This window comes from Lathyrus oleraceus, chromosome 7 (assembly GCF_024323335.1).
Source record: "Lathyrus oleraceus cultivar Zhongwan6 chromosome 7, CAAS_Psat_ZW6_1.0, whole genome shotgun sequence".
In the NCBI taxonomy this organism is placed as follows: Eukaryota; Viridiplantae; Streptophyta; class Magnoliopsida; order Fabales; family Fabaceae; genus Lathyrus; species Lathyrus oleraceus.
In genome coordinates, this window is record NC_066585.1 from 283,695,508 (window position 1) to 283,767,596 (window position 72,089).

The following is a 72,089-nucleotide window of genomic DNA, read 5'->3' on the forward strand; positions in this document are numbered from 1 at the left end:
ATTTACTTTAAATTTTCTCATATCACCAGTATCTTGAATTTCAATAGCACCGCTTTGACAAACTCGGTAACCACAAATGGTCCTGACCACTTTCACTTCAACTTTCCCAGAAATAATCTCAATCGTGAATTAAACAGTAAGACTTGTTAACCTACTTGGAAGTTCCGTCGTACAAGTTTCTTGTCATGATATCTTTTTGTCCTTTCCTTATAAATCAATGCATTTTTGTATACGGACAATTGTATTTCCTCCAATTCATCCAATTTCAATAACCTCTTCCGATCAACCAACTTTTCATCAAAATTTTGGAACTTTAGTGCCCAATATGCTTTATGCTCCACTTTGACAGGAAAACAACATGTTTTCGTATACACCAGTTGATACAGAGAGAAACCCAAATGTGTTTTGAAAGTTGCTTTGTATGCCCATAGGGCGTCATCCAATTTTGTTGACCAATCATTTCTCAATGTGGCCATAGTTTTCTCCAGGATTTAATTTAGCTAGTTGTTTGATACTTCCACATGACTGCATGTCTGAGGATGATATGGTCTTGACACCATGTTTAAAATTATATTTCTCCAACAGTATTTCCAAATATCTATTGTAAAAGTGTGTTCCTACATCACTGATTAGCACCCTGGGTACACCGAACCTGGAAAAAATACTTTTTTTCAAAAAATTAGTAACAGTTCGGGCATCATTAGCATTACAAGCAATGGCTTCTGTAACACCCCTTTTTCTACCCCGAAATTATTTAGCATATAATCAGAGTAAATAAGCACGCATATAAAGAAAAGGGCGTCACATCGACGTTTTTAAAATTTAAAACTTTCAAAAACCAACAATGCACCTGGTCATTCAAAATAACACAGTTTACTCATCATGAATATTCAGGCAATATGCGTTCGCAGTGGAAAATAATGAATACTCATGTATTTCATAAAATGATTCATGTCTCATACCATGATCATCCCTCAGTAATCACTTCCAATTAAAATAAACAAGTAATGACATAAAACATATCCAAATAAGACACGAGTTCAATACCACTAATCTACCCAGTGTTACATGACTAGAGCATTGACTCATTACCTAATTTCAAACTAAATACGGAAACTCTCCAGCTATTCTTGAGCGAGCTACCGTCCACCTACTCCAGCAATACTACTCTGTAGTATCTGCACGATACCCATGTAAAGGTAACATTCAAACAGAAAGGGTGAGAATTCAAATCATTATGAAATAGCATAATAAGGCACAATGAATTAAAACACAATTTAAGAATTCATCACACTTGGTATAATCACGTTAATAATATTAACCAACAATTATCTCACATATTTCAAACGTACATCGCCTCCACATCAATACATGCATTAAATGATCACATAACTATAGACGACTCAATGCAAGACAATGTGACTCTATGCATGTGGTACCTCAATGTGAACTCAAAGTTTCACCGCTTTCCGATTCAATATCTAGAATCCAAGCCACGCTTCCGATCCGGACAAGACCAAAGCCCTACGTCTGTTTCCAATAAAGGATCACCCCTTAATACTACGCCTAATCCCAATTAAGGATTAACGTCTGCTACATCTGTTTCCAATGAAGGATCACCGCTTAATACTACGCCTGATTCCAATTAAGAATCAACGTCTGCTGATGTGAACCCACAGTTTCACCACTTCCACAATGAAGTCAACCATGCTATGAATGAATGCACACATACCAACACATATGCAATTAAGATCTATACCATCTTAACATTCCACATATCACCATAACTCACAATTGGCACATATACACATCCATCACCACACATCATTCATGAATGCACACATACCAACACATATGCAATTAAGATCTATACCATCTTAACATTCCACATATCACCATAACTCACAATTGGCACATATACACATCCATAACCATAAATCATTCACAATTCAATAGTAGTATACATACACCTTCATACAATATATTATTCACCAATATAGGCCAATAATCAAATATGTACCATAGATTTCATTCCAAAACGCACACAACATTTAAATGTCAGTTTTTCACTTTTCAAACAGTGTTAACCGGTTAACGCCCTGGGTTAACCGGTTAACGCAAAACAGAATGCGCTTCTTGGCAATTTTTAACAGTGTTAACCGGTTAACGCCCTGGGTTAACCAGTTAACGCAAGACAGAATGTATTTTTTTTCAATATCATAACAGTGTTAACCGGTTAACGCCCTGGGTTAACCGGTTAACACAAAACAGAATGTTGTTCCTGCGCTAACAACGAACAGAATGCAGAGTTCTCCGCATTTTTCACCGTTGGAGGACCTTCGGACCTCCGATTTTGATTCCGTAAAAAGCTACACGTTCAGAAAATTATGACTCATCCAAATATATATTCATGCACAGTTTTAACATCATTTAATCATCACAATCCAGAGTATCTATCAAGACCTAATAATCCCAAAACCATGCCAATTAAGGATTTCAACCTAAAACATGTTCCTACCCATTGATCCAATCATACTAACCCATAATAATAAGGATTCCCCCCTTACCTTGTCAATTTGATGGAACCTTGACTCCTCTCGCTTTTCCTCTCCTCTTTCTCTATTGCCTTCAGTGCTCAAGTGAATTCTAATTCTCACTTCCTTCATTCTTACTATTTATAATAGTATTCTAGTTGGGCTTAAATCATCTAATTTAATCACTAGGCCCAATAATACCTAATATTTAAATACCTCTATTTAAATTCAAATAATTAACCACTCACTATGCAACCAAGTTAATTAATTAATTCTATTATTTAATTATTTCTCATATCCACTAGATAATGAATTAATACACCAATTAATTAATTAACACTCCACATAATTAAATTAAAATTATAATAATAATAGTATAATAATTCAATACTAAAAAAAAATGGGTTGTTACAACTCTCCCCCACTTAAAAGATTTTCATCCTCGAAAATTTACCTCAAACGAACAACTCCGGATATGATTCCCTCATCTTATCCTCGAGTTCCCACGTAATATTTCCATTGGCGACTCCGCCCCATATCACTTTTACCAAAGCAATCTCCTTACCACGAAGCTTCTTCACTTCTCGATCTTCAATCCGCACAGGTGATGTATCAACCATCAAATTATCCCGTACTTGCACATCATCTTATGGAACAACATGCGATGGGTCCGCAATGTACTTCCTCAATTGAGACACATGGAATACATCATGAAGGTTAGAAAGTGATGGTGTAATGCAATCCGATATGCCACTTCACCTATCCTCTCGGAAATCTGATAAGGATCAATGAAACGCGGCGTCAACTTACGCGACTTCAAAGCTCTACCAACACCCGTTATTGGCGTAACTCGAAGAAACACATGCTCGTCTTTCTCAAACTCAAGAGCTTTCCTCCTCTTATCATGATAACTCTTTTGACGACTCTGAGAAGCCTTCATCTTCCCTTGAATCATCTTAATCTTATCTGTAGTCTCTTGAATCAACTCGGGTCCAACCACAACACCCTCTCCCGATTCGTACCAACATAAAGGAGTTCTACACCTTCTTCCATAAAGGCCTCAAACGGTGCCATTCCAATACTCGAATGGAAACTGTTATTATATGTAAACTCGATTAAAGGCAAGAAACTATCCCAATTTCCTCCTTGTTCCAAAACACAAGACCTCAAAAGATCTTCAAGTGACTGAATAGTCCTCTCCGTTTGACCATCAGTTTGCGGATGATATGCTGAACTCAAACGCAACTTCGTACCCAAAGCACTTTGCAAACCTTCCCAAAATCTCGAAGTGAACCTCGGATCTCTATCCGAAATAATACTCGACGGTATACCATGCAAACACACAATCCTCTCGATGTACAACTTAGCAAGTCTCTCCATCGAATAATCCATTCTCATCGGAATAAAATGAGCACACTTCGTCAGCCTGTCCACAACGACCCAAATCACCTCACAATTACTCGATGTTCTTGGTAAGCCTGAAACAAAATTCATAGAGATACTATCCCACTTCCACTCGGGAATAGATAACGATTGCATCAAACCAGACGACTTTTGGTGTTCAATCTTTGACTTTTGACAAGTCAAACATGAATACACAAATTCCGCTACATTCTTCTTCATACCTTGCCACCAAAACATTTTCCTCAAGTCTTGATACATCTTAGTAGCACCAGGATGAATACTCAGACCACTTCTATGCCCTTCCTCAAGAATCCTCTTTCTCAAATCCATACCATCCGGAACACACACTCGATCACGACACTTCATGATACCATTCTCATCAATCCGAAAGTCAGCACCTTTACCTTGGTTAATCAATGTCATAACATCGACTAACTTCAAATCTGACCTCTGACCTTCTCTAATCTCGTCAAGAATGTCACACGTAAGCTTCAACATCCCAAGCTTAACACACGAAGACGTCGCTTCACAAACCAAACTCAAATCCCTAAATTGCTCCAACAATTCAAACTCTCGCATCATCAACATAGACATATGCAATGACTTCCTACTCAATGCATCAGCTACAACATTCGCCTTCCCAGGATGATAATTCAAACCAAAATCATAATCCTTCAAGAATTCCAACCATCTCCTTTGCCTCATATTCAATTCTTTCTGATCGAACAAGTACTTCAAACTCTTGTGATCACTAAACACATCAAACCTCAATCCAAACAAGTAATGTCTCCAAAGCTTCAACACAAACACAACGGCGACCAACTCTAAATCATGCGTCGGATAATTCTTCTCATGAACTTTGAGTTGCCTTGAAGCATAAGCTACCACTTGCCCTTTTTGCATCAGAACACCTCCCAAACCCAACAAAGAAGCATCGCCATACCATAATCATCACAATCCAGAGTATCTATCAAGACCTAATAATCCCAAAACCATGCCAATTAAGGATTTCAACCTAAAACATGTTCTTACCCATTGATCCAATCATACTAACCCATAATAATAAGGATTTCCCCCTTACCTTGTCAATTTGATGGAACCTTGACTCCTCTCGCTTTTCCTCTCCTCTTTCTCTATTGCCTTCAGTGCTCAAGTGAATTCTAATTCTCACTTTCTTCACTCTTACTATTTATAATAGTATTCTAGTTGGGCTTAAATCATCTAATTTAATCACTAGGCCCAATAATACCTAATATTTAAATACCTCTATTTAAATTCAAATAATTAACCACTCACTATGCAACCAAGTTAATTAATTAATTCTATTATTTAATTATTTCTCATATCCACTAGATAATGAATTAATACGCCAATTAATTAATTAACACTCCACATAATTAAATTAAAATTATAATAATAATAGTATAATAATTCAATACTAAAAAAAATGGGTTGTTACAGCTTCCACCCATTTAGTGACATAATCAACACATACCAGAATATAGAGATACATATTTGATTCGGGGAAATGGACCCATGAAATCAATTCCCCAACAATCAAATGGTTCTACTTTAAGTATAACATTCAAAGGCATTTCGTCTCGTTTTGAGATGTTACATGTTTTGTTACATTCATGACATGTACACACATATAACTTACAATCATTAAATATAGTAGGCCACCAAAAACCCCTATGTAGTTTCTTAGCTTTTGTTCTCTCTCCACTAAGGTGTCACCTATATTCTGAGCTATGACAATGCCACATAATGTTATCATATTCTCTACCTATAACACACGTGCGAAGTAAACCATCATGGGTTCTCTTAAACAAATATGGATCATCCCATAGATAAAAAATTTCCTCTTTGTAGAAGTGTTTCCTTTCTACCAAATGTATTCTTCTCGTACGACATTTGTCACTTTATAATTTTCCATATCTGCAAACCATGGTCTTTCACTAATCGCCATCAGTTTCTCATCCGGAAAGGTCTTTGTAATACCTTGCTTATTTGTGGTTACTTCAACATTTTCTAACCTTGAAAGGTGATATGCCACCATATTTTCTACTCCTTTCTTGTCTTTAATTTCCAAATCAAATTCTTGTAAAAGAAGCACCCATCTTAGCAATCTCAGTTTGGAGTCACTCTTGTTGAATAAATACTTCAAAGTTGCATGATTTGTAAAAATAATAACTTTGGAACCAATTAAATAAGGGCGGAAATTTTCCAAAGCAAATACTATTGCTTGCAATTCCTTTTCAGTGATGGTGTAATTAACTTGATTATCATTTAAAACCCTACTAGCATAGTAAATTGTATGAAAACATTTTGTGTGTCTTTGGCCAAGAACTGCGCCAACCGCATAATCGTTGGCATCACACATGATTTCAAAAGGTTGCTCCCAATTAGGAGACACAATTACAGGAGCGGTTGTTAATTTTTTTTTATGACAGAAAAAGAGTTTAGACAATATTTATCAAAGTTGAATTCATTTTCTTTGATCAACAGGTTACCCAAGGGTTTTGAAATTTATGAAAAGTCCTTAATGAACCTCCTATAAAAACTTGCATGACCTAGAAAACTTCTCACTCCTTTAACATTTATTGGGGGTGGAAGTTTTTCTATCACTTCAATCTTTTCTTGATCGACTTCAATGCCTTTAGCAAAGATTTTATGGTCGAGAATAATGCCTTCAGTTACCATAAAATGACATTTTTCCCAATTCAAGACCAAGTTTGTCTCGATACATCTCTTAAGGACATCATTCAATCAATCAAGACAACAATCAAATGATTGACCAGAAACAGAAAAATATTCCATAAATACCTCTATTCAGTTTTCAACCATGTTAGAAAAAATAGAAAGCATGCACCTTTGGAACGTTGTTGGCGCATTACATAGTCTGAAGTGCATCCACCTATACGTAAAGAATCCGAATGGACATATGAATGGAGTTTTCTCTTGATCAACGAGATCTACAATAATTTGGTTATATTTCAAGCATTTGGTCCATAAATGGCAATGGAAAATGATTCTTCTGTGTCACTAGATTTAACCCGCAATAGTCAATACATATTCTCTATCCCGTAACAGTACAAGTTATGATTAATTCATATTTTTCATTATGAATAATAGTAGTTCCCTTTTTGTTTGGAACTCCATGCACTGGACTTACCCACAAACTATCGAAAATAGGATAAATCATACCTGTTTCAAGTAACTTAAGGATTTATTTTCTCACCACTTCTTTCATGGCTGGATTTAAACGTCATTAAGGTTGAACAACCGGTTTAAATTCTTCCTCTGGTTTGATTTTATGCATGTAGTATGCAGGACTAATCCCTTCCAAATCTGTTACATTCCACCCCAATGCTTCTTTGTTTTGTTTTAATACTACTATCAACTTTTCTTCTTCAATTTTTAACAGAGTACTACTAATAATTGCAGGGTTCATATTTCCTTGACTTAGAAAAAATATTTCAGATGCTCAGGGAGTTCTTTTAGTTTGGGTTTCGTTGGTTTCTCCTCAATACTTACTCCTAACTCTTCAAAAAATTTATAAGTACCAAAATGTAGAAGCAACTCACTTACTTCAACATCATCGTCATGTTTTCCTGTTTCCTCAATAGATTGTACCAAAATGTTTTCTATTGGAGATGAAATATTTTCTTCTTTCGAAACATTTTCTATCAATTCATCAATCAAATCAATTTGGTAACACTGTAAATCTTCATGAGCATGTTTCATGGCTTCAAACACATTGAATATTACCTGCTATTTATTAAACCGAAGGATCAATCCTTCTCTTTCCACATCCATCAAAGCTATGCGCGTGGCAAGGAAAGGTCTCCCCAATAATAATGGTATTTCAGCATCTTCCGGCATATCCAAATTGACAAAATCAGCGGGAAACAATAAATTATCAACCTTTACCAATACATCCTCCACGACTCCATAAGGATAAGTGATAGATCGACCAGACAGGGTCAAAGTCATTTTCGTAGTTTTTGGCTCCCCACAATTTAATTTTCTCATCATAGACAACGACATCAAATTTATGCTAGCCCCTAAACACAAAGTGCCTGTACAATTTTTAATGAACCTATAGAGCAAGAAATCATGAACCTACCTGGATCTGTTAGTTTAGGTTTTAATTTGCATTGAATGATAGCACTACATTCCTCTGCTAGTGCTACATTTTCATCATCCTTAAATTTGCGTTTACCGTTCAAAAGTTCTTTCATGAATTTATCGTACACCGGCATTTGCTCCAAGGCATCACAAAATAGAATATTGACTTGTAAAATTGTGAGCATCTCCATGAACTTTTTAAATTGTCCTACCTATATTTATCTTTTTGGTTTCTTCTTATTTAAAGGATACATTGGTTTGATGTAATCTGGTAAAGGAGTGTTTGGTTCATTGAGAATTTGGTTTTTTATTCTCCGAAAAGGTGAATATTTATCAATGAATTTATCAAGTGTTTCCCCATTCTCAAGAGACTCATTAGAAACCTCATCTTATGTTTGTGTGGATTTTGGTTCCTCAACTTGCCCATTGTTCTTTTCTACTATTTATTTCTGATTGCTGGGGGTGGAGGAAATTGTGCGGTTCCTTAATTCTATCGCATCATAATTCCCCCTTTCCTGTGTCATTGATATAATTTGCTGGGATAGGTTAGATATTTTCCCTTGTAGTCTTTTCATTTACTCCTCGTGATTTTCATTCAACGAGTTATGTAACCTGTTAACATCCAAGAATTTGCTTTGTGTTGTCAACATAAATTGAGTCAATGTCTCTTCCGACACTGAGATTTTGAATTCCATCTCTGTTTGTGTTATTCTTAGATTGAAATTCATAGTTACAACGTGTACTTCTTCCCTAAGTAGTTCTTCAGCATAATCACCTGCAAAATTCTCTTGCGCACAGTTAGTACATAATAAAAATACTACCTCATTTGTAGATTCCTACGTTGTACTTGTTATATCCAACTTTTGATTTAGTACTTCCGACTTGGTGAGAAGTTCCTCGTATCCTCCTAAATTCAATTCACTATGAGATATATTCTTGGTTTTCAACCTGTCCAACCCTCTGGTATTTGCAAAGTTGTACTCATTTAAACTCATCTTCTCTATCATCTCTTTTACCTATTTTTTAGTTAGTGTTCTTATTGTACCTCCCGCGGATGCATCTAAAAAGCATTCAAACTTGTGCTTGGAGACCCTTTACAAAATTCTGCATTTGTTCCATATTTCTCATATTGTGATTAGGGCATTTACGTATAAATAATTTAAACCTCTCCCAAGCATCATAAAGAGATTCAGTCTCTTGTTGTTTGAAATGTGTAATTTCACCTTTTCTTTCCGCGAATTATGTTGCAGTGAACAATCTTTCGAGAAATTTGTCTTCCAATTCTTTCCAAGTTTCTATTACTCCATTTGGAAGACATAATAATCAATCCTTCGCTCTACCCACCAACGAGAAGCTGAACAATTTGAGCTTTACCTGGTCTTCTGTAATATCCCCTGGTTGGCACATTGATGTTATCTCATGAAACATTGCTAGATATTCCCATAGGTCACTAGTTGTGTCTCCGTTAAATGGTTTATCCTTTAAATCCCATAGAAATCTATGATGCGTGAGTAGGCCTGCAGTAGTCTCCCATAGTTTGGGCTCTTGGCTCTGCCATACTAACTTGTCAGCACATGTGCCTTGCATTTCACCCTACAAGAACAAATACCCATGGTAGTATTTCTCGGAAGATAGAAAGAAATAAAAAGAATTTAAATAAATTTTGTAAAAGTAAAAAGAACATAACACGTTTCATAAATGTCGCCTTGTTGAGATTATCAACAATCTCTGGAAACAACGCAAAAAACTTAATGACTTCTCGACAAGTGTATCGATAATGACATAGTAACAAAAAGATCGAATCCACATGGACTGCTTCTAACAAAAAAAAGTGTTCAATGTATAAAAACTTATAAGGGGGGGGGTCGAGTTTTAATGTGAAAAGTAAATAAGAGATTAAACAGAATTACAAAAGCGACCAGGTTGTGTTTTAGATCCCTTATTTCTCTATTATTGATGTTTGATGCCTTGTATGAATGATCTTATCCATATAACCCACGACAAATTAAAAAAACTATTATAGTCGGTCCCTCACGAAATAACTCTCTAACTACTACTATGAGCTTTCTATCCCTTGTCCCCCAGTGTAAACAGGGTTAGGTGATGCACATAATGTTAATTCCCCATGCCTCTACTCAGGGTCTCCTATTCCTATTCAACCAACATAAGTACAACAATTTCCCTAGTTCCAACACATAGACTAATGGTCAGTATTCCGTATGTGCCCAAAATTAGATTAAAAAAGTATCTCAGATAAAAAGCATTAAGAAAAAATAAGCAATTGAATGACATTATATATCAAAAGGTCCATACAAAGTCAAATCAGTATATAACCCAATAATATTTAAATAGGTTCATCATTACACGACCTAACATATAGGAGTTTAACTACTCATAATTCAGATAACAATACCAGAATTGATAGATGAAATTAACATATGAATTCCCTTGAAGTAATGGCCTTCAATGGATTTAAATGCCATAAAAATTACCCTTGATGCTCTCCAATTCATGATTTTCTCTCTAACTTTTGTAACCCTTATTAAAGTACAAAAGTTCCCTTTAAAAAGAGTTCATAATGGATCAAACGCGTCAGAAAAAGTCTAGAAAAGGGACCATCGCATGTGTGATGACTTGTATCGTGCGCGCGATGCAACTTTGATGCCCCCATCACACACATGATGATGCACGATGGTGCATGTGATTATTTCTGAAGCTGCACTCTTTTTTGCTCTTTTTCACTCAAATTTTCACTAACTCCACAATCTTCACACTTAACCATTTTTTTTCTCATTCTTTGGTCTTTCTTCTTCATTTTGGTTCATCTTTCACTTGTTTTGAACTGATTCTTCGACTAAATTCATGCAATGATGGACTTGTTAGAACAAGATTTGGTTTTGCATTTATACCTTGAGTTTTGATGATAACAATATTGTATTTGTGCGAGAATAATTTTGGTACCCTAATGGTTTGTTATTGTGTAGCTTTAACAAACGGTTCTGATTCTGATCAAATGATGTGCAACATCATCAGTTTCTGAACTTTGCATTCCAAATTCGCTTATGCGTTGCAATTATAAGTTCTGAAAGATGTCAATATTGATGCTGCAATGTTCTTTTTGTTTCTGTGTTATCTCACCCATCAGAAGCTTCTGAGGAGACTCTATATTATTGTTGTAATGTTCTCTCAGTTTCTGCTTCTGGAAGTGACTATGATCAACAAGCTTCTGAAGAATGGCAAGATTCTGAAGATCTCAAGACAGTCGATTGAAGTTATGAAGGTTATGAATGAAGATTCTGAAGATTCTGAAGACACTGAAGAACTCAAGCCAGACTACTGACACCGTCAAGGTTCTGACCTAAGATTCTAAAGTTTCTAAATCCAGCTCTCTACTTCTTCACTTCATGCTTCGATCATCTTTTATCAGATGCCAATGAATCTGAAGATAAGATCAAATGGGAATGTGATCAAATAGTACATAGTACAAATCAAACAACGTGTCCACTACCTGATTGCATGGGCAAGGATTGTACTATTTATCACACATGTCACTGAATATGTGGGTGAAAGGACAGTACATGGTACCATTCCTTTCTCATCCAACAATGGATAGCCACTTAAGGATCTTTCCCCATTTTCCCCTCCAACGATCACATGCTTACACTATATAAGCATTCATTGGATACTTGAAGAAATTGATGATCTACACAAGATTTTTTGACAAGCTATTTTTCTTTGTGAAAAGCTATCATCTTTTGTATGCATTATTCTTTAAGTAGTTATTATTCATTTGCGTAAATCTGCTTTTGAAGAAGCACCTTGTAACACATAAACTTTTATTCAAACTATTTGTTTGATTCCTTAAGGAGGTTATCCTTGAGAAGACAAAGAAAGTTATTTTTTGTGAGTCCTTGAGCAGACTAAGGTTTAGTTGGATCCTTGAGAAGACAAAGAAGGGTATTCTTTGTGTTTATTGTAATCTGTTGATTATAGTGGATTAAGTCCTTGTGTATAAGGCAAACCACCTTGGTGGGTGGGCTGGATTAGCTTTGAGTTTCAAGCAAACCAGGATAAAAAAGATTATGTTTTTATCTCCTCATTATTTAACTTGTTAGTGGTATTTTTGTTTTGGAAAAAGCTTTTGCTTGTAAAACCCAATTCAAACCCCCCATTTTTGTGTTTTTCACACCTTCAATTGGCATCAGAGTTCCGGTTCTGATTGTGATAAAAAAATTATCAATACCTCACATTGTTCATTACCGATCCAGTTGTGTGAGAAATAATGGTTGTTGCTAACACTTCTAACGTTGTTAACAATAATGATAGAGATTATTACAGTGCTAAACCACCTATTTTTGATGGTGAAAATTTTGACTACTGGAAAGACAGAATATAAAGTTTCTTTCTTAGTTATGATGTTGATCTCTGGGATCTCATAGTTGATGGCTATGTTTACCCAGCAAATACTGAAGGAAATATTTTAGCAAGAAATGATATGTCAGATCAACAAAAGAAAGACTTCAAAAATCATCATAAGGCCAGAACCATTTTGCTCAATGTTATCTCTTATACGGAGTATGAGAAGATAACAAACAGAGATTCTGCCAAATCCATTGTTGACTCTCTGAGAATGACTCATGAGGGAAACACTTAAGTAAAGGAAATAAAGGCCTTGGTCTTAATCCAGAAATATGAGGCTTTCAAAATAGAAGATGATGAAAATGTTGAAACCATGCTCTCAAGGTTTTAGATGCTTGTTCCAAGACTTAAGGTTCTGGACAAAGGGAATTCTACAGTTGATAATGTCAAGAAAATTATCAGAAGTCTTCCAAAAAAATGGAGACCTATGGTAATTGCATTAAAGCTGGCTAAGGATCTCAACAACATTAGTCTTGAAGAACTTGTTGGTTCTTTAAGAAGTCATGAGATTGAGCTAGAAGAAGAGGAACCTCATAAGCGAGGTAAATATGTAGCTCTAAATTCCAAGCCTGGGAAGACTAGAGTATATCAAGTTGAGGAAGAATCAGAAGGATCTAATGAAGACTCAGAAGATGATGATGAGTTGTCTCTAATCTTAAGAAGAGTCAATAGACTCTGGAAACACAGGCAAATTGGTCAAGGGAAATTCAAAGGAGTCAGAAGAACTTCCAGTCGCTTCGTATCCTCATTTAGTCAAAAGAAGCAAACTTCTGGAAAAGAAGTTATCTGTTTTGAATGAAAGGAGCCAAGCCATTACAAGAATGATTATTCCAAGATAAAGAAGTACATAAGGCCCAAGAAGAACTTCTCCAAAGTCAAGAAGGGGATGATGGCTATCTAGGATGACTCATAATCTGAAAGAAGAAGTTTCTTACGAAGAAAAATCTAATGTTGCACTGATGGAAACTACTAAGGATCTCACAAGCTCTGAGGAACCAGGAGACAAGGTTTTGTAAGAATCAGAATCTGACTCCGATTCTGAAGAGGTATTCTCTAATCTATCTCGTTCTAATATTGAAATTTTTCTTTTTGAAATGCTGGAAAAGTACCAGAGTCTTCAAAGAAAATACAAGGATCTTAAACAAGTCCAAGTAACTACTTTTGAAACTCAGAGAGAACTTGAGAATGATATTTGCTCTCTAAATGAAAAATGTATTTTCTTTAGAAATAATAACTCTGCTTTGAAAAGCAAAATTTCAAAAGTAGAGGAGGAAATAACTTTAGAATTTCTGGTACTGATTAAATCATCAGATATGACAAAGCATTCCAGTACTTTCTGGCTAAAAGCATAAATAGAAGCAAAATGGCTTCCTTGATCTCTAGAGTTAGTAAAAATGAAAAAAAAAGGTTTGGGTTGTACAAAAACTACAAAACATGGCGAAAGTCAGAAGGTCAAACCAAAACCTCTCTATGCACATTTCGTGCCCACTGGCACTAGGTTTGATATTACTGCACAGACACAAAAGCATACTAAGGATAGAAACTTCGTTCTGAAACCTAAGTATCATGCACAAATCTATCATGATTATCCTTCTGCTAAAAGATCCAATGTTGTGAGAAACTTTGGGAAAACTAACAAAAGAGGACCCAGAAAGTGGGTACCTAAGGATAAAATCATTTATGTTGCAGACATCCTTAATAGCTCAACTTAGACACCAATCATGGTACCTAGACATCAGATGCTCGCGACACATGGCGGACAGAAGTTCTATGTTCCAAGATTTGGAACTTAATCCTGAAGGCTTTGTTGGTTTCAGAGGAAACCAGAAAGGAAAAATCATTGGCTCTAGAACCATTGGTAACGGTAAACTTCCTTCTATTACTAATGTTCTTTTAGTTGATGGTTTAATGCATAACCTGTTGTCCATTATCCAACTTAGTGACAATGATTATGATATCATCTTTAATCAAAAGTCTTATAAGGTTGTCAGTCAGAAAGATAGGACAATCCTTTTTAATGGAAAGAGGAAAAACAACATTTATGAAATTAGACTTTCTGATCTTGAAGATCAAAATGTAAAATGTCTAATATCTGTTAATAAAGAGCAATGGGTTTGGCATAGACGTTTGTGTCATGTTAGCATGAGAAGGATTTCTCAACTAAATAAGCTTGAATTAGTTATAGGTCTACCCAAATCGAAGTTCACTTCAAATTCTCTTTGCGAAGCATGTCAAAAAGGCAAGTTTTCTAAAACATTATTCAAAGCTAAAACTATTGTTTCTACCTCTAGACCATTAGAACTTTTGCACATTGATTTGTTTGGACCAGTGAAAACTGCTATTATCAATGGAAAGACGTATGGATTAGTCATTGTTGATGACTAAAATCGTTGGACATGGGTAAAGTTCTTGAAACACAAGTTTACAAGGGAATGGGAAACTAAACTATTGGAGACTAAGCTATCACCCTACCAAGTGTCCCGGTGAGAATCGGAGACTAAGCTATTGGATTAACTTGACTCGTAAAACATTGATATCAACACCGAACTTTTATTTTTTCAAGGGAATGGGAAAAGATTCAAAATAAACCCAAATGTAAACATGCGCAGAAAATAGTGAAAACTAGAGGCAAAGCAAGTAGAGATCGAAGGTACGAGGGTTGGTTATGCAAAAGGGAAGACATTAGCACCTTAAGCATTTGGAAAGTGTTACTTGACTAAAGGTAAGTCAAAGTTTGCGTTTGAGATGTTTCATGTGTACTAAAGCATTGGGAAGTATAATTGAAAGATTCGTTGACTAAAAGTAAGTCAAAGTTTGTGTTTGAAATGTTTCATGTGTACAAAAGCATTTTCAAGTGTAGTTGAAAGATCCATTGACAAAAAGTAAGTCAAGGTTTGAGTTTGAAATGCTTCATGTGTACTAAAACATTTTCAAGTGTAGTTGAAAGATCCATTGACTAAAAGTAAGTCAAGGTTTATGTTTGAAATGCTTCATGTGTACTAAAGCATTTTCAAATGTAGTTGAAAGATCCATTGACTAAAGGTAAGTCAAGGTTTGTGTGGATGTTTTCATACCCCAATTTTGACCCTTATTCAATAAATCGATACACTCATCATGAGCTTCGCATCATCTGCACATCGTAGCATGCATTTCATATTGCATAATGCCTGAAATGTCAACCAGAATAAATTTTTGAATTTTATAGATAGACTAGTCAAACTGATCCTCAAATGTACGTAAAATTAGCGGGCAGAAATTTTCAAGATCGATCTTGCAGACTTTAATTTTTTTAATCTACGATTTGCGTAGTTTAACCTGGCTTGCTCGTTTTAATTTTTAGACTACTTTTTCGGTCACATTTCGGTCAGTCTGAGCCTTTTAACCGATCAAATTTTATTTCAAAATTGGCTCAAACGATGTATATTTCTGAGAGATTTATTTCACGCTGATCATTTTGGTGCTGTCAATTTAATTTTTCCATCATTTTCGTGCCTGAATTTTATTCATCTTGAGTGATTTTATTTTTATTTCTTTTTTAAAAATTTCATAGTAATTAATTAGAATATTTTATGTTGTGGTTCCGATTTAATTTTATTTATTTATATTAATATTATTTTTATTTAATCTAATTCATTTACAACTATTTTTATACTAACAACACTCCAAAGGGCATCGTTGGTATTAAATAAGTTACAACCCTAAATTCATTACTATATAAACATGTGATTGGGAAAGTGAGAAAGGGGATCCAACCATTCACCAATAGCGGCGCCCATTACCAAATTCCATTAGCTCGTTTTCATAAATCTCATAAAGATAGCAAAACAAAGAAAAAAAAGGAGAAGAAAAGCAACATTTTTTCATCAGTATCCATCTCACATATCTTCAAAAAAGGAAAAAAAAACTCAAACTTTCTATTCCATATTTTGTATCTCATTAATTTGAAAACAAAAGAAAAGAAGAAATGAAATGAAAAAGAAAGAGGATTCAGATTCGTATCTACAATGCACCACCATAATAGCCCTTTTACTATTCTTCATTTCCTAACTTTTCCACATCAAAACAAACAATATGTTCATAGTATGTTACTTCTCACTCTTAAAATAAAATTTAAACAGCCACACATACAAAAACACTAAACCACTCCATAACTTACAACAACCGAAACACATTGTTCATTTCGTCGGAATACCATACACGCTTCCAACACATAGCTCAGTCTGTCATTTCATTGTTCTGATATTCTCCGTTTGTGACTTTAAGGTTTACTTTTATGACTCTCCATTGTGTTATTAGATTTGTTTTCGATTTGTGTTTGATATGAGTGTGTGTTTATCATCCATACATGTTAAGCTTTGAAAAATAGATGTTTGTTTTGAACTAATATGCATTGCAATTTCACATTATGTATTCTTTGGTTTGTTTCAATTTTCACATATATTATATTTGTTTCTGATTTCAATGTATATATACTTCTGTTGTCATATATTCTTTCAGTTTTAATATATATATATATATATATATATATATATATATATATATATATATATATATATATATATATATATATATATATATATATATATATATATATATATATATATATATATATATATATTACAGTTTCCGATTATAATTATATATGTATCTATTTTTTTAATTTTTTACCTATATAAAGATTTAAGTGTTCTGTCTATATATATTTATATACTAATTTTTTTATGTTTATATATATTTTGATTCAATGCAAATTCATTGTGAATTACGCGTGCATGTTGTGTTTACTTTTCTATTTTTCAATTACTTTGAGTTGATGTAAAAAAGATTGTAACACGGCTATAATAATATTTTGGTTGTTGTTGTCTTTCATTGCATTGCGATTTTGGAGTTAAAATACAATTTAGCTTTTGAAAATAGTTTGGACGCACAAATTCATTTGCTCGGCTTCTTATAGAGTGATTCATGCATGAATCCACTCTAAGTGAGTTTAGAGCTAAATTCGGTTGGCTTTCGATTTCGGTCGGTTTCCGGTCCTATGACTTACTCTTGGGTCTTCTTACAATGAGCTTTTAAGCAATACCAACTTAATTTTCAATAATTTCAAACCTTTGTACATTAATCATTTTTAATTTAATTTCAAACCATTTTCTTAATTAAAATTGGAAGAAAAAGATTACCTGAGTGAAAGGTCCGAATGTAGTTTTGAATGCTAGGCCCAAGTTATAAGAGCTTGCAAGCCATAAGTGTTCGTCTTCCCTTCAAAACACTTGTAAATATTCAAACTTATTTTCTTAATAAAATTGAAAGAAAAAGATTATCTGGGTGAGAGGTTTAGACGTAGTCCCGAGTATTAGACCCAAGTTGAAAGAGTTTGCAAGTCATAAATACTCATCTTCCAACCAAAAAAAACTTTCAACCAATCAAACTCTTTTTCTCTCACCGTCGTGAGATTTTCAAAAACCTTTTCATAAACGAAAGACATCTTGTCTTAAGATGATGCAAAATAATGCTTCATCCATAATTGTTGAGTTGAGATAAGTGACATTTTTCCGAATGTTGATTTGTAAATCCATTCGATGTATTGTATACGTCAACTCCTCATCTGTTTTGGATAAAACAATGTATCTCATCAATTAATACAAGATAGCTTTTGCTAAAATCGACCAACAAACAAACTATTTTTTTACCCAGAATTATGTGTGCCTTGGGTTCTCTGTTGAGATGCGTAGGAGCAGGATTATGAAATCTTGTCAGACCCATTAATAAAAAACTTAGATTTAGTCCCCTTTGTTGCAAAAAATCCAAAAATATCTTCTCTTTTCTTTTGATCCTATTATTCTTTCTCTCCTAATAACTCGAGAAGCCTAACATTTCTAATCTAACATTGATGCGCACAATTAACCTAATGGTTCCCGTTGAATACAACGGATATGAGGGGTGCTAATACATTCCCCTTGCGTAATCGACTTCCAAACCCTGATTTGGTTACGATGACCATAATCATTGTCATTCTCTCTTGGGTTTTATTGATATTTCCCCTTTCCTTTTTAGGAATAAATAAAGTTCGGTGGCGACTTTGTTCAATCTATCATTAGCGTACGATTGTGTTTCGCTAAGTCGTGTACCCATTTTTCGAAGTGCGATAGATGGCGACTCTGCTGGGGAAGGAGATTTCCTTAAGTGAGTCAAGCCTAGTTAGGTCGTTTGTGTGCCTTTTTTATTTACTTGTGTGCCTTTTCTTTATTGCTTTTTCTATCTTTATTGTCATATTGAAAAAATATGTTATTTTGGTTCCATTATGCTTTGGTACTTGGATACTCTGATTGCAAAACTTGTGGGAAAGACTCTTTACTCGAGTCTCGAGTAAAAACATAATATAGGACAAAGTAGTGCGGGTCCGCAAGATGAATTTCTCATTGGGTTGGTACGAGAACCTCACTTGGAGTAGATCCTTTGGAGGATGTTACCGCCTGACAAGTAAGTTGATGTAAGCTTCGATATCTTCATTAGGGTTCATGACTCTAAGGACTATTTGTAGAACCTTAATCCTTTGGCCAACTACGAACGATGGTTGCGTAGTGTGGGTTCGCGAGAATAATTTGTCGTTGGATCGATGCAAGAAACTCAACCAGAATAGGTTCACTTGATGGAGTTGACGCCCGACAAGTAAGTTGCCACAAGCATTAAACAATCTTGTGGGTCCATGACTCTGGGAATCATTGAACCCCTAATATCATACTCGGTGAGAACCTATTCTTGGAAAGCAATCAGATTCACCAGTACCTTGGACTTTTGACCCTCTGTATTGAAATATATATATATCCTCTGATTTAAAACTCGTTGGTGGTTCCCAAGTCTCTCAAGCCAGTTCCACAACCTTACCCACCCAAATATGACCCAAATGTGCAATATGGATATCATGCCGGATCAGAAGGGCATTCAACTGAAGACTGCAACGCTTTCAAAGACAAAGTACAACAGTTGATTGACAACAGGTACATAGCCTTTCAAGAAGGAAGCTTGGTGGTGAATGTCAACCTATCGCCCGGATAAGTGTGAAGACCTCAAGGGGTGTCTCCCGAAGTTAATGGACCAAGTTTGAAGAAGTCAATTCCCTAAAGCTAGCAATCATTTGGCTATTTCATCATTTCTTTTGTAATTTCCTTGCATGTTGATTGTTAGTTTCTTTTAAGCATTGCTGTTTTCTTTGAATTGGTAAGATTAATGAAATATTTATGCATCTTTTGAATTAATCCATTCATATTCAGTCGTTTTTCATTTATGTTAAAAAAACAAAAAATACTTCTCCCATTCACTTTTGTTCATCAAACCGTTTTGTTAACAAATATTGGAAGGAGAATGATGAAAACGAAACACCTGAAATTGTTGTGGTATGCTTTTGAAGAAAACCTTGCCGATGATGTAAGGCATTGTTTCAAATCCCCAAATACCAGAGAGATAAGGAGTTAATCCATAGTCAATCACTTTGAGCCTTGAAGTTAGTATTTCTTTCGGAACTAAAACCCTTAATCTTAACCAGGGGCAGGGTAATTTGTTTAGTTAATCCGACTTTGCATTTAAATTGCAAGAGGAAACATCCCACTTAAAGAGATCAACCATATGTTATCCTTCGCACACAACTTGAAGTGTCGAAGAAGTTGTGAAAAATCCAATATTATATTGGTTGTTCCTCAATAACCAATAACATGGCAGTCATAATTTTTCAAAAAAAAAGAAGAAAAAGCCCGCTAAGTCAAACACCACAAAAAATGACTTAGGCAAAACCAGGGCATCCCGATGGACCGAAAGCTTCAAAGAAGCGGTCCAGGAAAAATTAAGGATAAAAATCAATCAAAAGAGGTCACTAAAATCCTCAACAAAATCAAAATAAGGTGAATGTAATTTCAACAAAATCTCATCTTGAATCCTCATTTTCACCTTCACACCTTCGAAGTTGAATGTGTGTATCGAATTAACTGAATGTAGGAATTGGAGATCGTCAAGAAGAAGGGGTGGGTTAAAATTAAATTTGAGCCTTCTATCCTTAAAAGACCTAATTGAGGCAGAGTTTATTATGAAAGCATACTACAACAAGGTTATGTTAACCTGACTCCAAACGATTTTTGTTAATCATTTGATCGCACCAACTTGCATACTATGAATGCCTAGATCATCATTATGTTCTTAATAGTGACCCGTTCACTGTATCACCCGTTCATATTAATAAATTTTGATTTCAAATTTTTGCATAAACACTGCATTAAAATTACCATATTTGAATGAACAATCTTATTTGGGAGTCAACACTTAGCATTAAAGAAATTCTCACAATATACAATTGAGGAACTTGATAAAGTGAAAGAAGTCCAATCAGGGGAAATCACTTTGAGTATCAGTCAATCCAAGCCAATCACCCTAAGGTTCAGTTAACCAAGAGTAATTTGCTTCAAGACTCAGATTGAGGCAAGCTACCTTAGAAGCTCATTGAGTCTAACTAGCCAAGGACAGTCAATCAGAAGTCTACCATTCCAGGTTTTGGTTAGTCAAGGTCAGATCACTACGGTATTCAAATATTGGGGCAAGCCATCTCGATATTGTCTCATGTCAAGCTGTTTCAAACTCACTTTCAAGGTGAACATTTTCAAAGACCCAACAGACTGGGACAAGATGATCCACAGAGGGGCAGACTCCCTTCATGCTTTCAAACTGCTCAAACAAATTATGCCATACGTCAACAACTATTGAGATTAAGATGAGTGCCCGGAAATTATGCTAGCACGATTCATTAATCCTCCAAAAGGATCCCATTGTCTAAGTTGTGGCTGTCAATCTTGATAAATCCTCCTCTGACGGTGGTAATCCATCATAGATATAAGGTCGGTTTATTGGTGTTGAGGAATAAGAACTTCCATAAATAGTTTTTACAAACTCCTAGTCTACTCAAGTGTCAGCATTTTCATATCACGATAATTCATATATCATGCATAAAAACAAATTCAAATCATGCATAGACGAAATGTACTTCGTGCTCATTTTGCACTGACTCAGGTCTTGTTGTTGATCCTATATCCTTTAACCTTTAATTCTAGTTTGTCTTTGGTGCCCTTAAACCATCATCCGGTTTTCGCTGTCATTTTCAAATGCAACTCAGTTGGCACCTATCAAAAAATTGTCCATGAGGTTCAATTCCTTTTTGGATTATACAATGAATTTTAGGATTACTCCTTTGTTTATTGATGTATTTCCATAAGTTATCTGATGTATTTCTAGATGTTTCCCCACCTATCTGATGTACTCTCGAATATGTTTGTCTTGTATTCTGATGTATTTCCAAAATTTCCTTGATGTATTACCAGATATGTCTGTATTATGATGTATTTCAATAATATCACTTGTAATTCTGATACATTTTCAGAATTTGTTTCTTTCACTCTCAGATGAACTCTCGAACATGTCATTTTTGTTCTGACGTACTTCCAGAAGCCCTATGCCATTCCCTAACATTATTTCAAGGCTCATTGGTGTCTCCTAAATTTAGCTGTCACTAGCATTATTCCAAGCTCAATTGTTATTAGAACTCATTTTATACCCAATTATCGTTGGTGTCATTGTCACTCCGTTTGTAAATACAATCGTAATTGGTATCTGAATTTTGGTTGTTTCTAACACCATTTCAAGTCCAATTGTTGTTGAAAAACTTCATTGTAGCCGGTAATTGTTTTACTATTGCCTTCGGTCAAAGTCTAATTGTTGTTGGCGCGTATCCGTTAAAAGTTGGTTGTAATCCATTGCTTACGGTCAAAGTCCAATTGTTGTTGGAAAAATTTGTTAAAAGTTGGTTGTAATCCATTGCTTACGATCAAAGTCCAATTGTTGTTGGCAAAATCCATTAAAAGGTGGTTGTAATCCATTGTTTATGGTCAAAGTCCAATTGTTGTTGGCACGTACAGAGAGTTTGATAGCCCTGTCTTCCCTGATGGTTCCATGAAAGTCATGAGTGACTCTTCATTTTAAGGAATTCCCAGAAGTTTGGATCTTATTCTTGTTTGAAAAACTCCAATGATGTTTGTTTTTATTGATTTCTTCATAAAGAATCGTCATAGTTTGTTTTGCGTGGATGACTTTCTAATGAGAAAGCTCCAATGTTTTGTATGGATGACTTTCTAATGAGAAAGCTCCAATGTTTTATATGGATGATCCTTCTAATGAGAAGACTCCAACATTTTATGTGGATGATCTTCTAATGAGAAGAATCCAATGTTTTTTTTATGGATGACTTTCTAATGAGAAAACTCCAACGTTTTGTGTGAATAACTTTCTAATGAGAAAGCTCCAATGTTTTGTGTGGATGATCTTCTAATGAGAAGATTCCAATGTTTTTATGGATGACTTTATAATGAGAAAATCCCATTGTTGTAGTATGGATGATCTTCTAATGAGAAAACTCCAATTTATTCTTGTCTTGGATAATTTCCCTATTAGGAAAATCGAAAATATCTTATTGGATGAATTTCTTATGAGAAATCTCTAGAACTAACAAATATACTCTAAAGTGTCGTCAATTCATGTTTGAACATGTTTATAAAACTCCCTTTGATTTTTCCCAAGTATTGTTAGTTCATGTCTGAACCTGTGGGTGAAACTTTCTTTGAATATCCCAATGTTGAGGTCATGTATGAACCTATTGAAATTTTCCTTGATTTTCTAGCATTGTCAGGTCATATTTGAACCTGTTGTTGAAACACTTTGAATTTTCCAATGCTGTCAGGTCATGTATGAGCTTGTTGATGGAACTTTTTTTGTATGTTTTCCAGTATTGTCAGGTCATGTTTGAACCTGTTGATGGAACCTTTTGATATCCCTCAGCATTGTCAGGTCATGTTTGGACCTGTTATTGAAAGTCTTTGAATATTCCAATGGTCAAGTCATGTATGAACCTATTGATGGAATTCTTTGATTTTTTCCAGCGTTGTCGGGTTATGTATGAACCTGTTGACTAAACTTTCCTTGATATTCAAGTTGTCATCAGGTTATGTCTGAACCTGTTGTTCAAACCTTTTTTGTATGTTTCCTAATGATGTCAAGTCATGTATGAGCCTGCTAATTGAACACTCTTTGAATATTCAAGTGTTGTCAGGTCATGTTTGAACTTGTTGTTGAAAATTCTTTGAATATTCTGGTATTGTCAAGTCATGTATAAACTTGTTGATAAAATCTCTTTGTATATTCCTCAGTGTCTTCTCTAGTAGGATTGTTATCCCAAGTATATTTCTACCCTCATTCGTTATTTTTTGTGAGCCATTATTACCGCACCTCCTCATTCCCCACAAATTTGTTTATCGTCCATCATAAAAAAAATCATGCTAGGCTTCGTTTCATCTCATGTCAAATCCCCCGCAAAGAAAAAAAAGTCTTTCATACATTTATAACGTCTCATATCATTTCATCAAGGGACAAAATTTGGGCCTTTTAGTATTTAACTATCTTCCATCGTGATCACATGAAGATTAACATTCTTCATATTTTCTGGTTGAAGATACTTAAATAGGGGCAACTGTCATACCCCAATTTTGACTCTCATTCAATAAATAGATACACTTATCATGAGCTTCGCATCATCTACACATCGTAGCATGCATTTCATTTTGCATAATGCCTGAAATGTCAACCAGAATAAATTTTCGGATTTTACAGATAGACTGGTCGAACTGGTCCTCAAATGTACGTAAAATTAGCGGGGGAAATTTTCAAGATCGATCTTGTAGACGTCAATTTTTTTAATCTACGGTTCACGTAGTTTAACCTGACGTGCTCGTTTTAATTTTTAGACTAACTTTTCAGTCGTATTTTGGTCAGTCTGGGCCTTTTAACCGGTCAAATTTTATTTCAAAATTGGCTCAAACGATGTATATTTCTGAGAGGTTTATTTTGCGCTGATCATTTTGGTGATGTCAGTTTAATTTTACGAGCATTTTTGTGCCCAAATTTTATTCATCTTGAGTGATTTTATTTTAATTTCTTTGTCAAAAAGTTCATAATAATTAATTAGAATTTTTTATGTTTTGGTTCCGATTTAATTTTATTTATTTATATTAGTATTATTTTTATTTAATCTAATTCATTTATAACTATTTTTATACTAACAACACTCAAAAGGGCATTATTGGTATTAAATAAGTTGCAACCCTAAATTCATTACTATATAAACATGTGATTGGGCAAGTGAAAAAGGGGATCCAACCATTCACCAGTAGTGGTGCCCGATACCAAATTCCATTAGCTCATTTTCATAAATCCCGGAAAGATAGCAAAACAAAGAAACAAAAGGAGAAGAAAAGCAACATTATTTTCATCAGTATCCATCTCACATATCTTCAAAAAAGGAAAAAAAAACTCAAACTTTCTATTCCATATTTTGTCTCTCATTGATTTGAAAACAAAAGAAAAGAGGAAATGAAATGAAAACTAAAGAGGATTCAGATTTGTATCAACAATGCACCACCATGATAGTCCCTTTACTAGTCTTCATTTCCTAGCTTTTCTACATCAAAACAAACTCTACGCTCACAACCTGTTACTTCTCACTCTCACAATAAAATCTAAAAAGCTACACGTACAAAACCATTAAACCACTCCATAACTTACAACAACCTAAACACGTTGTTCATTTCGCTGGAACACCATACACGCTTCCAACACATAGCTCAGTCCACCATTTCGTTGTTCTGATTTTCTCCATTTGTGAATTTAAGGTTTACTTTTATGACTCTCCATTGTGTTATTAGATTTGGTTTTGATTTGTGTTTGATATGGGTGTGTGTTTATCATCCATACATGTTATGCTTTGAAAAATATATATTTATTTTCAACTACTATGCATTGCAATTTCACATTATGTATTCTTTGGTTTGTTTCAATTTTCACATATATTTTGTTTGTTTCTGATTTCAATGTATATATATTTTTGTTGTCATATACGCTTTCAGTTTACATACTTTCAATTTTAATACATATATATTTTACAGTTTTCGGTTATAATTATATATGTATTTATTTTGTTTTTGTTTTTACCTATATAAAGATTATATATGTATATATATTAATTTTTTTTATGTTTTTATATATATACGTACTCAATTTTTATGTTTTTATTGTGAATTACGCGTGCATGTTGTGTTTAGCTTTCTATTTTTCAATTACTTTGAATTAATGTGAAAAAGGTTGTAACACTGCTATAATAATATTTTGGTTGTTGTTGTCTTTCATTGCATTGCGATTTTGGAGTTAAAATACAATTTAGCTTTTGAAAATAGTTTGGACGCATAGATTCATTTGCTCGGTTTCTTATAGAGTGATTCATGCATGAATCTACCCTAAGTGGGCTTAGAGCTAAATCCTGTTGGTTTTCGATTTCGGTCGATTTCCGGTCCCATGACATACTCTTGGGCTTTCTTACAATTCACTTTTAAGCAATACCAACTTAATTTTCAATAATTTCAAACATTTGTACATTAATAATTTTTAATTTAATTTCAAACTATTTTATTAATTAAAATTGCAAGCTATAAGTGTTCGTCTTCCCTTCAAAACACTTGTAAATATTCAAACTTCTTTTCTCAATAGAATTGAAAGAAAAAGATTATCCGGGTGAAAGGTTCAAACGTAGTCCCGAGTATTAGACCCAAGTTGTAAGAGCTTGGAGGTCATAAATACTCGTCTTTCCAACCCAAAAAGACTTTCAACCAATCAAACTCTTTTTTTCTCGTCGTCATGCGATCTTCAAAAACCTTCTCATAAACGAAAGACATCTTGTCTTAATATGATGCAAAATAATGCTTCATCCATAATTGTTGAGTTGAGATAAGTGATGTTTTTCTGAATGTTTATTTGTAAATCCATTTAATGTATTGTATATGTCCGCTCCTCATATGTTTTGGGTAAAACAATGTTTCTCGTCGATTAATACAAGATAGATTTTGCTAAAATTGACCAACAAACAAACTTTTTTTACCTAGAACTACGTGTGCCTTGAGTTCTTTATTAAGATACGTAAAAGCAGGATTGCAAAATCTTGTCAGGCCCATTAATAAAAAAACTTAGATTTAGTCTCCTTCGTTGCAAAAAATCGAAAAACATCTTCTCTTTTCTTTTGATCCTATTATTATTTCACTCCTAATAACTCGAGAAGCCTGACATTTCTAGTCTAACACTGACGTGCACAATTAACCTAATGGTTCCCGTTGAATACAACAGATATGAGGGGTGCTAATACCTTCCCCTTGCGTAATAGACTCCCGAACCCTGATTTGGTTGCAACGACCATAATCATTATCATTCTTTCTTAGGTTTTATCGATATTTCCCCTTTCCTTTTTAGGAATAAATAAAGTTCGGTGGCGACTCTGTTCAGTCCATCATGCGAGAGTGCGATTGCATTTCTCTAAGTCATGTACCCATTTTTTGAGGTGTGACATGTGTTTTAGCTTGAAAAAGGGGTAGGGTTAATGCATGAATGAAAAAATAAAGTCAACAAACAAACAGACAGTACATGACTAAGAAGTCAACATAAGATCATTTCCCTTGGATTGGTACATAAAGACATATAAATTGGTAAGACATGAACAAGCTATTTGCATGTTTTTGAGGCATGATAAACATGAACAAGGCATGACAAAGGTTCATATAACATAACAAGTATGAGTATATATTAAATCATTATGGGAGTTTATGAAGGAAATACTTGAATGAGGTGATAAACAATTACAAGATATGGTTATAACATAACAAATTGGGATAGAATTACAAGACATGATTTAAACAAGTGTGCATTATTCATCACAAGGGTATCAAACCACATAAGACAAGTATCGTAATCAAGATATATGGTTGTCAAGCAAAGTTGTGACAAAAAGACATTCAACACATGGATCATATGAACATGGTGCAGAAAAAGTAAACCCTAAGTGGATAACTATACATTCAAGTCACACAAAAGGCAAGAACATGTTATGGACAAGTTTAGACCTAAACCCTAATCATGGCATGAACAAAGAACAAGTAAGTGGAAACCCTAATCACCTGCTAACCATTCATTCAAAAATGTTTTTCAAGGTGAATCAATTAAGACAAGGTATAACAGTAATCAAGTTTAGCATGTTAAGGACAACAATCATCATTTAAAAGAGTGTGCTATAAATCATACAAGTTTTCAACATTAAGAACAAACCAGAAATGAATCAATTAGGAGCCCTAAAGACATATAAAAGCACATGTTTCCCTTTAAACAAAAAATTAGTGAAATAAAATAATATTTTGGGATTTTTTTGAATCATCATAAAGTAGACATCCTCATGAACATATGGCAAAAAGAATGAGTTAAAAAGGCTAAGGGATCATGAAGTTATGAATTTTTGAAGTTTATGAAGAAAAATGGACATTTAAACAAAATGAGAAAAGTAAACATTACAGTGGCCAGGTTCGAATCCATGCTCTTAGGGTTACATGCGCTGCTTGAAAAATAAAACAAAACCAAAGGCTGGGTGAAGGGGATTCAAACCCCAAACCTTTTGGTTACAAGTGACTTAAGGTGAGCGCTTCTACCACTGGGGTGGCTATACATCTGTTCATTATAACACAAGGAATTGTATATATTTTATAATGTGTCGCATTTTGAAATATCAATGCCACATCAACATCTTCTTCAACCTCACACTCTCTTTTTTTGTTTTTGTTTTTTTCTTTTATCATTTTTTCCAGATTTTCTAACAAACATCTCTCTCTCATTTCTTAACCATTTTTCATGAAATAAAGATCAAAATTGCTTAGAAAAATGTAAGGAACACAATGGTATGATAGGTTTTAGCTAATACTCAAAGATGAAGATGCACGAAGGCCAAAACCAAAACTGAAACTTTAGGTTTCATGCAACTTAAATTCACATAAACAACAATATAAATGGCATGTGAGTTAATGATGAACCTTAACACAATAAATGCTACATGTTTGCTTCAGAAATCACATGGAAATGTTGCGTGTATAGTGAGTTTCGAAGGGCAATAATATACCTATTGGAGCAAGGTCCAATGCCTCTTCAATACCACTTCTAGCTACTATTTGATGCTTCTCCTAATGCTTATGAACTTCCAGAAGATGATTGGAACCCTTGGTTGGCAGAATGCATGAGAAAAATGAGAGAATGGAGGATAAGGTTGAAAAGCTCTCAAGAATGGAGTTTCACTTGGAAAGCATGGTGTATGGATAACTGAGATTTTGTCTTCTATTTATAGGGATCCTTGAGGGTTCAAGAAACCCCAGATATCATAAAATAATTGTGGTTTGTACTTCATTGCTTACTTGGTGGGTGTCGCATTACGCGAAAAACCGGCGGGAAACAAGAACAACAGAGCCGCCACCGTGCGTTATTTATCCCAAAAGGGAAAGGAAACGCTCGAAGTAAACCTGGAAAAAGCATGGTCTCGCGACCAAAGAGAATGGGATCAGGAGTCGGTTATGCGAAGGGAAGGTATTAGCACCCCTACGCATCCGTCGTACTCGACGGGATCCACGCACAATAGGAAGGAAAATGGTTGCTAAACACTGCTCACAAACATCTACATAGGCTGAAAGAGACACAAGAAAACAAACAAGACTGACTCGGCAGGATATCGCACCCTGGGCCTACTTAGTCTATCAAGCATAGACATCAAAGTCAAAGTAGTTCGGACCGGGGAAACGACACATGCTCGCTAGGATATCGCATCCTATGCATACGTATCTCCTTTGGACGAAGGAGAATCAGAGCATTCGTAGCTCGGCTCACGCACGCCAAACAAAACGACACAAACACGGGCAAACATAGAACCCGAATGCCAATTGCTGGACTTACATCAGCTTCCGAACCAAACACACGCACACTGGAACCCGAATGTCACTCGATGGACTTACATCAGCTTCCAAGCACACAACAAGACAAAACAAAGACACAGGCGCCCGGAGAGATCTGCTCATCTCCTGCCTACGTACCTCACCTGGTATGAGGATCAGGGCGACGTAGTTCCCCTACGGAGGGACACAAGACTAGCCTAACCAGATAACAGAGGGAGACACAATTAGGGAGACTACGACTCGAGCCTAGATGTTATCATGCAAAACCATCCCTAAGTCAAGGTTTCTAGCTAACTTGCACAGGAAGCAAGCCTATCCTAAAGCACAAGCAATAGCAAACAATCACAAACAGCACACACTATATGCACACAAGTGAGGCTCAAACAAGGGTGGGGCTGCAAGAGCAAGCCAACTGTACAGGGTGAGTTTTGCTCTTAACCTTGACATCGAGAGCCAAGGTGAAGCAGATGAAAGGTAGATGAAGATGAGACTTCACAGCTCTTATCCATGGCCAGGGAGAGCTTCAGACAAAGGAGCGTGGGTTCAGAATGTGGGAACCCTTCTACACTCAAGACACGGACTCAACTGTACAACTGTACAAGATCTTGGGTTACTGTCCTCAATGCGTCAACACAGTGGTGTGAGCAGAGGGACGACTCAACAGAATAGCAGGAGATAGATTGCATATCTCTTTTATCCGCCAATTGCCTCATAGAGGTCTTTACCTGCTTGGGGACAAAAGTAAACAAGCACAAACATCGCCTCTTAAGGAGGACTTCAGACAGGTGCCTGGCCAAGTAACAGGCCAGGTCTTCCAGACTACATGGAGACAAGAGATTCTACCTTAATGCTTAAGCAAAGCAAAGCAAGCTAGTTCTCAAGGAACTAAAGCGACTATGGTACCTGAAATCAATCAAATATAATCAGTATCTCAATCACAAAGTCAAAACAGACAAATTATGAACCAACAGACAACACAATCAATCATGTGTGCAAAGCACAAACTCAAAGCAAATGAGTTAGCGTCCTACAAAACAAACCAAGTTAGTTCATCACAATCAAATAAACCAAACTCAATCAACTTGAATTAAACTTTCCAAAGCATTTTGCTTCTTAACCTGAAAAAACAACTCAAAGGTGAGAAGTAAGACCACTAGGGCAAGCCTAGGGTCAAAAGGAGATGAAAAATTCAAAACAGCAAGTAAAAATTGATCAAAACCAAGATTAATCAAACAAGAATAGAATCTAATTGGCCTCACATCAAAACTATGCACCAAATCCATTTCATAAGCTAAACACGTCAGACTATGCAATTTGGAATCACATTGGAGCAAACAGAATGATTACAATCAAATCAATACCAAAATAGCTAAATAAATTCCCAGAAAATTCAATCTTAAACAGAACACATTCAATGAGCTACATATCAAATTTTATTGCAATTGGATAAGTGGAAGTAGGTTAATGAAATTCAGAAAGTCAACACCAATTCATACAAGCCCATACATGGTATCAAAACAAGCATCAACTTCCATCAATCATAAAACAGTGAAAAAACATGAGAAATGAATGAGACCAAAACCAAAATGTGCCTTAAAATGTCTACAATCACTCCACAAAATTTCACATCCATCCAATTAATAACCAGAATTTCACAAATCAAATGCCAACATGTCCCACAAAAAGTCAACAAATTACTAAACAGCAAACAAAAATCCCAATCAAATAGGAAATTGATCAACAAATCCTACAAAAAATCATGATTAAAGTAGACATACAGATGTAATCACATGCAAAAATCCAGGGCAAATGACATAGCATAGGCATGGAAACAAAATTCATGAACATGGCATAACATAGTGTGACACAAATTGTCACACTCAACTTGATAACATCATATCTCTCTAACCAGGGACTCAAAATTAGCAAACTATATACCAAAATCACCAGGAAAGAGTCAAGAACATGCATGTAAAATTTCAAACATTTTGGATAAGGAATCATTATTTCATGAAGGAAATGGTAAAACATACACATGAAGCATACATGATGAAAGGCATTAGGCAAAGTCAAAAATCAACCAGGCACAACTTTGACTATCATACCTAAAACAAACTAGAGAGAATTTGGAGATGAATGCAAAAATTCTCATTCAAATTGGAGCATCCATGATTTAATTATGATTTTTTGAAGTTGAATCACAAAATGAAATAAACATTTAACATTTAAATGAATTAATGTGGCGCCAATGGCAAATTCGTAAATATGCTACAGCCAGGACAAAACGCCGCGTTTTCATTTATTCAGTGGCGTGGTGTGATTGGTCAGTGGAGGCGGGAAACAACATTTTGAACGCAAGCCATGGCAAAATGGATCAAACGCGGAAGCTGCAGCGGAAAATCGAACACAACGTCGTGTTCTTCATGTTCATACCGGTCAACACCAAATCATCACGAAAATCATCATGCCATATATGGATCGACTCATCACATCACGTAGATAACTAATCTAACAAGCAATTAACCTAACTCTAATCATGCTTCACGGATCGAGCCAAGAAAGTTTCACAGTCAAACATTCAGATCTACATAACTCATTCAATACTCAACGAAAAATCATGATTCAAGTTGCAACATAACCTATGTTCCACGACCTATCTAAACCACATGTTGATTTCGAGAATCGAAGGTTTCGAAATCTCACCTTATGGATGTGCAGCTCGCGAATCTGTGCGATTTTTGCTTGGAATTGCCAAAACAGATCGCCTATTATGTTGTAGAAGATGAATGCCAGTGATCGTTCAGCTCAGAAATGATTGATGAAGGAGAAATCTCAAAATGCCATGGAAGCTCAATGTTGCAACAGTGCCAATTCTGCACGATTCTTCCACCAATTGCCTCCAACAGTTCTTCAAAATCACCTGTAAATGATGAACAATGCAAAAGAAAGCAGAAAGAATGAAGAGTTCTTGATGAATGAGTCAAAAAAGTGTGAGTGAAATTGTGAGAAAATTGAGAGAATTTGTGAATTTTGGAGTTTGATCTGAAAAAATGATTTGTGATCAAGAGTTTCTGTTACAATTATGCCTTTATACCACCTCTTAATCCAGTTATTAATCAAGATTAACAAAAATTCAAGTGGATTAGTGTAATGCATATGTTAAGCAAAGTGGCCAAAATGCCCTTTCCAATTGTAGCCAATGCAACAGTAAAAATGCAGTTTGAGCAAGTCATATTTGTCATTTGGAATGTGTTGGAAAAGGTTTCAAGTGCAAATGACATGTAATTTTGAAAATCACTATTTTTCCCACCAATTTTTAAATGGTTCACTTGAAAAATGACCTTTTGCTATGATGATTTTTGATGAAATGTGATGATGCATTATGAAAGTTCATGTCAAATGTGACTTTCTCAAAAAAGAATCACCCAATTTGGCCTTTCCATTCAAAAGTTATGGCACTTTGAATTTCAACATTTTCTGAAAATGATTTGATCATAACTTGCCAACCACATATGAGAAATGAGTGTTCTTGGACTTTTTGGAAATGGGAGAACAAGATCTTCAACTTTCATGTTGGACAAAATTCCATTTGAAGCTTGTATGATGAAGTAAATTTGAGGAGAAAAACTTTCCATTTTGGGCAGTTGAAATTACAGGTCACCTGCCATTTTTAGAAACTTTTGATCTGACTTTATTTTCTTCAACCTTGATCTTTGATATGTCAAATGAGACTTGTATGGACATGAATGAAGCCTTTCAAACCATCTCCCACCTTCAAATCCATAAAATCAGGCACAGTTGACCACAGTTGACCATAGTTGACTTTTTATGGTTTCAGCTGAAATTCAGCTTGACTGATGACTTCTGAGCACCCAATCTTTGGCCAAATCACTTAAAAATGATCCTTAGACCATATGAACTTGGTAAACCAACCTTAGGGCCTTGTCTCAATGGAAATGGCACATGCTTGCTTGTTTGACCTGATCTCCTGACCAATTTGACCTAATTTGTCAGCTGAACTTGCACTTGGGCAAATGGCTATGCAATGCTATGCAATGGACTTTGTTATGTTAATGACCTAAAAATAAAAATGTATGCACAAAAGGTAGGGTGCAAATTTGAGGTGCTACAGTTGGTTCTTGCACGACTCACCAAGTGGGAAGCTTGGCAAAAGAAAGAAGTTCATGGAGTGTTTTGTGTTATACTTTCTAAAGCATATGAGTTGACTTGAGGTTTGGAGTTGGTATGTATCAGATCCAAATCCATTTGGGAGCTCAATGGCACTTCTTGTTGGATTAAAGCTACTTTATGCAAAAGATGGAATAGTTCATTGTGTATTGGTTTAGTTACTTGGATAATAGCTCAAAAGTGGGTGAAATCTTTTGATTAGGGGGGTATTTGGAAGCAAGAAGTACATATACTTGTAGATTTATTTGGATTTGTAATGTAATTTGACTTGGAATTCAATCTATGAACCATTTCATGAGGTTGTATTCCCAAATTCGATTCTTTTAGCTCAAGCATGGGAAATTCTTGCTCTTGGACATTTTGGAAAGATGGAATCATGATCTACAACTTTCATTTGATCACTTTGCTTGAATCAACTGAGATCTTGGTGAAAATTGGCATAAAGTTGGTCACTTGACTAGGTCAACATGCTGGAAATTTCACTAAGTGTTTTATTACTTGAAGTGTAAACGAATCCTCTACTTCATGGCCTCATATCTTCTCATCCATGAATTTTTTGGGGTTTCATCACCTAGGACAAAGTTGAAGTATGAATCAAGCCCTTTAATTTGATCATTAGAGGAGAGAAAATGGTGGCTTGGATCACAAGTTTGCCCCGTTTGCAAGTAATCTTGATTTTCTTGATTAAACTTGATCAAATGACTTCATTGATCATATTTTCGTGATCCTTGACTTGAAAAGTCCATAGTTAACCAAGAATCTTAAAAGTCAAACTTTGACTTTAGGCACTTGTTGACTTTTCATCAGTTGAGTTCAAAAAATTTATCTGTTAATGAGCCTAACTTCCTGAGCCATTTGAATTACATGAGCGGGTTATGAGAGCAAATTTGAGGACCTAGATCATGCTTTCATCAAAAAGTCATCATTAAGTCGATTTTGACCAAAAACTCTAATTTGGAGTACCAAATGAATTATGGCTTGATGAACTTGAATTGAGTACAAACTTTGATTGTTGATGGGGGGAGACTTTTGTTCACCTTGAGATGTTTATGATCATACTAAGCCATGATTGACCCATTCACTGAACTTCTTGATGCCAAAACCCTATCTTGCAAACAAAGAAAAACAAGACTAAGCCTTGATTGATCCATTCTCTGAACTTCTTGATGCCAAAACCCTATCTTACAAACAAAGTAAAACAGGGCATATATATTTTTTGTATTTTTGTGGGGTTATCAGAGCATACGGGTATACCCAAAAGTATTTGATTACATTGATGTTATGCAGATGATACAAACGATAAGGGATCTTAGTGGGTGAAATTAGGATATTACAGCTGCCCCTATTTAAGTTTCATCCATCCAGAGATATGAAGGTTGAAATCTTCATCTCGACGAGATTTTAGAGACTTAAATATTAAAATGCACAATTTTTGACCCTAAGATACCGCAATGATGCTTATGATATGATGTGAATGCAAGACTCTGAATTCCATGGGTAATGATGCCACATGAGACACACTACTGTAGGAGAAACCAAGCAGATAGAAGAGGGACTAACACCGGGGAATAACACCAAAGGTTAACAAACTAGGGAAAGTGCTTAAATGAATGAGGATAAAATTAACACTCCACCAGGGAACAAGAACATAAGTTCTGATAATTGAGTGAGAATCAACTTCCAATATTGGAAAAAGGATCCAGTTTCTTCTTTAATAGACTTTCATTTGAGAAAAGGGTGATCACTAAATGGGAGATGGGAACCAATGACTCCACCGAGGATCTTCAAAACAAATTTCTTAAGTGAAGAGAAAAAGGAATCTCGTCAAACTTCTCTAGAAGGAATTTTTCAGAGAGATGGCCATTTGATGAGAGGATGATTTTGATAACGGACTTACTGGGGAAACTTCCATTAGTCGTAGTTAACTTCACCATGGGGAAGATAAAGCAATATTGATACTTTTCGATAAACTTCTCTGACGGGATTTTCCCGGAGAGGTATCCATTTGAAATAAGAGTAATTGATATGTTGATAAACTTCAACTAGGGAATGGACAAACTTCTCAGAGAAGAGACTTCAATTTGTTGTCGGATAAACTTCAACCATGACCCGGGTTGTATGCCACAAACGAGTTTCCATTTCTTCTTTAATCAAGTATTCCACTTGAAAAGGATAAATAAATTTCAACAAACTATTCGGGTTCTATGCCGCGAATGAGTCTCTATTTCTTCTTTAATAAAGACTTCCTCTTGAAAAGGGTAAGTAAACTTCCCCAAACGATTCGGGTTGTATGCCACAAACAGGTCTCAGTTTCTTCTTTAATCAAGACTTCCTCTTGAAAAGGGTAAAAGAGCTCCAACAAAATTCTCTGACGGGAATTTTCTGGAGAGATAACCATTTGGTGAAAGGACCTCACCAGGGATAGACAAACTTCTCGGTAAAGACCTCAGTTTGTCATCCAAAACGAAACAAGCTTCTCAAATAAAGAGACTGCCAATTGTTATCGAATAAATTTCCACACGATTCGGGTTGTATGCCATAAATGGGTTTCAATTTCTTCTTTAATCAAGTCTTCTACTTGAAAAGGGTAAATAAACTCCAAAAAACTTCTCTGATAGGAATCTTCCAGAGAGATAACCATTTGATGGAAGAATAAAGAAGTTGATACATGTTCAAAACTTCACTGGAAAGAGACAAACTTCTCGGAAAAGAGACTATCATTTGTCATTCGAAACAAAATATGGGAACAAAACAAACTTCTCAAATAAAGAGACTGCCACTTGTTGTTAGGTAGGGATTTCAAAGAGAGTGTTACAAGAACACTGCTAGGGAAACAAAATTTGTCTTTGATGGGGAACCATAAACAAGTTTTTCACGGGGGATCGAAGTATTTTGAGGTGCAAAATAAATGTACCATCAATCTGGGTTTTTACAACCTAGAGAGATTCAATATCAGACCTGTCAGAGATCAGGTTCAATCCAGGAATAAACTGGAGAGGATAGTCAAACAAGGCTCTTCTTAGTGAGGAATGATCTCAAACTGGGTATTCATCCTATCCTAGTATGGAAAGGAGAGCTAAATCAAAACCTTCACGAGGAACAAACTTAGTGGGGATTTAGAACGGGTATACACTTTCTGCTTAAGGTCGAAGACTTTCCTGAAGAGAGGAGATATATATCACTTGGGGGATAAACATAGCTAAGTTAAGTAAAGCAACACAGAGGATGCAATATGAATATGAATTATAAATTTAATTACGCATGATGTATATGCATGCGTGAATGCGTGTTATGTTTATGCGGACAAAATTGGCAATAGTAGATGAACTGGAGATGAAATAAACATCTCAGTACAAATTAACACTTGGCTAATCTCAACAGGATGGAAACCTCACTTGAGATAAAACAATGAGTCGTCAATGGAGTAAAGTTTTCCTTTAACCCCAATCTTCTCTAGGGATATTAACATAATGGTGCCAAATGGAGGAAAGGTCTCCTAAAGGAGCAAGAATCATTCGTTGCTACAATTCCATTAGGAATAATAAAGACATTATTTTAAGAAAACACTGAGCTCCGCACATAAGGATCCAACCTTTTATGGGATTACTGTTGACATTCCTTATTATGTTCATAAATTAAAAGAAACACACATGCACTTCTTAAAAGCAAGAAGGAAGTAAAATAAGAGTTGCAAATAAATGGATAAAGTCTCGATTTTTATTAAAGGAATGGTAGTCTGCCAATGGCAGGACTCCATGGATCCTTTTACAAAGATGAAAAATGGTAAATACAGGAAAAGGCTACATTAAAATGCAATGGCCATTATTCCCCCTATCAACATTGAAATCCATTGTATTTGAACTTCTGGTGAGAGTAATTTAATTGAGAAAACTTTGATGGGTGAGGTCGCTTTAAATTGATCAAGTTTGGCCTGATGTAGTTACTTACCATAATCCCTAACTTTTGCCTAGATTGCCCCTTGCGGGTGTCAATCTACCGGGATAATCATTTTCTATTTATGTCTATAACTTTTGCCTTCTCTGTACACGCGAGGTCGCCTTCTCGGAACACGCGAGGTCGAACCTTCTTATCAAAAGCTTTCTTCATCCTTTGTTGATACAATTGACCATGGCATAAAGTCGTCATCCTTTTTTCTTCAATTAAATTCAACTAATCGAATCTACTCTGACACCATTCAGCCTCAAACATTTCTGCTTCCATCAAGACCCTCATTGACGGGATCTCAACCTCCACGGGGAGCACTGATTCCATGCGATATACAAGAGAGAAAGGGGTTGCCCCAATTGAAGTGCAGACGGAAGTACGATACCCATGTAGAGCAAAAGGGAGCATCTCATGCTAGTCCTTGTAAGTCAAAACCATTTTTTGGACGATCTTCTTTATATTCTTATTCGCAGCTTCAACGACCCCATTCATCTTGGTTCTGTAAGAAGATGAGCTATGGTTTTCAATCTTGAATTATGCACACATTTCTTTCATCATCTTGTTGTTTAAGTTTGATCCATTATCAATAACAATCTTACTTCGAACACCATAATGGCATATTAGTTGATTCTTGATATATCAGACCACCACTTGATTGGTCATATTGGCGTATGATGCAACTTCAACCCATTTGGTAAAGTAATCAATGTCCACCAGAATGAACGATGGTCATTCGAAGCTTTAGGTTCTATCGTACCAATCATGTCAATTTCCCACATAGAGAAAGGCCAAGAAGAGGAGATAACATTGAGAAGAGTTGGAGGCACATGAATCTTATCAGCATAAACCTGACATTTATGGCACTTCTTCACATATTTGCAGCAGTCAGATTCCATTGTCAGCCAATAGTTTCTTTTGTACAACATGTCTTCATTCAGAAATAAGGTACCAACCAACCTTTTAAGAGTCTTCTTACCTTTGTTTGATCCCCTAGATGGGTATTCTTGTCTTTGAATAAAGCATTTAATATCATGATACCATGGTTTCTCATCAATGACCTCTTCTGCATCGAACACATGAGCAGGTCTGTCAAGGCACATAACATTTATTGTGGGCACATCATTCCACTAGTTCACAACAATCATGGAGGATAAAGTTGCCTGAACATCTGCTATTTGATTCTACTCACGAGGTATATGATGAAATTCAATTTGGTTGAAGAAAGTTGATAACCTCCTCACATAATCTTTGTAAGGAATCAAACCAGGCTGACGGGTTTCCCATTCTCCTTTGATTTGATTAATCACCAAAACTGAATCTCTATATACATTCATAATTTTGATTCTCAAGTCGATAGCCTCTTCAAGACCCATAATGCATGCTTCATACTCTTCCATGTTGTTTGTACAAGTGAATGTAAATCTTACGGTAAATGGAATATGAGAACCGTGAGGAGTGACAATGACTGCCCCGATTCCATTTCCATAAGCATTAACAACTCCATCAAATATCAAGCCCTAACGGGATTCTGGATACGTCTATTCACTCGGCAACAGTTCATACATTACATCCTCGTCAGGGAAGTCAAATTGAATGGATTGATAGTCGTCAATTGGTTGGTGATCTAAATGGTCAGCCAAGATACTTCCTTTTATTGCCTTCTGGGTTGGTACTCAATATCGTATTCTGACAACAACATCTGCCAACGAGCAATTCTTCCAGTTAAAGAAAGCTTTTCAAAGATGTACTTGACTGGATTCATTTTTGAGATCAACTAAGTAGTATAATTGAGCATATATTGGCAGAGACGACGGGAAACCCAAGCTAAAGAGCAACAAGTCTTCTCGAGCATAAAGTATCGAGACTCACAATCTATGAATTTCTTACTCAAATAGTAAATGGCATGCTCCTTTCTTCCAGTTTCATCTTGTTGACCGAGAACACAACCCTTGGAATCTTCTAATATGGTCAAATACATAATTAAAGGTCTTCCATCCACTAGAGGAATCAAAATAGGAGGCTCCAACAGGTACTCGTTGATACTATCAAAAGCTTTCTGGAAGTTTTCAGTCCACACACAACCTTGATCTTTGCGAAGAAGCATGAAAATTGGCCCACAAGTAGCAGTCACGTGAGATATAAATCGGGATATGTCATTCAAACGTCCGAAGAATCCTCTCACTTATTTCTTTTTTATTGGTGCGGTCATTTCTTGAATAGCTCTGATTTTATTAGGGTCTACCTCAATACCTTGTTGATTGACGATGAAGCCTAGGAGCTTTCCTGAACGGACACGGAAAGTAGATTTGTTGGGGTTCATACGGAGCTCGTACTTCCTCAGACGTTGAAACAACTTTAATAAATACTCAACACGCTCCTCTTCAGTCTTGAACTTAGAAATCATGTCGGCCACATAGACCTCAATTTCCTCGTGCACCATGTCATGAAAGAGTGTCGTCATGGCTCGTTGATTGATTTCCCCAACATTCTTCACACCGAAAGGGATCACCCTATAGTAAAATGTTCCCCAAGGTGTAATATATGATGTTTTCTCCCTATCTTTGGGTGCTATTCTGATCTGATTGTAACTAGAGAATCCATCCAGGAAAGAAAAGACCTTGAACTTGGCAGTGTTGTCGACCAACATATCAATATGAGATAAAGGTAAATCATCCTTTGGACTGGCCTTGTTCAAATCTCTCTAGTCGACACATATTAGAACTTCGCCATCTTTCTTTGGATCGGGCACCATGTTGGACAACCATTGAGGATACTCAGATGTAACAAGAAAACCGACATCAATTTGCTTTTGAACCTCTTCTTTGATCTTGAGAGCCATGTCTGGGCATGTTCTTCTTAACTTCTGTTTAATCGGCAGACATTATGATTTTAACAGCAAATGATGCTCCACAATATCAGTATCAAGACCTGGCATGTCCTGATAAGACCAAGCAAACACATCTGTATATTCTCTGAGAAAATCTATCATTCTCTCCTTGACATCCGGGACAAGCAATGCCCCAATCTTGACCTCCTTTCTATCTTCTTTGTAACCCAAGTTAATCACTTCTATTGACTCTTTGTGAGGCTGAATGACCTTTTCTTCTTGCTCAAGTAGCCAGGAGATCTCATTTGGAATCTCTTCATCACTCTCTTCTTCGGCCTCAAATACGGGTAAATCAAAGTTGGGAGAGGGCATAGGGTCATTGCTTTCAATGGGTGTGACATTGATTAATCTGGACACAATGATTTATGCTTGTTTTTTAGGATAAAAATAATGGAATTTGCATGCAGATATTGAAAGTGATTTTTGTTTGTTTGTTTTAGGTTACCATTTTTCGAAAGGCAAAAAGTAAAACAAAAAGGAAGATAAAACGAACATTTTTATTAATGATAATGGGATCTTGAAACAAAACCCAACAAAATACTCTTACGTCTTGGGCAGAACGAAAGGAATTTTTGAAATGACAATAAAGTATTACTTAGAAACATGAATAATTGTAGGAACATCAACGACTATCCAATTTTGGCAGACCATCCCATGCGTCACGAAGCTCTGTGCATCCTCTTAGGGGTCTTCTTCAATGACAACATTTATCTTAAATTGAGTAGGGTTGATGAATCCTCCATTCTGGAAAGTTTCTTGAATAGGACGGAGAACTGCGTCTTATTGAACATCCTTTGAAGATGTAGGTGAGAAGCCAAGGCCCTCACGAAATTTGTTTTCAGGGAGACTCACAACTTGTCCCCATCCACCTGCTGAACCATCTTTGACTAACTGTCGTGCATCATTGAAGGAACAAATGGAAGCTCCATTCTATTGTATGTTCTTGTAGGTAATATATAGAGTTTGAAACTGGGTTCCAACCTCGTCCTTGGCATCGACGAAAGAAAATGATGATATGTGGCTCACCACTAAAGCTTCTTCTCCATATATTGTGACTAACTTCCTTTTTCTTACAAATTTGGGCCTCTGATGAAGAGTTAAAGTGACAATCATTGCTTCATGGATCCAAGGGAGACCCAACAAACAACTGTAAGAAGCATGGATATCCATCACTTGAAAGGTGATTTGAAAGGTATGTGGGCCAATGGTCATGGGGAGATCCACTTTACCGATGACAGTCTTTCTAGAGCCATCAAAAGCTTTGATAATAACCCCACTAGATCTCATAGGAGCTCCTTGAAAAGTTAATCTAGACAAAGTTGATTTTGGCATGACGTTGAGTGAAGAACATGTGTCTACCAATACACCAGATAGATAATCAGTAAGGAAATTCATGGAAATATGCAAAGCTACATTGTGATCCTTGCCTTATACTGGGAGTTCTTCATGACTGAAGCTCAAATTGTTGCAGGCAGTTATGTTGACGACGATGTTGTCGAATTGGTCAATCGTTACATTATGGTCGTCATAAGCTTGCTCGAGAACTTTTGGTAGAGCCTCCCTATGAGCCTCGGAACTCATTGGCAGGGATAAAACAGATATCTTGGAAGGGTTTGTAGGAGCTGGTCCACAATTTTGTATTCGCTCTTCTTGATCAATCTCAAAACCTCATTGAATTCTTAATTGATATTAGTTATGTTGGGCTCTTCTACAACATCATGTGTATTGCTCATAGTTGACATCTTAACTTGCATTTTCTTCCCAACTAAAGCTTCAACATTTCTTGGTGGTACCATAGTGAATACACGCCCGCTTCTTGTGACACCACTTACATTGGAAATGTTAACGACAGAAGACATAGAGGGTAGAGGAACCTCCTTTCCATCTTTGATCATGGTTGCTTGGTACTTGTAGAGTACGACTTTGTCATATTGGTACGGAGTTGGGCCTGGTAAGTAGATAACCAAAGGCGACTTTGTAGAGTTGCGATTATCGAATGTGATCTCCAAGGGTTCGGGAATGTTGAACTGAGGGATTATAACATTTAAATTGTTCTAGAGATTTCTGGGGTGGACAACGGTGATAGTTCTTATGTCCAACCATTCTTGTATATCCTGTCGTACAAGGGGACATGCACCTGGGTTTGTCGAGCAAACTTCACAGGTGGTATAATCAGGTGATGGAATAAAAAAAGCCGAAACAAACTTTTGTGCATCTCAACCAAAGATCCTCTCATAAATCTCACATCGTAGACTTAGTAATTACCTTGACAGCCTTCAACCATATTAACTTGATTGAAGTTCCGGTTTCTATAAACTCGGACAAGCCAGTTGTCTATTTCTCTTTTCAAATCTTCCCTTAAAATGCGACAACCATGAAGATTTGTACGGAAAAGTCCATAAGCTGCATAGTTGTGTGGCGTCATATAGATAGCTCACCAAACTTAAGGTGCATCTCAACTAGATCTCCCTCTAGATAACATACATCTTAAACTCTGAAAGTATCGGGATAACCTTCCACCATGTTGATAGAAGCTCCTCCATGTTGAGGTAGGGGATTGACTTATAGATTAGGGTTGACATCTCTGAAAGACAGAATGCCGCTTTTGATCAATCTTTGGACATCAGACTTCAAGCCATAACAATTTTCTAGATTGTGTACGGGTGCCCCTTGGTGGTAGGTGCAAAATTGGTCAGCTTTGTACCAATACAAAAGTTTTTCTAGAATAAGGGGAGGAGGTCTAGTTTGAATTTGTTTCTTGTCGACCAAAAATAGGAATAATTTTGTGTAAGTCATAGGTATCAAATCAAATTGCGGCCTTCTTTGAACTTTATTATTATTCTATTATGGATGAGTCTGTTGCTAAGGCCATTGTTGTGGTTACGGGATATTCTGCTGGATGTATTGAGGTTGTTGTTGTGTAAATTGTGGTTTTTCTTGTCGTTGTTGAACTTATGGTTGAGATTGTTGTAAGAACTGTGATTGGTAGGCTGGAGTTACCGCTACAATATGTTGTTGTTGATATCTCTGCCTTGGTCTTCTGTGTACCACCGTACTAGCGTCTTGCTCTTTCTTCTTAGGGAACCCAACTCCGAACTTTCTGATGCCTCTAGATGAACCACCTTCTTTAACCAATCGTCCCTCACTGACACCTTCTTCGAGATGCATCCCCATATTCACCATGTCAATGAAGTCACTTGGTGCACTCGCTATAATTCGTTCATAGTAGAAAGGAGTTAGAGTCTTCAAGTAAATCTTAGTCATTTTGCTTTCTTCGAGAGGAGGACAAATCTAGGCGGCAACCTCGCGCCATCTTTGTGCATATTCCTTAAAAGTTTATTTGTCTCTATGGGACATAGCTCAAAGTTGATCTCTATCAGGCACCATGTTGACATTGTACTTGTATTGCCTGATGAAAGCTTCGCCTAGTTCATTGAATATGCAGATATAAGCACTATCCAAGTTCATGTACCACTTGAGAGCGGCACCAGTCATCTTGTCTTGAAAGTAGTGAATTAGCAAATGGTGGTTGTCAGTTTGAGTGGATATTTTTCGGGCATACATAATTAAGTGGCTTCTCAGACAAGAATCCCCTTTGTATTTTTCAAAGTCAGGTACTTTGAATTTGGCTAGTATTTTGACATTTGGCACAAGGCAGAGATCATGAGCATTCTTCCCAAATAGATCTTTTCCCCTAAGGGCTTTAATCTCTCTTTGCATCTCGGTGAATTGATCTTGGAATTCATCCATTTTCTCATATGCTCCCATACACTCACTTGGAGTGGCGTGAAAGATGGGCTCTTCTTGGTATGGAGTAGTGTGTATCATAGGAGGTGGTACCGACATGACAGTGATCAGTGCATTTTGATGCACATTCTTCTATATTTATACTTATGCATTTCCATGTTTTAGTTTGATTATTTTTCCCTTTTAATGTATTTTTATAATTTATCTTATTTTTACACTTATTTGTTTGTCGCAGTTTATTTTCAGCATTAGCAGTCTGCACGAATAAATTCATAACTGGAGCTAGGAGTATCAAATCGAGGCGTGTTACCAGTTGTTGGAAAGCTAAGAGAAAGAGCTACGATTTTCATGAAGAAATCAGAATCTAATTCGGACTGTAGCATGTTTAAAAAATTAGTTGAGCCTTCAGCATTAGATTTATATTTTGTGTTGGGTTATTTAGTTTGGGTTTGGGTTATGTTTTGACCAAATTAGGGTTATTCTACTTTTCCTATAACCTAAGCAACCGAAAACAGTACAAGGTATCACTATTCACGAAAATTTGAAAGCTTGTACGAATTCCATGGAGAACTAATCCCTCTGATTCGATCTGCCGTAATTCAGGTTCCAAAACTTGAGCTTATTATAATGTTAATTTTAGTTTAATTCCTTTCAATGATATTTTGTGTTCTTGTATGCTTAATTCGATTGCATGAAATATATTGATTCAATTTGGTTGATTGTATGATCCTAACATAGGCACGTCACGTTTGCTTAATTCGTTTTTGTGTCTGATCAATCATGTTTGCTTAATCCATGAAAAACTTATCTCGTTTGCTTAATTCAGACAATAGGATCATACATCTCGCAAACTTCATCGCGCTTGTCATTGAGTTTGTATCCAAATAGGAATAGACAATCCGCTTAGGGTATTAAAATTATATTAATCGATGATAGTAGGAACTGAATCGGTAGATTGAATTATTTCATAATCACTTATTTCATAACAACTTATTTCAAGAATTGCTTTTAATAATCACTTTTTCTTAATCGAACACCAAACCAAACAACCCCCCCTTAATTCGATTTACCTTTGGATAATAATAATCAAGAATCCTTGTGAGAACGATATCCGAGTTAAAATTATCGTCGTACTACGTTTTTGAAAAACACTCGTTTTGACCCACGCGCGACAGCGGATCAAATTGGTGCCATTGTCGGGGGTTCTTGATTATATTAATCGTTTTTAGAGTCATAGGTTTAGTGCCTATGCGTCTAGGTCCTAGATTCCTCACGGTTCTGCCCAACTCGCGTTTTAGAGTCCAAAAAGTGAAAAAAAAAATCGGTATTTGGGAAAATCGATATTTCCCAAATTCCTCTTTTTTTCTATTTTTTATGAATTTTATACTGTTTTCACAGAGTCGAAAAAAATCAAAAAAAATCTTAAAATTCTAATTTTAAGTCATTAGATTAATTTCGGTGTTAGTTTATTTTTCTGAATTTATTTTAATCATTTTCCTTCATTGTGTTTGTTTTTGACTATGGATGACCAAAGAACTTTAAGGCAGTTAGCTGCCCCTGATGTGAATTATAATGGCCTGTGTATTGAATATCCTGATGCTAACACTCCTTTTGAACTAAAATCTGGTCTAATACACTTGTTACCCAAGTTTAGTGGTCTTGCAGGTGAGGATCCACATAAACATCTCAAAGAATTCCAGGTTGTGTGCTCTACACCGTTGAGGCCTGAAGGAATAACTGAAAATCACATCAAACTTCGAGCTTTTCCTTTTTCATTGCAGGGTGCAGCAAAGGATTGGATATATTATCTCGAGCCAAATTCAATTGCAAGCTGGAATGCCCTGAAAAAAGTGTTCTTAGAGAGATATTTTCCTGCCTCCAGAGCTGCCTCGATAAGAAAGGAGATTTGTGGTATTAGACAGAGTAATGAGTCATTAACCGAGTATTGGGAGAGATTCAAACACTTGGTATCCAACTGCCCTCAACACCAGATCACCGAGCAACTACTCATCTAGTACTTTTATAAGGGTTTGATACTGATGGATAGGAACATTCTTGATGTTGCTAGTGGTGGAGCACTTGTTGATAAGACTCCAGCTGTTGCCAAAGCCCTTATTGAAAATATGTCCCTTAATTCTCAATAGTTCACTACTAGAGACAATTATGTGCAAAGCAAAGGCGTAAATCAAATTCAGGTTTCTTCCAACAAAGCTTTAGAGACCATAATTGATGAGCTCACTGCCTTAGTCAAACAGTTGGCAGTAGCAAAACCTTAAACAACAACAGTGTGTGGTATTTGTACTTCTCATAAGCACCCGACCGATACTTGTCCTATTCTGAGACACGAGTCCATTACTAAGTTGCCTCATGCTTATGCAGCCAACCTTTACAATCAAAACAGGTACAATAATACTCCTGACCTGTCCACCAACAAATACCATCCCAATTGGAGGAACCATCCCAACCTTCGATATGGAAACCCACAACAGAACCCACCTCAAGTCGTTGACCCTGCACCTTCCGGACCATCCTTAGAAGATCTTGTCAAACAAATGGCCGCCAACAATCTCCAATTCCAACAAAGGACCGATTCTAGCATTCAGACCTTGAACACGCAAATGGGACAACTTGCTACTCAAATAAATAACATGCAAGCCCAAGGGTCGAACCAGCTTCCAGCCTAAACAGTTGTCAATCCAAAGGATTCTAATGCTAATGTGAGTGCGATTTCATTGAGATCTGGAAAGGTTACAGAAACAACCCCTGAAAAAAATAAAAAAAAATTATTGAGGTAGCATCTGAACCTGAACCTACTCCATCTGAACATGTTTCATCTGAAAAAATTAAAGAAAATGAGTATGTGCCACCAGTCCCCTTCCCACATAGAGTTCTGAAAAATAAAAGAATTGAGGAGGGAGACAAGGAAAGAGAGATATTGGATGTTTTTAGAAAAGTTGCGGTAAATATTCTGCTTCTTGATGTAATTAAACAGGTTCCTAAGTATGCAAAGTTTCTGAAGAATTTATGTACAAATAAGAGGAGGATTAAAGGAAATAAGAGAGTTAACTTGGGAAGAAATATTTCTGCTTTTATTCAGCCCAAGCCTTCATCTGAAAAAGTTACAGGCGAGAAAAATGTTTCAGCCACCACTCAGCTCTTGCCACAAAAGCAGAAGGATCCGGGAACTTTTACTGTCCCTTGTACCATCGGGGATAGTAAATTCGAGAATTGCATGCTTGATTTGGGAGTGGGCATTAATGTTATGCCTACTTATATTTATAATAATCTTAACCTTGGTCCTTTGCAACATATAGGTTTGATCGTCCAACTGGCGAACAGGAGCAATGCACGCCCGACTGGCGTAATGGAAGATGTCCTTGTCGAAGTTAACGATTTAATTTTTCCTGCAGATTTTTACATTCTGGACATGGAAGGAGAGACTAAGACAAGCAGAGCTCCCATCATTTTAGGCAGACCGTTCACGAAAACGGCGAAGACAAAAATTGATGTTGACGATGGAACCATGTCCATGGAATTTGGTGACATTGTCACAAAATTTAACATTTTCGATGCATTGAAACACCCCTTGGAAGAGCATTCCATTTTTCATATGGAATTGATATTTGAGCTGGTTGAGGACACTTGTTCTGATTTATTTTCACTTGATTTTCCATCTTTATCTGGTTTCAATGATATTTACTCATGTGTTGATTGTACTGACACTAACCTTTATGTTGTGTGTGCTGAGATTGATGTTGCCTTGCAGCCTGATACATTTCCTACAAGTGAAGTTGTTGCCAATGAAGTTGTTTTTGCAGTTGATGCTCTTGACATCCCGGCTTCCCCAAGCATTCCATCCATCGAGCAACCCCCGTTTTTAGAGCTGAAACAGCTCCCTGAAAACCTGAAATACGCTTATTTGGAGACTAATGAAAAACTCTCTGTTATTATTTCTTCTAACCTTGATTTCGATCAAGAAGACAAGCTTTTGCAGGTTTTAAAGAAGCACAAGAAGGCAATCGGGTGGACATTAGCCGACCTCCCAGGTATTAGTCTGTCGATGTGCATGCACAGGATATTACTTGAGGACGGAGCGAAAATAGTAAGGCAGCCCCAAAGGAGGCTTAATCCTTTGATTCTTGATGTTGTGAAGAAGGAGGTAACCAAACTCTTGCAAGCAGGTGTCATTTATCCTATCTCTAACAGTAAATGGGTAAGCCCAGTACATGTTGTACCTAAGAAATCAGGACTCACAGTGGTAAAAAATGAAAAGAATGAACTTGTTGCCACTAGAGTTCAGAACAGCTGGAGAGTTTGCATTGATTACAGGAGATTGAACCAGGCTACGAGAAAGGATCACTTTCCTTTACCGTTCATTGACTAAATGCTTGAACGGCTTGCTGGTAAATCACATTACTGTTTTCTTGATGGTTTTTCAGGTTACTTTCTGATTCATATTGCACCGGAAGATCAAGAGAAGACCACTTTTACTTATCCCTTCGGTACTTTTGCTTACAGGAGGATGCCTTTTGGTCTTTGCAATGCTCCTGGAACTTTCCAGCGATGCATGATTAGCATTTTTTCTGATTTCATTGAAAATTGCATGGAAGTCTTTATGGACGATTTCACTGTCTATGGTTCCTCTTTTGATGCATGCTTGAGCAATTTAAGCTTGATTTTAGAAAGATGCATCAAAACTGATCTCGTTTTAAATTATGAAAAATTCCACTTTATGGTTGATCAGGGAATTGTATTGGGTCACATAATTTCAGAAAAAGGAATTTCTATTGACCCTACTAAAATAGATGTGATTTCTACACTGCCTTACCCTTCTTGCGTTCGCGAGATTCGTTCTTTTCTTGGTCATGCAGGTTTTTACATGCGTTTCATCAAGGATTTCAGCAAGATAGCTTTTCCGCTGACAAACTTGTTGAAGAATGATGTCACTTTCAACTTTGATGACAAATGCAAACAAGCGTTTGACTTCTTGAAGAAAGCATTGACCTCCGCTCCCATAATCCAGCCACCGGACTGGACCCTCCCTTTGGAGATTATGTGTGATACGTCTAATTATGATGTTGGGGCTGTCCTTGCACAAAGGGTTGACAGGGTTGCCCATGTTGTTTACTATGCTTCTAGAACTTTAGATTCCGCACAGTCAAATTACACTACCACTGAAAAAGAACTGCTAGCTATTGTTTTTGCTCTTGATAAATTCAGATCATATTTGCTAGGTTCTAAGGTTGTTGTTTTTACTGACCATGCAGCATTAAAGTACTTGTTGAAGAAGCCGGATGCAAAACTGAGATTGATTCGGTGGATGTTGTTGCTCCAAGAATTTAATGTAGAGATTAAAGACAAAAGTGGAGTTGAGAACTTAGTGGTTGACCACTTGAGCAGAATAGAGAGATATGCATATCCTTTTCCTATTCCCGATGACTTTCCTGATGAGCTGCTTTTTCTTTTGCATGGGATTACACCTTGGTTTGCTGACATTGTTAATTTTCTTGTTGCTGGTGTTTTTCCTACAGGTGCATCTAGATCACAGATTCACAAACTCAAGAGTGATGCCAAATATTATGTTTGGGATGATCCATATCTTTGGAAGTTTGGTAGTGATCAGGTAATTAGGAGATGTGTCCTCGACTATGAGATTGAATCCATTTTGAAATTTTCTCATGCATCTCAAGTCGGCGAACACTTTGGTCCGCAAAGGACTGCAAGAAAAGTCCTTGATTCAGATTTCTATTGGCCAACTGTTTTTAAGGATGCTTATGAGACTTACCGCACTTGTAAAGAGTTCCAGGTAGTAGGTACAAACATCACTCGCAAGAGTGAAATGCCTCTGCAGCCTATGCTTTTCTGTGAGGTATTTGATGTATGGGGAATTGACTTCATGGGTCCCTTTCCTGTATCATTTGGTTTCCTTTACATTTTGCTTGCTGTTGATTATGTTTCAAAGTGGGTGGAAGCTATCCCCACTAGGACTAATGATTCTAGAGTTGTTACAGATTTTGTCAGGTCTAATATCTTTTGCAGGTTTGGAATACCACGAGCTATCATAAGTGACCAAGGCACTCATTTCTGTAACCGCACCATGGAAGCTTTGCTCCAGAACTATGGAGTTGTGCATAGAGTCTCTATTGCATATCACCCAAAACTAATGGGCAAGCTGAGGTCTCAAATAGGGAGATCAAAAAGGTTTTAGAAGAAATGGTACAGCCAAACAGGAAGGACTGGAGCCGTCGTTTAGAAGACGCACTTTGGGCCCAAAGAATAACTTTCAAGACACCCATTGGGATATCTCCTTATCGACTTGTTTTTGGTAAGGCATGTCATCTTCCTATTGAGATAGAACACCGTTCTTGTTGGGCAGTGAAAAGTTGTAATTTGGAGATGCAACAAGCAGGTATTGAAAGAAAACTCCAATTACAACAGCCGGAAGAGCTTAGACTAGAGGCTTATGAAAGCTCTAGGATTTATAAAGAGAAAACTAAGCACTTCCATGATAAAATGATTTCTAGGAAGGAATTTTCTGTGGGCCAACAGGTTTTACTGTTTAACTCCCGCCTTAAGCTTATGGCTGGGAAACTTCGATCCAAATGGATTTGCCCTTTTGTTATTACTAATGTTTTCCCTTATGGTGCAGTAGAAATAAAAAGTGCAGGTACTAACAAGACTTTCAAAGTCAATGGGTAACGCTTGAAGCTATTCCATGAAAGTTCAATGACTGAAGATGTCAGCATAGAGGAGCTTTCTTTGGAAGCACCTAACTACCCTGCAACTTAATCAGGGAGTCTTTCTTTCCTTCTCTCTACTTTATTAGTAATGTCTTTTCATTAAGGGCAATGCTTATTTTAAGTGTGGGGGAGGGAAATCGTTTGTTTTCCTTGTTTTTGTTAGTGTTTTGTTTGTTTTCAGTCATAAAAAAATAAAAAAATGCATCTTCTTGACTAATTTGATATTAGTTTGCGGAGACTTGGGAAAAATTCACAAGATCGGTATCGTCTTAACACCGTAAGTCTCCTGCATATGGAAATTAATTCGAATTCTTATTATGTTTTAGCCTTAAATTCTCATTCTCTGACAGCTCTTGAGTAATTTATTTCAGCAGTCAGCATCATCTCACACACACTCTACGCAGGGAAGCCGATGAATATAAGTGAGTGTTCTGAAAAAGAAAAAAAAGAAAGAAAAGGGAATGCACCTTCTAAGTTTGGTGACCCTCGCCCGGTCACTTAACCCAACGGATGTAGAACCTTCAAAAAAATATATTTGAAAATAAGACTCGTTGTCAGTTGGTTCAGCGGTTTCTGGTGTTGAACTTGGTAGGGAGGATTACGGTCCGATCCCCCGCAACTACAACTGAGTAAGCAAAGGGTTATGCCACGTAAGTACTAGAATCCCATGCAAAAAGGATCAGAGTCACTAACCGGTCGCCTTGTTATGGGTGTGTGGAGATAACGGGCTTAATGTGATTGCGCCTGAATGAAAAAGAGCAAAAAGAATGATGAGTAAGTTAGGCTTTAACATAATAACATGATTCGAGTTTATTTGTGTATTCAGGAGGTTTATGACTGCACAATTATGGATTAGTGTTCCTACGATATCCTTAGTGTGCAAGATTAGTACCTATTGATGCAAACTTAACCGAAGAAGACTTGTAGCCTAGGATGAGTAACTAATGATGTGTTTGTGTTTTCTTTGTTTTATTTTAAATTTTGCTCGGAGTGCAAAAGTTCAAGTGTGGGGGAATTTGATCAGTGCATTTTGATGCACATTCTTCTATATTTATACTTATGCATTTCCATGTTTTAGTTTGGTTATTTTTCCCTTTTAATTTGTTTTTATAATTTATCTTATTTTTACACTTATTTGTTTTTCGCAGTTTATTTTCAGCATTAGCAGTCTGCACGAATAAATTCATAACTGGAGCTAGGAGTATCGGATCTAGGAGTTCTACCAGTCGTTGGAAAGCTAAGAGAAAGAGCTGCGACTTTCATGAAGAAGTCAGAAGCTAATTCAGACTGTAGCATGGTTGAAAAATCCGTTGAAGCCTTCAGCATTAGAGTTATATTTTGTGTTGGGTTATTTAGTTTGGGTTTGGGTTATGTTTTGACCAAATTAGGGTTATTCTACTTTTCCTATAACCTAAGCAGCCAAAAACAGTACACGGTATCACTATTCACAAAAATTTGAAAGCTTGTACGAATTCCATAGAAAACTAATCCCTCTGATTCGATCTGCCGTAATTCAGGTTCCAAAACTTGAGATTATTATAATGTTAATTTTAGTTTAATTCCTTTCAATGATATTTTGTGTTCTTGTATGCTCAATTCGATTGCATGAAATTTATTGATTCAATTTGGTTGATTGTATGATCCTAACATAGGCACGTCACGTTTGCTTAATTCTTTTTTGTGTCTGATCAATCATGTTTGCTTAATCCATGAAAACTTATCCCGTTTGCTTAATTCGGACAATAGGATCATACATCTAACAAACTTCACCGCGCTTGTCATTGAGTTTGTATCCAAATAGGAATAGACAATCCGCTTAGGGTATTAAAATTATATTAACCAATGATAGTAGGAACTGAATCGGTAGATTTAATTATTTCATAATCACTTATTTCATAACAACTTATTTCAAGAATTGCTTTTAATAATCACTCTTTCTTAATCGAACACCAAACCAAACAACCCCCCTTAATTCGATTTACCTTTGGATAATAATAATCAAGAATCCTTGTGAGAACGATATCCGAGTTAAAATTGTCGTTGTACTACGTTTTTGAAAAACACTCGTTTTGACCCGCGCGCGACAGCGGATCAACAACAAGCATTGTGGGAGCTTCAGGAGCTTGTGGGCGGTAAACTTCTGGTACAAAATTTGTTGGTTTTCCCCAAGGGAAATTGGGGTGCATTTGATACTGAGGAGTGTTTACAGGTGCCACAGAAATGGGCGTAGACACGACCTCTGAAATCACAGTTCTTTGAATAGGCTCTAAGGGTGGCTGATTATGAGCAGCCACTAGCGTTTCCATCATTGTTGTCAGTCTCTCCAAATTTATTTTGAGTGAATTAACTTCTTCCATGAGTTCATGGTTTTCCTTTTTAAGTTGTTCCATCCTTTTTTGACGACTAGCTCGACTGTTATACCGGTGAAATAACTTGTCTATTGGAATGAAGGACAAGGATAAGTCTCGGGAAGGCAAAAAAATGTAATGTTTAGAATTATGCATGATATGCAACGCAAATGTATTTTAAGGAGTTTTAATAAACATAATTATTGCAAACATCATAGAGAGAAGCATTACTCTTTTGATAGCCAAAAACTCATTTCATTCATATCGAAAAGATTATATTTTTTTTGAAGTACACTTTCAAAAGATACAAAGAAAGTAGCTAGAATCCTAAGGAAGTTACTGAGAAGAATATCCAGTCCCTCTTTGTAGCTTCCTACTAAGCTCTTTGATTCAGTCCTTCATTTGAGCCTTTTCAACCACTAGCTTGTCAACAATCATCTTCCAAGCGCCTGAAATAGGAGGATTATCTGAACTAGGAACTGACCTAATGCTAGAGGAAAATAAATCCTCTTGCACCTTTCTTTTCTTGTTAACAAGCTCTTCATCATTCCTCTGCTTCAAGTGTCTTTGAAGCTCTTCATTCTCTGCATAGACGATTTGATACTTATTCTTCCAAGCATCCCTTTCTTGTTGCATCCTAGTCAAGGCAATCTTGAGTTTCTCCGGGTCAGTCATGAAAATGAGAGAAGGTTCTTTAACTGTTAAAGACAAAGGCTCTTGTCGAGGATAAGGTATTTTCAAACTGACGGCCCCAGCTTGCACCCATTTGAGATAAGGCTCCAAAGAGACGCAATCTATCTTTTCTAGAACTTCTCTTCTTTTCTTATAAACATGGCGCCAGGCATGCACAATCTTTTCTTTGAACGTTTTGTTATCTTCTCCTCCCTTGAAAAATAAACTCTCTAAGAATATGGTCTTGGGCTTGTCCTTCATTGGGTATCCAAATTGATGGCGAGACAATTTCGGGTTGTAGTTAATGTCTCCCTTTGTACTAAGAAGAGGAACATTAGGAAACTCACCACAACTATCAATAATTGTCACCCCTTTATAAGCACGATCAAACCAATCAATGTCAGAATGAGTGAGAGACATAATCTTTTGTGACCATAGCAAACCATCCTTAAGGTCCCAAAAGGAAATAGATTAAGGCAAGTGCAAAATAAACCACTTGTAGAGCAGAGTTGTACAACATGTGATCATTCATCCTTTATGAAAATTCCTGAGATGGACTGAATGGTAAACATCTGCAACCAAGGTAGGAAATGGATTTTCAATTAAGAATATTTTGATAGCATTAATGTCAAAAAAGTCGTCAACATTAGGGAAGAGGACCAATCCATAGATGAGCAAGGCAAGAATAGCCTCAAAAGCGTCCATACTCTTCATGCTAGCAAAATAAATAGCTTCCTCTATCAAGAATTTAGCAGGAATGGACAAATAAAGTCAACAAACAAACAGACAATACATGATTAAGAAGTCAACATAAGATCTTTTCCCTTGGATTAGTGCATAAAGACACATAAATTGGTAAGACATGAACAAGATATTTGTATGTTTTTTAGGCATGATAAACATGAACAAGGCATGACAAAGGTTCACATAACATCACAAGTATGAGATACATATGCAATCATTATGGGAGTTTATGAAGGAAATACTTGAATGAGGAAATAAATAATTACAAGATACAGATATAACATCACAAATTGGGATAAAATTACAAGACCTGATTTAAACAAGTCAGCATTATTCGTCACAAGGGTATCAAACCACATAAGACAAGTATCATAATCAAGATATATGGTTATCAAGCAAAGTTGTGACAAAAAGACATTCAACACATGGATCATATGAACATGGTGTGGACAAAGTAAACCCTAAGTGGATCACTATGCATTCAAGTCACACAAGAGGCAAGAACATGTTAGGGACAAGTTTAAACCTAAACCTTAATCATGGAATGAACAAAGAACAAGTAAGTTGAAACGCTAATCAACTCCTAACCATTCATTCAAACATATTTTTCATGGTGAATCAATTAAGACAAGGTATGAAAGTAATCAAGTTTAGCATGTTAAGGAAAACAATCATCATTTAAAAGAGTGTGCTATAAATCATACAAGTTTTCAACATCAAGAACAAACAAGAAATAAATCAATTAGGAGCCCTAAAGACATTTAAAAGCACATGTTTCCCTTTAAAAAAAATGTGGTGAGATAAAATAATATTTTGGGATTTTTTTGTAATCATCATAAAGTAGACATTCTCATGAACATATGGCAAAAAGAATGGGTCAATAAGGCTAAGGGATCATGAAGTTATGGATTTTTGAAGTTTATGAAGAAAAATGGACAATTAAACAAAATGAGAGAAGTAAGCATTACATTGGCCAGGTTCGAACCCACACTCTTGGGGTTACATGCGTTGCTTGAAAAATAAAACAAACCTATAGACTAGTGCATGAGGGATTCGAATCCCAGGCCTTTTGGTTACAAGTGACTTAAGGCACACGCTTCTACCACTGCGGTGACTACACATCCATTTATTATAACACAAAGAATTATATATATTATATAATGCGCCATATTTTGAAATGTCAACACCACATCAACATCTTCTTCAACCTCACGCTCTCTTTCTTTTTTTCGTTTTTTTCTTTCATCATTTTTCCAAATTTTCTAACAAACATATCTCTCTCATTTCTCAACCATTTTTCATGAAAAAAAGATCAAAATTGCTTAGAAAAATATAAGGAACACAATGGTAGGATAGGTTTTAGCTAATACTCAAAGATGAAGATGCACGAAGTCCAAAACCAGAACTGAAACTTTAGGTTTCATGCAACTTAAATTCACATAAACAGCAAGATAAATGGCATGTGAGTTAATGATGAACCTTAACACAATAAATGTTACATGTTTGCTTCAGAAATCACATGGAAATGATGCATGTATAGTGAGTTTCGAAGTGAAAGAATATACCTATTGGACCAAGGTCTAATTCCTCTTCAATACGACTTCCGGCTACTATTTGATGCTTCTCCTAATGCTTATGAACTTCCAGAAGATGATTGAAACCCTTGGTTGGTAGAATGCACGAGCAAAATGAGAGAATAAAGGTTAAGGTTGAAAAGTTCTTAAGAATGGAGTTTCACTTGGAAATCTTGGTGTATGGATAACTGAGGATTTGTCCTCTATTTATATAGATCCTTGAGGGTTCAAGAAACCTCAGATATCACAAAATAATCGTGGCTTGTACTTCATTGCTTGCTTGGTTGGTTCTTGTATAACTCACCAAGTGGGAAGCATGGCAAAATCATGGCAAAAGCAAGGAGTTCATGGAGTGTTTTATGTTGTCCTTTCTGAAGCATAGGAGTTGAGTTGACATTTGGAGTTGGTATGTATCAGATCCAAATACATTTGGGAGCTCAATCATGCTTCTTGTTGGATTAAAGCTACTTTATGTAAAAGATGGAATAGCTCATTTTGTATTGGTTTAGTTACTTGGATAATAACTCAAAAGTGGGTGAAATATTTTGATTAGGGGGGATATGTTAGCAATAAGTACATGTACTTGTGGATTTGTTTGGATTTGTAAAGTACTTTGGCTTGGAATTCGACCTATGAACCATTCCATGAGGTTGTCTTCCCAAATTCGATTCTCTTAGCTCAAGCATGGGAAATTATTGCTCTTATACATTTTGGAAATATGGAATCATGATCTAAAACTTTCATGTTGATCACTTTGCTTGAATCAGCTGGGATCTTGGTGAAACATTGGCATAAAGTTGGTCACTTGACTAGGTTAGCATGCTGGAAATTTCACTAAGTGTTTTATTACTTGAAGAGTAAACAAATCCTCTACTTCATGGCCTCATTTTTCTCATCCATGCATTTTTTAGGGTTTCATCACCTAGGACAAAGTTTAAATATGAATCAAGCCCTTAAATTTGATCATTTTGGAGCAAATAAAATGGTGGCTTGGATCACAAGTTATGGCCTTAGAAAGTTGGGTACTTGGACTTGATTTTTAGGGACTTAATTTTTTTTCCAAATTCTCCATTTTTGCCCCTTTTGCAAATAATCTTTATTTTCTTGATTAAAATTGATCAAATGACTTCATTGATCATATTTTCATGATCCTTGACTTGAAAAGTCCATAGTTGACCAATAATCTTAAAAGTCAAACTTTGACTTTAGGCATTTGTTGACTTTTCATCAGTTGAGTTCAAAACTTTTATTTGTTCACGAGCATAACTTCCTGAGCCATTTGAATTATATGAGTGGGTTATGAGGACAAATTCGATGACCTTGGATCATTCCTCAAGCCATAGGATCATGCTTGGGTCAAAGAGTCATCATTAAGCTGACTTTGACCAAAAACCCTAATTTGGAGTACCAGATGAATTGTGGCTTGATGAACTTGAATTCAGGTGAGTACAAACTTTAATTGTTGATGGAGGGATACTATTTATCACCATGAGATGTTTATAATCATACTAAGCCTTGATTGATCCATTCCCTGAACTACTTGATGCATGTAAGACTCTAATTTTGACCCTAAGATCCCTCATGTTATCTCATCATTTGCATTGGCTTTGGGATCACACCTTGACATCCTCCTTACCCCTCATTCATTGGGTTTGCATTGGAGAGATCACCAAGCACATTTGATTGTATCATACTCTATTTTTCTTTGTTTACTAACCAAAATACCAAAAATATGTCTATGTATAGCTTTGTTCCTTTTGTAGGTAGTGTGTGCATCCACCAATGCCTCATCAAGCTCACAATTAGGGTTTGAGACCCTCAGTGCAAAGGAATCAATCAATATATGGTTAACATTGGTTCTTGACATCATATATGAATCCCCATAATCTTCACTTATCATTTTGATCAAGAAATCATCAAGAGTTTAAAGCTTGTTTGCCTTGGAAGCCCTAATTCATCTAGGTATCTTGTGTGACTTCCTTAGCAAGATTCTTCAACATTTGACCAAATATATCAAGGTATACTCCATATTACATCATCTTATACATATATGATCCCTCATCACAAGAGAAAGCCAACGGGTCAAAGTTGGGGTTCCCTAGACCCTATCTCCTACAATGTTTGTCATATGAAAATGATTCCAAGATAAACATTACTCTTCATGGCATTCCAAACAACTTTAATATTGAAATAAATATCTATATTTTCTTTGAATGTCATTTTTTATGGTGAAAGATTATATGTCATTTTGTCTGAACCCTAGTTAGGAGGTCATCTTCCAAGGACCATAACTTGCTCAATTTTTATGATATGAAATCCATTAAAGTTCCATGATTAAATTCAAGATATACTTTTCAACCTTTATGTTTGGAATAATTTCAAATTCAACTTGAAAATTCATGTGCCAAGAGGAAACATTATAGGTCATTTTGTACCATTACCATTGAACAAGTGATATTCCTCAACTTCTAAAATGCATAACTCCTTCATGCCCAATCTAAATGAGGTCAAACTTGTGACCAAATTGAAGACGTTTGAAAGATCTACAACTTTGATGAAGGAACTTTTTCTATTTGAAGTCCATAGCAAAAGTTATTCAAGGTGGAATAAATGGACATTTGAATTAGTACTTAGAAAATTTTCAAATATGTTTGATTTTCCAAACTTCCACCTCAAATTTAAACATGATCCAAGTTTCAAATGGAAAAGTGTTCAACATGAAAGTTATTCTCCTTTATCTCATCTTTCCAAAAAGTTCAGGATCATCCCATTTGGATCAAAATTGAGGGACTTGCGCATGGCTCCTTTGTTGGGTTAATTTTGGTAAGATTTGGATTCAAATGATCATTCTTCTTTGCATGTGTTGCACCCCAATTTGCCCTCTATTTTTAACTCTAACCAATTTTTTGTTTCACATTCATTTGCATCATCTTCATAGCATAACATTTTTTTCTGTCTTAATATTAGCCGGAATAATTTCTCGGAATTTACAAACAGACTGGTCAAATTAACTTTTTAACTGTGCCTAAAATTAGTCAACGAAAAAATGTCAAGTTTAAGTTTGCAAATGTCGGTAACATTAATCTGCGGTTCACGTGGTTTAATTTGACATGCTAAAAATATTTTTACGACTATTTTTGGTCATATGTTGATCAGTCTGAGCAGTTTAAACGGTCATAATTTTTATTTCAAAATCCGACCAAACGCTGAATTTTTCCGAGTCATTTATTTCGCGCTGATTATGTTGACCTGTTCATTTTATTTTTTCGAGCATTTTGGTGCCCGAATTTTATTTTTTTGAGTCTATTTATTTTTATATTGGGTCTAGAATAAATAAATAGGTTAATTAGTTTTTATTTTAATTTTAACTATTTTAATTATTTAACTTTATTCAGTTTTTAATTTATTATTGGGTTTCAAAATAAACTTAGACCCATTATCATTAACCTAATTTGTTCCTATATATATTTACTAGCATGACTGATAGAAGGAGGCAAAAAGACAGAACAAAAAAGAGAAACTGAGAGTGGCTGATCTATACCATCGTACACACAGTTTGGTAATAGTTTATATATGATATATACTTTATCTATTTTGTTGATATATTTGTTACTGTCTTTCAAATACATGTTCATATGTGTGACTGTGTTATGTATTCCAGATACATGCGGTTTGGTTAAATATATATATATTTCTATTTTATGTTATAATTTGATTATGTTTTCGGATCGGATCGTGTCAATACGCCGTTTTCACATATACGTGTATGAGGCGTGACATTTGTGTTATCCGATCCAGTTGCGATGATCGCAATTTTGCGCTAGCAACGCCGTTTTTTTAATTCATATTTTTTTCTGCACATTTTTTTCATAACTAACTACCCTGATTTTTCCTAAACCCTGACAATTTCGCCACAAACTCTAAATTTCAAACCTAAAACTTTAACCGTGTTATTTCCTCTAAACCATAAACCTTTTCTTAAACCTTAACAAACCTTATTATTATTTCCTATTTTCGCTCATATTTATGTTATTCATACACTGTAACTGCTTCGCCCTTGTAATATTTTAAGTTTTAACTTGTAATATTTTCAGTTTTACTTTTCGCCATCTTTATTATGTAACTGCACCAAAGCGTTGTAATAATTAGGGTTTTTTCTGCCATTTATTTTCTGCCATTTTATTTCTCTGCCATTTATTTTTCTGCCATTTAAATTCCTGTCATCGATCCTATATTAACTGCGTGGTTTAGTAATGTAGGGCATGAAAACCTACTAAATTAATTATTTAATATTTTTCTATAACCTTTATATTCTTTTGTAAATAAATAATAAATACTAACTATTTTAATAACTTTTTTTATTACTTACTTATAATAATAAATCCTTATATATTTTGTAAATAAAATCTAATTGACCATTTTTCTAATTGAATAATAATAATAAACCTATTAATCTAATAATTGGATATTTTCTATAATCTTTATTTATTTTGTAAATAACTAACTTAATATTTTTCATATAACTCTTTTATTTTATAATTTGTACATTAATGTATTTTAAATTCTTTTATTATTACTAATTTATTTTAAACTCATATTTTTCTAATAACTTCTAAAAAAATCTAACTTGTTTAACCTAAAATAATTTCTTTTAAAATTCTAACCTTTTTATTATCACTTTATTATTATTGTTATTTTATTGCTTTATTACCATTGTTTATTTATTATTTTATTATTATTTGCTTTTATCTATTCTATTTTTGCTTCATTATTTTCCTTATTTTAATTTTGTTTTATTTATAATATTAGGAACAAATGTATAGGTTGTAAATTTATTCTTTCTCGCCTGATTATTATGTATTTGTCCCATAGCCATGTAATAGTTTAGGAATTTATTTTTCTTGCTTTTATTTTTGTAAATATTTATTGCGTGGTTAGTAATTTAGGGAGTGTAAAAAACTAATTGTAAATAATTGAACTTAGAAAATTAAATTCAAGACAAATATCTGAAAAATAACACTCACACACGTAAGTCGATCTTTGATCGCCATCTGTACTTCCTAGGGTATTCCTCTTGGTTGCCTTCTTTAAATGGTCAAGTCCCTCGAAAATAGGGGTGTCTTAAGCAAAGTCCCTTCAAACAGAAAAATCATCAAGTCCCTATAAACTTAAAAGATCAAGTCCCTACGAGGTTGCCTACGATATAATGATCTTGTCCCTTCGGTAAATATGATGATAGTCCCTACGAGTTGCTAAAGACACCCCTTATGTTGCCTTCATTGACCATACGATGACCCTACGCCCGTCCCTTAAACACATCCAAGGTAATGACTACCTATTCCTTAATAATAGGGACATTCTTACCATTGAAAGAATATACGAGAACACGAAAGACTTAATCTAGGGTAGGTATCTCATAGTTACTTGCTCACACTTTTCAAAATTACTTTTACACCTCACAACTTCTAAACTAGGCTTTGTATACACCCATACGAGGGTCATTACAAAGTACTTAAAGAAATTTTTCTAATCACACACTACACTCTTGCAAACAAACAAAGTGAGCTAAGTAACTAAGAGCCCATGGATAACCATGGATATAAAGGGTGCTAATACCTTCCCTTTGTATAACCTACCCCCCGAACTCAAAATCTTTTTAAGGTCTTTCCTGTTCTTTTATGTCCTTTCCTTTTGGATAAAATAAAAGTCGGTGGCGACTCTTGCTATCCGTAACATTTAACTAAAGTCAGTTCTCCCACCGTGTTACAGAACTGGCGACTCTGCTGGGGATTTAATAAAAGAGGGGTACCCTTAGGAATTAGATCACTTTAAAATTGTTTGCCTTGTTTGCTTTATACTTATCTGTTGGGTGCTCTTATGTGTGAAAGACCCTAACCCGGATCTAGTGTACCTTAGGTAAATGGCAATAGACCAAGGAAACTGTACGGCGTATATCGATATGGTTGATCTGGTGGCCATAGTTAGTGTGACTTCTTGGTTGGTGCTTATGTTCCTTAAGCAAGTTGAGGATAATATGAGGTTGCCATATGTTGTCAATACACTAACTGACTTTTAGAACCCTGGTCATCCCATCTTGGCCTTTAGAAAGTAGTGAGATAACCGGCTTTGGTGAAGACTGAAGTTGGTTGATACTCGATACTACACTCATTGAGATCCTAAACTTGGAGGGTTTTGGTTGGCAAGTAAGTTGCCTACTGAACAACCACCCTTGTGAAGGATCAATGATTTTGAGATCCCTTAGAACCTGGTTACTTTTGTAGGACAGGATGAATCAACTAAACTTCAGGGGAGGGTACTTACCTTTAAACCTCATGCAAGCCTTCAAACCTAGGGTTATTGTGTGACTTGTTTGTGTGTGCCACATGTTTGTGATTGAGCTTAACATCATAGCATCATCATGCATCATAAGCATAGCATTTTCACTAACCATTTCAAGGACCAAAGGATTTATCTTTGTTCTTTGTTGCAGGTCATGGCTTCTGCTCGTAGGAATACTATCCGGATCAACTTTGTAGGAATACCTCCTAAGCTTAAGGAATTGGTCTCTCAAGTTTCTGAAAACTCCCAGTTCATCAAGAGGCATGGTCACCTACTGGATCTAGTCACTTCAGGGTTCAATGAAGACATGATGAGTGTCCTGTTTCAGTTCTTTGACCCTAAACATCATTGCTTCACATTTCCCGACTATCAGCTGGTTCCTACAATGGAAGAGTTCTCTAAGCTTCTGGGTATACCTATTCTTGATCAGAAACCCTTCACAGGCTTGGAAAAAGAGCCTAAACCTGAAGTCATTGCTGCAACCTTACATTTAAAGAAATCAGACATTGTCCTAGAAACAAGGAGTGGAGTTAAGGGTATTCTTGCTAAGGTATTGATGGAGAAAGCTCAAGTATTCCTGAAGGCTATGAGTTATGATGCTTTTGAAGAGATCTTAGCCCTATTGATTTATGGCTTAGTACTGTTCCCCAATCCAGACCAGTTCATAGACGTACACGCCATCAACATATTTCTGACTCGCAATCCAGTACCTACATTACTTGGAGACATCTTACACTCTCTTCATACCCGTACTACGAAGGCACGAGGAACTCTGATGTGTTGCATACCTCTATTATCTAGGTGGTTTATTTCTCACCTTCCTCGATCAGTGATGAAGAATGAACAAGGGTTCAGGTGGTCCAAGAGGATTATGTCACTTTCTCATTCAGATATTCATTGGTGCTCTAGATCTATGGAGAATGTTACCATCATTGACCGTTGTGGGGAGTTCCCTAATGTGCCACTTCTTGGCATAAGAGGGGGCATTACTTATAACCCTTCTTTAGCTCTACGTCAGTTTGGTTACGCTCTGACTGATGGTCCTCATGACATGCTTATTCAGGGTATTGTGTTCGACTACGACAACGATCTTCAAGGTTACCGTCAAAGGTTCATACGAGCATGGGGTAAAGTGAACAAGGTTGACAGCAAGACTCTGGAACCCAAGTACACTATTCCTATGGAACCATATCTCAGATGGGTACGATCTCGTGCTCAGACTCTTATGATGCCATATCCTGCTATCCTGCCAGTTACCATGGAGCCTGTTGCTGAAGGAGATACTTCTTACATCATTCTTCATCCAGACATGCCCACTGACATGGAAGAGTTACAGAGGTCTTGGATCCAGTTGAAGGAGCAAAGAGATACTTTTGAGACTCATTACAAGGCAAGTCAGGAAAGAATCCTGGAGCTAACAAAACAACTTCACGAGGAGCGGAATCTCAACTCATACCTCAACACAAAGAGGAAACGTCCATGGGAGACTTAAAACCCCATTTTTTTTATTCATTTCATTTTTATTGTAAGCCCAAGGGGCAAACAAGTTTATTACTAATAAAAGTTTACTTTTTGGTGGTTTAAACAAATTTAAATCCTACGGTCCTTGAAAACATTGCATAAGCATCTACATACCATATTATTGCATCACAGGTTTCTTATGAACAGGTATCTTATCTTCTCGCTGTTTATTTCAGCAGAAATGGCTCTTGAACAGACTGTCAAAGATCTCCAGGCTCAGAATGCACAATTCCAAGAGTTGATTCTGAACTTGTCCAAGGGGCAAGATGAGTTGAAGACATTGCTGGCTAAGAAGAAGAAGAAGACTAGAAGATCAGGAGGCCTTATCAATCTAGGAAGAAGATTCAGAGGCCCTATCAAGACAAAGGAACAGGTTGATGATTATGAGTCTGAAAATTCTGAGAAAGAGGGAGGTAGTCTCCATGATACTATGGGAGATTCTGATTCTGAAGAAAATTATTATCATGACCCTAATGAAGATAAGTACAAGATGCTGGTGGGTAGAATGAATGCTATGGAGTTACAAAAATCTTCTGGGCTGGATTTTGAAGATCTGAGTTTAATATCTGGAGTGGTTATACCTATTGGTTTCAAGGTTCATGCTTTTGTGGTGTATGATGGTGTCTCATGTCCCAAGCTGCATTTAAGATCCTATGTCCGGAGGATTCAACCACATACTGCTGATAAGAAGTTATGGATTCATTTCTTCCAAGAGAGCTTGTCTGGAGCTCAATTGGAATGGTACTATCAATTGGAGAGTGTCAATATCCGTGATTGGAATGATCTTGCTGAGGCCTTCTACAGGCAATACCAATACAATGCTGATTTAGCACCTACTCGCATGCAGCTACAAAGCATGTCAATGGGTGCTAAGGAGAACTTCAAGGAGTATGCCCAGAAATGGAGAGACCTGGCTGGCAGAGTTCAACCTCCTCTGACTGACAGGGAGCTAGTGGATATGTTTATGAGTACGCTGAATAGTCCTTTCTATAGTCACCTCATTGGAAGCTCATCATCTGGTTTCACTGAGCTGATAATGACTGGAGAGCGTGTGGAAAGTGGCATAAGAAGTGGTAAGATACAGGTGGGTGCCTCTTCATCAAGCACTGCAAAGAAGCCCTCTAGTGGAAAGAAGGAGTCTAATGCTGTGTATGGTCAACCTGGCCGTAACAGAAGTCACCAATCCGTAGGAGCAGTTCACATTTCTAATCCTACTCTTGCAACACCAGAGCTACCACAAAGTAATCAACAGAAGCCTAGAAGACAATTCACCAAGATCAACATGTCACTGGCCCAAGCCTTGCAACACATGTTGAAAGGGGAACTCATTACTTTGAAGGACCCTCCTCAGAATCCTAATACTTCCTCTCCTCGGTACAATCCTAATGCACGATGTGCCTATCATTCTAATTGTCCGGGACATGACACCAACAATTGCTGGGTGCTGAAAAATAAGATTCAAGATATGATTGAAGCTGGGGAGATTGAATTTGACCCTCCTGGGACTCCAAATGTGTTTACTGCTCCCATGCCCAATCATGGGAAGACTGTTAATACTGTTGATGAAGTTTCATATGTTTCCTCAGTAGCAGATGTGACTACTCCCTTATCTATTATCAAGAAGAAGCTGGTGCAGGCTGGATTCTTTCCAGGTTGCAACGAAGACTATTTTTATTGTGCCTACAAACCTGATAGCTGCTGGAAGTTGAAAGATGGTATTCAACGCCTCATGGACAATTACACTATATTGTTTGAGAGAACTCCTTCTGTGGAAAGTATGTGTGAACACCTAACTCGAGGTAAGAAGTTTGAAGATGTGGATATGGTTGATAAAGTGCCAATGAAGATTACCTCCAAAGGCCCTGTCAAGATCACTTCCAAGGGTCCTATCAAAATTACTGCTGAAGGCCTGGTGAAGACTGTTGCTGAAGTTAGAGTGCCTCCCATGATTATTACCACTCCTGGCCCTATTCCTTATACTTCTGATAAAGCTATACCCTGGAATTACGGTTCTGATGTTTATATCCATGGTGTTAAGCAGGAACCTTTGACTGATACACCTGTTACTGATGATAACCTTGATGTTGATAATATTGCTGGATCTAGTAAGATCACCAGAAGTGGAAGAATTTTCTCTCCTCCATCTACCTCAAAAAATACAGTTCTTCCAACTACTACCTCCACTTCTGAGCCAAGTACTGATGCTCGAGGCAAAGGTCCTGTGGTTGAACCTGTGCAAGCTGAAGCACCGACTGCTGAAAATCTCTCTAAACAGATGGAAGAAGTGCTGAAGATCATTCGTAAGAGTGATTATGATATTGTTGACCAGTTAGGGCATACTCCCTCCAAAATTTCCATGTTGTCTTTGTTGCTGTGTTTTGAGGCTCATGCTAAAGCCTTGATCAAATTCTTAAGGACTGCTCATGTACCAAATGAAATTTCTGTGGATCAATTTGAAAATTGTGTTGCACATCTGACTTATGATAATGGGTTAGGTTTTTCTGATGCTGACTTGACTCCTGCCAAAAGAAACCATAACAGAGCTTTACATATCTCCATTGAATGTAGGGGCACTACCTTGTTTCATGTGTTGATAGACAATGGCTCTTCATTGAATGTACTTCCCAAAGAGGTTCTGAACAAGCTCAGTCCTGAAGATGCTGTGTTAAGATCAAGTAATATAGTGGTGAGAGCCTTTGATGGTTCAAGAAGACTGGTGCATGGAGAAATAGATCTCCCGATCAAAGTAGGCTCTCAAGTCTTCGATTCTACCTTCTATGTAATGGATATTCATCCTGCGTACTCTTGTTTGCTTGGGCGCCCCTGGATCCACGGGGCAGGTGCTGTGACCTCCACTCTACATCAGAAGTTGAGATATCCAGTGAAGGGAAAGATCGTAACTGTTTATGGAGAGGAAGAATATATGGTCAGTCATGTGAATACATTTAAGTATGTTGAAGTGGAAGGTGAATATGTTGAGACTCCTTGCCAGACATTTGAAGTAGTTCCTTGGGTCGTTCCCGCTACTGAAGCTCCTCCTGTGGTTAAAAGAGTTCATGTGGTTACCAGAGCACCTCCTACAATGGCTTCCCTCAAAGATGCTAGAGTTATGGTTGAAGAAGGTGGTTGTACTATTTGGAGTCAGCTTCCCGACATTCCTTACAAGTCTGACAAGTTTGGTCTGGGTTTCACTGCAGAGTCCTAGAAGGTTGTTCGTCGTGCTCGTGTTGTTCGTATCACCAATCCAAGGAACATGAAAGATCAAATCAATGATGTGGGTGACTATAATGAAGACTACAATCTGGATAACTGGATTTTTCCTACTGTGGGTGATGGGCTCAACAATTGGAAGACTGAAGACGTTATTCCTATCTCCTATAGTCAGGAGTAAATACTATTACTGTGTTGTTATTTTTAACAATTAAACTTTTAAGCCTTGTGCCTTACCCGGGGCACAATGGTATGCTTGTTTCGGGATGTCATTTCATTTGCATGCTTCATTCAATAAAAATCAATGGACGTTTCGTTTTCGTAAATATTGGGCTCTTTGTTTTTCTTTTATTTTATTTTCATCAGCTATGTGTTCTTACACACACCCACATCACTAAAATGCAGATCCTCATCCACTCTGGATCTTGTTGATAACAGTTCTACTATTGCCAATTATAATTTCGAGAATCCGATCTATCAAGCTGAAGATGGAAAGGATGAAGATTGTGAAGTACCTGTAGAGCTTGCTAGGTTATTACAACAAGAAGAGAAAGTTACACAGCCGCATGAGGAATCAATTGAGGTTGTAAATCTGGGTACTGAAGTAGACAAGAAAGAAGTCAAAATAGGAGCAGGCTTGGAAAACAGTGTCAAAGAAAGATTGAGTCGGATGTTACGTGACTATGTAGAGGTTTTCCCTGGAAAAATCAAGAGATGATATGGAATGATGAATGTCAAGAAGCTTTTGACAAAATCAAGAAGTATCTCCAAGAACTTCCAATTCTTATGCCACCAGTTGAAGGAAAACCTCTAATCATGCATTTGACCGTGTTAGAAAATTCAATCGGGTGTGCTGGGGCAACATGATGAGTCTGGTCGAAAAGAGCATGCAATATACTACCTTAGCAAAAAGGTACCGACTGTGAGACAAGATACTCACAGCTCGAGAAAGCTTGCTGTGCTTTGGCTTGGGCTGCTCGCCGACTAAGACAGTATATGTTGAATCATACCACTTTATTGATTTCTAAGATGGATCTTATCAAATATACATTTGAGAAACCCGCTCTCTCCGGAAGAACAACAAGATGATTGCTGAACTTTGCACGCAGTTCAAAATAAAACACCATAACTCTTCTCCGTACCGGCCAAAGATGAATGGCGTCGTGGAGGCTGCTAATAAGAATATTAAGAAGATTCTACAAAAGATGACTGTTACTTACAAGGATTGGCACGAGATGTTACCATTTGCTCTTCATGGTTATCGTACTACAATACGTACTTCAACAGGGGCAACCCCATTCTCCTTAGTCTATGGTATGGAAGCAGTTCTACCCATTGAAGTTCAGATCCCTTCCTTAAGAATCATGAAGGATGCAGGCTTGGATGAAGATGAGTGGATTCAGACTCGACTCGACCAGATAAATTTGATTGATGAGAAGAGGTTGGCAGCTGTTTGTCATGGTCAGATGTACCAGAAACGGATGATCAAAGCTTTCAATAAGAAGGTTAAGCCAAAGGTATATCAGGCTGGTGACTTGGTAATCAAGCGTATCATACTACCACAGGGTGATCCTAGGGGCAAATGGACTCCTACATATGAAGGACCATTTGTGGTCAAAAGAGTATTCTCAGGAGGTGCCATGATGCTTACTACTATGGATGGTGAAGACTTTCCACAGCCTGTAAACGCAGACATAGTTAAAAAATACTACGCATGAAAAGAGACCCGCTAGGTTGACTGGCCTAGGCAAAAATAAGGGCATCCCGGCAAACCAAAAGGGTTCGGGCAAAAATTAGGGATATATATAAAAAAAATGTACACCCGGCAAGTCGAAAACCTGAAAAGGCGGCTTGGGCAAAAAAGGGTATCCCGGTGGATTGAAAACCTGAAAGGGCAATCCAGGCAAAAGTTAGGGATTAAAGCGTATGACTATGTCTCGTTTGGATCACTCATGTAACTTCAACTGATGGTGCTACCTAAATAAAGTTAAAACAGATAAAGATCAATCCAATCGTTTCTGTCTCAACAGCAGAAGATGAGATATTTGAAGATAATGGCAATAGTAGAATTGAAACGCAATAGGATCATTTTTCACATAGCTATTTTCTTTGTTTTATAAAAAATTTACGACGAATTCCTCTTACTAGGATTTCTGTCTCCTTGTACAAACTTGCCTATGTATAGGTCACTTTGTGATATAAATAAAATTTCATCTTTGAATCCAGATTTACTTTTACTCTATTTACATAAGCGAAAACGTCCATTGGTTGTGTTTGAATGTATGTATGCTTTTGAATACGATTGATGTTTACCAGAAATGCATAAAATGCAGTAATAGTATTTACTAAGGACGAACGAGGGTAGTAGTTCAACAAAGCTTCGCCGGTTCATCCCCACTACAAATCCCCAGTAGAGCAAATCTATCTTTATAGATGCTTCGAATTACGTCTCCCCTTGAATTTATGTCCATCTCTTTTATCCTCAGTCGGGATACTCAGGAACTTATTCCTTCAATAGAAGTACGACGAACGAATACGGGAAGTGACAAATACTATACTATCAAACAAGATAGGAACGAGTTCCTCATATTCTTCAGCAACGAATCGGGATTTATTTTCCCTAGCCAGCAGTTGTTATACAAAGATATCCGGACGCTTCAGGCCGCATGATTCATACATACATCAATTACATCATACCGTGGCATATCCATAAGTGCATAATACATTTACTTAGATGCACCATGCCATGCATGCATACATATTGCATAAACTAACCTTTTCCTTGCAGGATGGTTATATACAGATAAAATACTATCAACAATTCACAACAGGTCAAAAACGATCTATACAAAGATCTAGTGTTGATACTTAATCATTACTCAAGGTGTCCTTGGATAGTAGGCAAACGGTCTATACGAAGATCTATTCCCTAGTCCAGGATGTTTTCAGGAGAGTTAATCCTGATACTCTTTTGTTCTTGGATAGTAGGCAAACGGTCTATACGAAGATCTATTCCCTAGTCCAGGATATTTTCAGGAGATTTCATCCTGACACTCTTTTGTTCTTGGATATTAGGCAAACGGTCTATACGAAGATCTATTCCCTAATCCAGGATATTTCCAGAAGAGATAATCATCACGAAGATTTATTTCTACTGGTCTATTCAACAATTCAAAACAGTTCAGAGACGATCTATACGAAGGTCTAGTGCTGATACTTAATTCAGAAAGAAATCGCCACGAAGATTTGGTTCTGACACTTAAATTAAAAGTATGTTCTTAGATACGATTCAGAGACGGCCTATACGAAGACCTAGTACTGATATCCAGTATCAACATCAAGATATTATCACCTCCTGATATTATGGATGGCATCTATAAGCCCATCTCCAGTTCTTCCAAGTGGCATCTTCAAGCCCACTTAAGCATATACAACCAGTCATCAGTGTTACTTTACGCACCGGCGAGTGCAAATTTTTGGGCTTTTGTGTTCAATCCCCTTCAACCATCCAAGTCACGAATGGCACACAGGCCAATCTAACTCCTCAGGTTTCAGAAAATTGAACAGGGGCAGCTGTTGCACCCCAAAATTTTCCCTCTATTTTTAACTCTAACCAATTTTTTGTTTCACATTCATTTGCATCATCTTCATAGCATAACATTTTTTTCTGTCTTAATATTAGCCGGAATAATTTCTCGGAATTTACAAACAGACTGGTCAAATTAACTTTTTAACTGTGCCTAAAATTAGTCAACGAAAAAATGTCAAGTTTAAGTTTGCAAATGTCGGTAACATTAATCTGCGGTTCACGTGGTTTAATTTGACATGCTAAAAATATTTTTACGACTATTTTTGGTCATATGTTGATCAGTCTGAGCAGTTTAAACGGTCATAATTTTTATTTCAAAATCCGACCAAACGCTGAATTTTTCCGAGTCATTTATTTCGCGCTGATTATGTTGACGTGTTCATTTTATTTTTTCGAGCATTTTGGTGCCCGAATTTTATTTTTTTTGAGTCTATTTATTTTTATATTGGGTCTAGAATAAATAAATAGGTTAATTAGTTTTTATTTTAATTTTAACTATTTTAATTATTTAACTTTATTCAGTTTTTAATTTATTATTGGGTTTCAAAATAAACTTAGACCCATTATCATTAACCTAATTTGTTCCTATATATATTTACTAGCATGACTGATAGAAGGAGGCAAAAAGACAGAACAAAAAAGAGAAACTGAGAGTGGCTGATCTATATCATCGTACACACACTTTGGTAATAGTTTATATATGATATATACTTTATCTATTTTGTTGATATATTTGTTACTGTGTTTCAAATACATGTTCATATGTGTGATTGTGTTATGTATTTCAGATACATGCGGTTTGGTTAAATATATATATATATATATATATATATATATATATATTATATATATATATATATATATATATATATATATATATATATATATATATATATATATATATATATATATATATATATATATATATATATATATATATATATATTTCTATTTTATGTTATAATTTGATTATGTTTTCGGATCGGATCGTGTCAATACGCCGTTTTCACATATACGTGTATGAGGCGTGACATCTGTGTTATCCGATCCAGTTGCGATGATCACAATTTTGCGCTAGCAACGCCGTTTTTTTAATTCATATTTTTTTCTGCACATTTTTTTCATAACTAACTACCCTGATTTTTCCTACACCCTGACAATTTCGCCACAAACTCTAAATTTCAAACCTAAAACTTTAACCGTGTTATTTCCTC

At 36.2% G+C, this 72,089-nt stretch overlaps 2 protein-coding genes and 1 non-coding gene across 3 annotated transcripts; 1 reads left to right on the forward strand and 2 right to left on the reverse strand.

The window, feature by feature from the left end:
• Positions 1 to 7,712: 7,712 nt before the first annotated feature.
• On the reverse strand, positions 7,713 to 8,203 carry LOC127103457 (uncharacterized). The gene is made up of 2 exons (XM_051040713.1): positions 8,068 to 8,203; positions 7,713 to 8,020 (listed from the first exon to the last, which is right to left on the reverse strand). The coding sequence occupies exons 1-2, from the start codon at positions 8,201 to 8,203 to the stop codon at positions 7,713 to 7,715; spliced, it is 444 nt and encodes a 147-aa protein (XP_050896670.1).
• Positions 8,204 to 9,195: 992 nt separating this feature from the next.
• Positions 9,196 to 9,302, forward strand: LOC127109456 (small nucleolar RNA R71). Its single transcript, XR_007796739.1, has one exon. It is a non-coding gene; the product is annotated as a small nucleolar RNA R71 (small nucleolar RNA).
• A 29,383-nt stretch (positions 9,303 to 38,685) lies between these two features.
• On the reverse strand, positions 38,686 to 39,965 carry LOC127103458 (uncharacterized). Its single transcript, XM_051040714.1, has 2 exons — positions 39,747 to 39,965; positions 38,686 to 39,021 (listed from the first exon to the last, which is right to left on the reverse strand). The coding sequence occupies exons 1-2, from the start codon at positions 39,963 to 39,965 to the stop codon at positions 38,686 to 38,688; spliced, it is 555 nt and encodes a 184-aa protein (XP_050896671.1).
• Positions 39,966 to 72,089: the final 32,124 nt, after the last annotated feature.

Bases quoted from the DNA above. Each gene is read 5' to 3' on its own strand.
- LOC127103458 (XM_051040714.1), bottom strand. From the start codon at position 39,965: ATGACGACACTCTTTCATGACATGGTGCACGAGGAAATTGAGGTCTAT. The intron at 39,022-39,746 runs GTAGACCCTAAT...GAATCCCGTTAG, and splicing joins TCAATCAACAAGGTATTGAG to GGCTTGATATTTGATGGAGT.
- LOC127103457 (XM_051040713.1), bottom strand. From the start codon at position 8,203: ATGCCGGTGTACGATAAATTCATGAAAGAACTTTTGAACGGTAAACGC. The intron at 8,021-8,067 runs GTAGGTTCATGA...AAAATTGTACAG, and splicing joins ACCTAAACTAACAGATCCAG to GCACTTTGTGTTTAGGGGCT.